This window comes from Drosophila miranda (assembly GCF_003369915.1).
Source record: "Drosophila miranda strain MSH22 chromosome Y unlocalized genomic scaffold, D.miranda_PacBio2.1 Contig_Y1_pilon, whole genome shotgun sequence".
Taxonomy (NCBI): Eukaryota; Metazoa; Arthropoda; class Insecta; order Diptera; family Drosophilidae; genus Drosophila; species Drosophila miranda.
In genome coordinates, this window is record NW_022881603.1 from 26458177 (window position 1) to 26525312 (window position 67136).

Here is a 67136-nt window from a genome sequence, read left to right on the forward strand (position 1 = left end):
CCGTAGTACCCGCATTATAGTGGTGGCGAACCTAGTGGTGGCATCCCACGCCTTGGGATTCGCTACCATGAGCGGCACGATCCCTCCGACGCTAATGCTGGTGGCTAGCTCATCCTCTAGCTGGCGCCTCTCGTACTCGAAACGGTGGCATTCAAAGAAGACGTGGTGAGCGTCCTCCACGATACCTCGACCACATGATGGGCACCAGTCCTCCGTTTCGTGTCCAAACCGCTTCAGGTACGATCTGAAGCATCCGTGGCCGCTCAGCATCTGAGTGAGGTGGAAGTCCACCTGTCCGTGCTTCCTCTCCAACCACAGCTTGGTATCCGGAATCAGCTGGTGGGTCCAGCGTCCTTTAGTCGAGGAATCCCACTTCATCTGCCACCTACTGACGGTCTCGTGCCTGGGTGATTCTCTCTCGACTCCGGTGGGAGGATTGTGGGTGTCCCTGCTAGATAGCGCGTACACCTCGGCCCTTTCCCTCGCTTGCTCTGCTATTGGGACTAGTCCCGCGATGACCAGTGCTGCGTCGTCAGATATGGTTCTAAACGAGCAGGCGATCCTGAAGGCACATAAGCGGTGCGTTGCTTCGACTCCTCGCATATAGCTCGGCACCTTCGTCGCTTTGGACCACACTGCGGCAGCATACAGGAGCTGAGAGGAGACGACGCTGGTGATCAGCTTCCTCCTTGCTTGCTTTGGCCCGCTGGTGTTGAGCAGGATTCGCGAGAGTGCTCGGCAAGTCTGTGCGGCCTTTGTGTTGGCGTACTCCAAGTGCTCTCTAAATGAAAGCCTAGTGTCCAGCATTACTCCTAGGTATTTAAGAGCCCTTTGCGAAGTAATGTCGTGTCCGCCGACCGACACTCGGGCCGTCTCCACCTTCTTCCTGCTGCTAATCAGAACAGCCTCGTTCTCTTGGGCCGCCAGCTGTAATCCAGCTATGGCGAGCCACGTCTCCACGGCACGGATTGCCCCGTTTGCAGCTGCTTCAACTGCTGCAAGGTCCTTGGCTACCACTACGATGGCGACGTCATCGGCAAACCCGACGACCCATCATACATCGTATTCCACAGGAGCGGCCCCAGCACCGACCCCTGCGGGACTCCAGCAGTCACTCTATATGATCTTATCCCTTCGCTCGTCTCGTACAGCAGCACCCTCTCACTGAGGTAGCTGTCCACTATTCTCAGGAGGTATTCCTGGATCCGTAGCCTCCGTAGGGCTTCCATCGTTTTACCCCAGTCCGCAGAGTTGAAAGCGTTTTTTATATCCAGGGTAACCAGCAGGCAGTACTGCTTTTGGCCCGCTCTCCAGCGGGTCCCACTTATTGCATTCTCCGCTATGTTGGTGACTATGCCAATGGCATCCAGGGTTGATCTGCCTTTCCGGAAGCATTACTGGTTGGGCGACAAGCCGCCGGCATCTTCAATGGCACGGCTGAGCCTACGTGCAATGAGCTTTTCGCATACCTTCCCTGCGTTGTCCAGGAGACAAATTGGTCTGTACGAGGAAGGCTCGCCTGGTGGTTTCCCTGGCTTGTTGAGCAGCAGTAGCTTTTGAATCTTCCACCTATCGGGGAAGGTACCTTCTAGCAGACACTTATTGAAGACCTCGGCGAAGGCGGATGGCTGTAGTGCCAATGCCAGTTTTAAAGCCCTATTTGGGATTGCATCCGGGCCTGGGGCTTTTTTGCTGGGCAGGCTCCTACCGGCTTCCCGGATCTCCGCTTCCGTGATCATTTCGATGCCCGTGATCGGTGCGTCGCTTTCTAAGGGGCCTGGACGCCTCTGTTGCTCACTGGGGAACAGGGTGTGCACTATGTCCTCGAGGGTGCTGGGGTCCGTTGGCGCCTTGCTCCCGGCACTTAGCCGCTTCATAACGATGTTGTAAGCCCTGCCCCAGGGGTCTTGTTCCGCTGTGTCGCAGAGCTGGAGAAAGCATTCCCGCTTGCTGCTCCGAATTGCATGCTTCAGTGCCTTCCTGGCGGTCCTATACTCCTCATGCGATGTGACGAACCGAGTCGTGCGTCGCGCTCTCTGCATAGCTCGTCTGGCCCTTAGACACATTGTCCGGAGCCTGTCGATGTCGGCGTTCCACCACACGATTGGCTCGTGGTGCCGCATGAATGGCTTCCGCTGTCTCATGCTCCTGTCACAGTCCTCCTCCATTCGCAAGGCGAGCTGGTTGGCCGATTCGTTGGCACTTGTGTCCCCGAGGGCCTCCCACGTCTCGAGGCTTCTAGCCAGAGCGCTGGTGTTGAGCGTGTCCACGATGTAGGCTTTGCTCCTCGCGCTTGTACACGTCTCCTATTCGCCACCTTGCATTGCGCAGCTGCGAAGGGCTCGCGAGGTCAATGATTGACCCAGCGCTACCCCTGCAGAAGGTTTGCTGGGAGCCCTCGTTCAGCAGCGCTAGGTCTAGCGATGCTAAAGTTTCTAGCAGGATTCGGCCTCTTGCGTTGGTGACTTGACAGCCCCACTCGTGTGCCCACGCGTTGAGGTCCCCGGCGATTAGGACTGCCCCGCGGTTTCTTGCGTCTTCAGCTAGTTCCTCAATGATTCGGGCGAAGGACTCGAGGGGTAGACTGGGCGCTAGGTAGCAGCTGTATACCCATAGGTTGCCAGCTCTCGCGCGCACAAATCCGTCTCCTGCCAGCACATTGCTGAGTTTGCAGGGATCGCCTCCACATGCCCACAGGGCATCTCTGTTCTGTCGGTCGCCCAGGATTCGTTGTCACCTGATTTGTACGGCTCGCTGAGTATGGCCAGGGCCGATTTGAGTTCTCTCACCGTCTGCAGGAGCAGGTCCTGTGCGGCCCTACAGTGATTCAGATTGAGCTGGATCACTTCCATCCTCTTGTTCCGGCTACCTCTCCTAGCTTCGAGAAGGGACACTGCCGGCTTCCCGATTGATGGCCTCTGTCCTCTCGGCCTTTCCCGGCGCAGACGAAGCAGGTTGCCTTGTTTGGACAGTCTGCTATCTTGTGCCCATCGACGCCGCAGCGAATGCAGCACCCAGTTCGGTCCACCGCACTATGGCAGTTTGGCGCAATGTGCCCAATCTCCAAGCACTTGTAGCACCTAGGCTGCGAGTCCTTCTCCTTGATCTTACATACCGTCCATCCCACCTTGACCTTGCCCTTGCCGAGGACCACTTGAGCATCCTTGCTCGGCAGTCCAATTACGGCAGTCTGGGTGTCCCGGTATGATGGGCGTAGGCTTCTCACATTCACCGAGTCGGCTTTGATGGCAAATTGTTCCGCTAAGGCCTTGACAAGGTCCTCCGCGGTTACTAGCGGGTCCAGGTCGCTGATCGCTAGCACCCTCGTCCTCGAGGGTCCCTTAGGAAGCGGGATCGGGTGCTTCGCGTCGTAGTCCAATTCGGCATTTTGGAGGCGGCCTCCAACACGCAGCAATCCAAAGCTATCCAGAAATGGATTCAGTGAGGCCATCGTGCTTTTTTGGGGTAGGGCCTGTTTGCTGGCGAGGGCCCTTATATCTTCCGAAAATTGTTGCTGCTGTATTGCCCTTATGAGCAAATGCGTACCATTTTTGATGTCGATTACGGTAAGTTGACCCTTCGACCGCGCTATGCCTTTGTCCTTGAGAATGTAGAATCGATATATGTAAGCAAAGACGCGCTGCATGGATCCGAATGAGTTTTGAAATTTGCAATCGTACGATACATCCCTTTCGTTTGAAACAACCAATGCTGCATGACGACGTTCTGGTACATCGGTCGGCAATTGCAAGCCTGCAGGCCACTCTGAGCTCTCAAGACGCAAGAATGGTGGTCCAGAGATCCAAAGGCTGCTATCCATTAATTCAGCGGGCGTGGATCCACGTGATATGATGTCGGCAGGATTCAACTTTGTGGGCACGTGATGCCAAGTCATTCCAGCGGTGAGCTCCTGAATCCGCTGAACTCGATTAGAAACAAATATATTAAAATTCAATGGTGATTCTCGAATCCAGGCAAGGGCTATGGACGAATCCGACCAGCAATGTATTTGGCATGGAGCTGATAATCCCTTAACTATGGTGGACACTAGTTCGGCTAATACGAGGGCAGCGGACAGCTCAAGCTTGGGGATAGTCATACTTTTCAAGGGCGCGACTCTGGATTTAGAGCATAAGAGATGACTTTGCACAATGCCAAGAGCTTCCGAACGCATGCATACACAGGCGCCATATGCTGCTTGGCTCGCATCACAAAACGCGTGCATTTCTAATCTGGCTTGCTGCCGAAGCACGTAACGTGGAAACTTAAAGTTTTTAACCATCGACAACTGCGAGGTCAGCTCAATCCAAGTCGTATGTAGATCCTGGGGCAGGCTTTCGTCCCAATTCAACTTTAGGCTTTCGTTCCATAGCGACTGCATAAATATTTTAGCTTTTGTGATGATGGGAGAGATGAGCCCTAGAGGATCGTAGAACCTAGCTAGTGTAGACAGGACCGAACGCTTCCATATTGGGCCTGCAGCGGTTCCGACGTGAGCGAAGCTAAACAGAAGATTGTCCGTGGTGGGATCCCAAACTAGACCAAGCGCCTTGGTTACTTCAGTCCCGTCATGAAAGGTAAGGAACTTTTCGCGATCCGCCTCCGATACGCCTTCCAAAGCAGCGGGTTCATTGGAACACCATTTACGTATGGGAAAACATCCTTTCGAAAGTAGCTCCTTTACCTGCTGACGAATCTTGATGACAGAATCCATGCTGTCCCCTCCAGATATGAGATCATCGACATAGAAATCTCTTCGAACAACATCAGCGCCAAGCGGAAAACGCAACTCTTCATCATTTGCCAATTGATGCATAGCACGAATTGCTAAGAAAGCGGCAGGTTTGGTTCCGTAAGTAACAGTCTCCAACTTGAACACCTGAATCTCCTCCTTCGGGTCATTGCGCCATAGGATGCACTGCACGTGCGTATCGGGATGGGAAACGCGTACACAGCTGTACATTTTGCAGATATCGCCACACAAGGCGACTTTAGAAAAGCGGAAACGAAGCAGAGTTATCAGAATTTTAGGTTGGATGGTGGGTCCAGCCATTAGCGCATCATTCAGTGATACTCCAGACGCTGTTTTGGCAGATCCATCGAACACTACGCGTAATTTGGTGGTTGTACTATCCTGCTTGTGGACGCAATGGTGAGTCAAGAAGTACTGCGGGAGGTCTGACTGCCGCGAGGCTGGCGACATGTGTCCTAAATCACGATACTCCTGGAGAAACTCCATATATTTTGCCTTAAGCTGTGCATTTTTTGCTAGCTTCCTCTCCAAATTGAGAAATCTACGTAGCGCCTGCTGATACGATTCTCCTAATTCCTCTAGACTGAATTTGGTTGGCAAACGCACGGAGTAAGCTCCGGACTCTAGGCGAATGCAGTTTGTGACGAAATGCTGTTCGCAATGAACATCTTCCTCCGAAATTGACGAGGGCGAATAATCTCCATCGACTTCCCAAAACCGCCTTACAATATCGCACAAATTAGTCTCGCAAGCGGAGATGACAGAGGGATCTTCAACGGCTGCTAGCGCCGCACGGGCTTTCTCAGAGTTTTTAATACTTCCTGACACTATCCAGCCAAGTTTCGTCTTCTGCAATGTTGGCAATTGGTCTGACAGTCGAATCTGTCCAACGCACTTTAATTCGAAAAACAAACCAGCACCTATCAACAGATCGACACGCTGGGGCTTGGCGAAATTAGGATCAGCCAGTTTTAGATTATTTGGCATTGGCCAATCCTTTGCGTCTAGGCCGAAGTTAGGCTGCATTCCTGTGATTGAGGCAGTGATAATTGCAGAGAGGAAACCGCGATAGCTTTCGTCTTGAGATTGCAGGACGATGTCCACAGCCTTGCTGGATGGTAGAATTGACTCTCCAATACCGGCGATTTTAACGTGAGACGGGTGAGGATCTAACTGCAGCTGATTGGCGAGTCTCGATGTTATAAAGTTAACCTGAGAAGCGGAATCTAAAATGGCACGACATGGAATAAGCGATCCAAAACGGCCCCTGACATATACGATTGCTGTAGCTAGCAGCACGTTTTGGCTAGGCAGAGATTTTTGACTCGAGGGGGGAGGGCTAATATATTTGCTTGCTACTAGGGCACTTGCAGGATCATGCTGGGTCGATTCCGTGCTCGGCGACGGCAACTCAGCGTCAGCGCCCGACTGCATGTGGAGCAGTGTGTGATGCTTGGCTTGGCAATTTCTACATGCCCCTGACTTGCAGCGTTGCAATGAATGGCCTTTGTTGAGGCAGTTTAGCCATAAATGGCGCTTCTTCACCTCCTTGTATCGAGAAAAAACAGGGAGATCTATAAATGTCTGGCATCGGGATATGTAGTGATCGGAGGATTTGCAATACTTGCATGTTGAGCTATTATGATCGTTAAAGGAGGTGATTAGGGTGCTAGGTTTACTTTCTCCCACCTGCTGGCTAGGAATTGTTACCATAGCCGATCCCAAATTTTCCAGCATCCGACATCTTGCTTCCAAGAATGAGGCCATGCTTGACCACCGAGGCAATCCTGACGTCGGCAAGTTCTCTTCCCATTTCTCCTTGGTCTTGTGGTCCAATTTCGTGCCTATGATGAAGATCAGCAACCCATCGGAAATCTCCTGCGGGGTCGCCAAGGTCTGAAGTGCACGCAAGTGCGAATTGATTTTATCGCTGAGCGCGCGCAAGCCGATAGCAGAGCCCTTCTCCACCCCTTGCAGCCCGAAAATAGCCTTGACGTGTGCCTGAAAATGTAACAGTTTATTATCGAATCGCAACATTAGTAAATTCAACGCCTTGTCGTAATTCTCCTCAGAAAGTTCCAAGGAACGAATCGTATCCAGCGCAGCACCATCTAGACATCCACGAAGATATTGGAACTTTTCGATGATTGGTATACGATGGTCTTTGTGCACCATTGTCGAAAACATCGCGTGGAATTCTGGCCAATCCATGTAGCTCCCACCGAATCGCGGAAGCTGCAACTCGGGCATTCGAGAACGGCCTATACTATTATAGGCGAACAGCGACGAATTCCCCTCGAGAGTATGCCGAGCCGTTGAATTGGCAACATTTACAGTGCGAGCAGCCATCAACTCCCGCGACAGCCTGGACCTAACCTTGACATAAACATTCGAAAAGTCCAGCCGGGCATCATGGGCTAACTGCAGGAAATCCAGCCTTTCAAGGCTCGTTTGAGCGGCATCGAAATCCGCATTCATTCGCTCGATCTGCTCTTAGCGAGCTTGAAGTTCTGCCTCATCTAACTCGGCAAGCTCTTCCTTGGTGAGAAAGCGATCCATGGCCTTTAGTTGGCGCGCGATGGACTCGGCCTTGTGCTTGTAGAAATCTACATCACTCGGCATTGCTGCGTTCGCGACATTGGTAGGCTCAGGTGCTGCCATGTTGAGGTTTTAAAAGAGTCACTCAGCACGACCGAAAAAGACACCCTGTATACGTATAAACGTGGGAACCGCAAGCAAAGGGATTACAGCTAATGCCTTTAGCTGTGCGGCTGTGCGAGCTGTCCGATTCCGCTTTGTACTCCGCTTGTGTGTATTAGTGAGTTCGCTGCACTGCCTACCGCACTGCACTGACCGAATTGTCGCGACGTATGTAGGTGTATGTAAGTGTGTTTTAGCACCGAATTGTGCTTAACCGCCGAAAATTTTCTAGGGCTAACGAATGTCGATCCTGCTCCGATCGCAAAGCGCAGCTTCGCTCGGCTGACGTCGGTAGGCAGACGCAAAGCGGAGATAGCGAAGAGCGAGCTGGCAGAGAGCGTTTAGCAGGGCAAGCAAGCGCAGAGCTTTAACAAACAAATGAGTGACATAGACATAAGTAACAAACAAAATAAGCGGCTGAGGGCCAAGAATTAGGTGCTATTTGGCAAGCAGCTAATCGGCTGGGTTCTGCTCCGAACAGGTGTCTTTCCGTGGAGTGAGGTCCATGCGAGGGTTGACCCTGGGCCTTATGAGCACCAGGGTTCAGAGCCAGATCGGTGCTAGTTGGGATATGAATCAACCAAGCCTACGCAACCACCATAGTGGGACGGCCAGGAAGCGTTAAACGAGGCCTGCCAAGGTTTTAACGAGACCGGGGGCGGTGGAGACATTAACCTATGAGCCATTTCAACAGGGGTTCAGCCTGCCTACTCAGGTCATAGAATGCCGACGCCGTCAGCCCACAGTCGTACGTAACACCTTACTGGTCTCGGTGTTACGGGCGGTATAGTACCTACCAAGGCGCCTATGGCACCGATGGGTCCACTATAAAGGCTTATCCTGGGCATCCCGCGATGGCCGGGAATTTCATCCAGACGATAGTCGCTGGGGTTATACCGCCCTTTCTCGGGAGCCAGCCTCCCGTTAAAGGTTACGCCGCCGTAGCGCTGGGGTTGGCAGGAGGACAGATCCGGGACCCGTTGTGTACCCGATGGCCTCAGAAAGCGCCGATGTGCAGTGTGAGCCTCTAAATATCCCCATCAGTTACACTTTGCCACATCCTATAGACCCTAGGTGAGGGGACCGAGAAGTCGTGGTATACTTCTAGGATGTAAGATGCAGCGCCATCTGCCGGTGCTCGTCTTCCTCTACGTGCTACATAGCAGCGCCCTCTGACGGTGGGACACGCCTGCGATGAGTAGGCTATCGCCGTCTTGTAGCCCTGGTCAGCAGCTGTTGCTCTGATCAGGAAAATAGACATCCATCTTGAGCCGGTGGGAGGAGGAGAGAAACTCACCCCGGGAGCTTCGTGAGTGTTATGAGTGAGTTGGAGTTTGAGTGACAAACCCCAAATTAATTTAGCCATGGCAGATTGCTTTAAAATCCTGATTGACGACCTTCTTGGGTTTGGACACGGTCTGCTTGGACCAGGAGTCCAAAGTAAAGCAAAGGCATCGTATGGGTGGATGGATGGAACTCCCGGATGGGACTTATGTGTTTTTTTTTTTTATATATTCATATACTTATTTATTTGCTCTATAATATATACTATACAATTTATATTTAACTTAATTTAACGGACAAGAGTACTGTTGGGACTAGGGGCCCCGCGGACTGCGGTACTGCCGCAAAGCATTGCTTCGCAGTGGCGTGGACACCTACTTCGTCTGCTCCTTCCGCCTTCTCTCCAAGGACCTAAGCGTTCGCATCACGCTAGAGGCGAACTCCGCGGCCGCTTCCCACACCTTCGGGTCTGCCAGCATCAGCGGCACCAGAGTCTCGGTGCTGACCCTAGACCCTGCTGCTGTCTCCAATGTCTGACGCTCGAGGTCAAACCTGTGGCAGTCGAAGAGGACGTGGCGAGCGTCCTACTCTATGCCTGTGCCACACTCGGGGCACCAGTCCTCTGTCTCGTGGCCGAAGCGCTTGAGGTAGCCGCGGAAGCAGCCATGTCCGCTCAGTGCCTGGGTAAGGTAGAAATCCACCTGGCCGTGCTTCCTTTCAACCCAGCATGCTATGCTGGGGATGAGGGTGTGGTGGGACTTCTGTGTTTTTTTTTTTGTTTTTTTTTTTTTGTATTCTATGACTTTTATTATGCTTTAATACTAGATCTTATATAGGGTTAGCAACTAGTTGTGGGGTCTGGGACTGTGGTTTTTTGGTGGGGTAATGGGGCGTAGCTATGCGGTACGGCCGCAAAGCATTGCTTCGCACAGCCGTTCCTCCTTACTCCTCCGACACTTTCCTTTCCCTCTCCGCTCTCCGTAGTACCCGCATTATAGTGGTGGCGAACCTAGTGGTGGCATCCCACGCCTTGGGATTCGCTACCATGAGCGGCACGATCCCTCCGACGCTAATGCTGGTGGCTAGCTCATCCTCTAGCTGGCGCCTCTCGTACTCGAAACGGTGGCATTCAAAGAAGACGTGGTGAGCGTCCTCCACGATACCTCGACCACATGATGGGCACCAGTCCTCCGTTTCGTGTCCAAACCGCTTCAGGTACGATCTGAAGCATCCGTGGCCGCTCAGCATCTGAGTGAGGTGGAAGTCCACCTGTCCGTGCTTCCTCTCCAACCACAGCTTGGTATCCGGAATCAGCTGGTGGGTCCAGCGTCCTTTAGTCGAGGAATCCCACTTCATCTGCCACCTACTGACGGTCTCGTGCCTGGGTGATTCTCTCTCGACTCCGGTGGGAGGATTGTGGGTGTCCCTGCTAGATAGCTCGTACACCTCGGCCCTTTCCCTCGCTTGCTCTGCTATTGGGACTAGTCCCGCGATGACCAGTGCTGCGTCGTCAGATATGGTTCTAAACGAGCAGGCGATCCTGAAGGCACATAAGCGGTGCGTTGCTTCGACTCCTCGCATATAGCTCGGCACCTTCGTCGCTTTGGACCACACTGCGGCAGCATACAGGAGCTGAGAGGAGACGACGCTGGTGATCAGCTTCCTCCTTGCTTGCTTTGGCCCGCTGGTGTTGAGCAGGATTCGCGAGAGTGCTCGGCAAGTCTGTGCGGCCTTTGTGTTGGCGTACTCCAAGTGCTCTCTAAATGAAAGCCTAGTGTCCAGCATTACTCCTAGGTATTTAAGAGCCCTTTGCGAAGTAATGTCGTGTCCGCCGACCGACACTCGGGCCGTCTCCACCTTCTTCCTGCTGCTAATCAGAACAGCCTCGTTCTCTTGGGCCGCCAGCTGTAATCCAGCTATGGCGAGCCACGTCTCCACGGCACGGATTGCCCCGTTTGCAGCTGCTTCAACTGCTGCAAGGTCCTTGGCTACCACTACGATGGCGACGTCATCGGCAAACCCGACGACCCATCATACATCGTATTCCACAGGAGCGGCCCCAGCACCGACCCCTGCGGGACTCCAGCAGTCACTCTATATGATCTTATCCCTTCGCTCGTCTCGTACAGCAGCACCCTCTCACTGAGGTAGCTGTCCACTATTCTCAGGAGGTATTCCTGGATCCGTAGCCTCCGTAGGGCTTCCATCGTTTTACCCCAGTCCGCAGAGTTGAAAGCGTTTTTTATATCCAGGGTAACCAGCAGGCAGTACTGCTTTTGGCCCGCTCTCCAGCGGGTCCCACTTATTGCATTCTCCGCTATGTTGGTGACTATGCCAATGGCATCCAGGGTTGATCTGCCTTTCCGGAAGCATTACTGGTTGGGCGACAAGCCGCCGGCATCTTCAATGGCACGGCTGAGCCTACGTGCAATGAGCTTTTCGCATACCTTCCCCGCGTTGTCCAGGAGACAAATTGGTCTGTACGAGGAAGGCTCGCCTGGTGGTTTCCCTGGCTTGTTGAGCAGCAGTAGCTTTTGAATCTTCCACCTATCGGGGAAGGTACCTTCTAGCAGACACTTATTGAAGACCTCGGCGAAGGCGGATGGCTGTAGTGCCAATGCCAGTTTTAAAGCCCTATTTGGGATTGCATCCGGGCCTGGGGCTTTTTTGCTGGGCAGGCTCCTACCGGCTTCCCGGATCTCCGCTTCCGTGATCATTTCGATGCCCGTGATCGGTGCGTCGCTTTCTAAGGGGCCTGGACGCCTCTGTTGCTCACTGGGGAACAGGGTGTGCACTATGTCCTCGAGGGTGCTGGGGTCCGTTGGCGCCTTGCTCCCGGCACTTAGCCGCTTCATAACGATGTTGTAAGCCCTGCCCCAGGGGTCTTGTTCCGCTGTGTCGCAGAGCTGGAGAAAGCATTCCCGCTTGCTGCTCCGAATTGCATGCTTCAGTGCCTTCCTGGCGGTCCTATACTCCTCATGCGATGTGACGAACCGAGTCGTGCGTCGCGCTCTCTGCATAGCTCGTCTGGCCCTTAGACACATTGTCCGGAGCCTGTCGATGTCGGCGTTCCACCACACGATTGGCTCGTGGTGCCGCATGAATGGCTTCCGCTGTCTCATGCTCCTGTCACAGTCCTCCTCCATTCGCAAGGCGAGCTGGTTGGCCGATTCGTTGGCACTTGTGTCCCCGAGGGCCTCCCACGTCTCGAGGCTTCTAGCCAGAGCGCTGGTGTTGAGCGTGTCCACGATGTAGGCTTTGCTCCTCGCGCTTGTACACGTCTCCTATTCGCCACCTTGCATTGCGCAGCTGCGAAGGGCTCGCGAGGTCAATGATTGACCCAGCGCTACCCCTGCAGAAGGTTTGCTGGGAGCCCTCGTTCAGCAGCGCTAGGTCTAGCGATGCTAAAGTTTCTAGCAGGATTCGGCCTCTTGCGTTGGTGACTTGACAGCCCCACTCGTGTGCCCACGCGTTGAGGTCCCCGGCGATTAGGACTGCCCCGCGGTTTCTTGCGTCTTCAGCTAGTTCCTCAATGATTCGGGCGAAGGACTCGAGGGGTAGACTGGGCGCTAGGTAGCAGCTGTATACCCATAGGTTGCCAGCTCTCGCGCGCACAAATCCGTCTCCTGCCAGCACATTGCTGAGTTTGCAGGGATCGCCTCCACATGCCCACAGGGCATCTCTGTTCTGTCGGTCGCCCAGGATTCGTTGTCACCTGATTTGTACGGCTCGCTGAGTATGGCCAGGTCCGATTTGAGTTCCCTCACCGTCTGCAGGAGCAGGTCCTGTGCGGCCCTACAGTGATTCAGATTGAGCTGGATCACTTCCATCCTCTTGTTCCGGCTACCTCTCCTAGCTTCGAGAAGGGACACTGCCGGCTTCCCGATTGATGGCCTCTGTCCTCTCGGCCTTTCCCGGCGCAGACGAAGCAGGTTGCCTTGTTTGGACAGTCTGCTATCTTGTGCCCATCGACGCCGCAGCGAATGCAGCACCCAGTTCGGTCCACCGCACTATGGCAGTTTGGCGCAATGTGCCCAATCTCCAAGCACTTGTAGCACCTAGGCTGCGAGTCCTTCTCCTTGATCTTACATACCGTCCATCCCACCTTGACCTTGCCCTTGCCGAGGACCACTTGAGCATCCTTGCTCGGCAGTCCAATTACGGCAGTCTGGGTGTCCCGGTATGATGGGCGTAGGCTTCTCACATTCACCGAGTCGGCTTTGATGGCAAATTGTTCCGCTAAGGCCTTGACAAGGTCCTCCGCGGTTACTAGCGGGTCCAGGTCGCTGATCGCTAGCACCCTCGTCCTCGTGTCTTCGGAAAGGGCTCGTACCTCCGCTACTCCATCCAGTACCGATTCGAGGCTCTCCTTAATCCTTGTTGCGCTTTCTTTATCGCCTCTGTTCAGCTCGAGGAGCAGGTTACCATTTGCGGTACGGCGGACCTTGTTGACGCTCGTACTCAGGTCCTGAAGCTGACCGTCTTCTCTCCGGGTAACCAGGGCCAGCACCTCGCTGTAGGTTTTTCCTCTCGCCGCAACGGGGCTTTCTTCTGCGGCCTCCTGGTTGCGTTGGCGCCTTTTGGCTGCCTTGGTCGCGTGGCGGGAGGGGGGGGGACCCGGATCCACCAGTGGCTGGCTTAGCCTACGCCACGGCTCCGTTTGCGTCGCGGCATCCTTCTTCCAGACTGTCGTTGTCTGCTGCTCTTTGTCCATGCTCATGCTCTTGGTGCTCTGTGAGCATTTTGAGCACAGGACTGCGGCTTCGAGGCCTTCCTGCATGGCGCTTCTGCCCGCTGCTGATGCTTGGCTTGCTTCATTGACTTCCACACTTCCACTTCATTGTGTGTGTATGGAAGTGTAACGTCATGGCAACTCCACCTCCAGAAAAAATGTAAAACAAGCCAATTGATATGTTGAATGATCTAATTGGACACCTTGCGCTTTAGTTGCTTGGCTTTTACCATATCGCCCCATTATCAATTGCAGGTGCTTTTTTTTGGCCCCATGAGTTCTTGTGTGTTTGCGTGTGCATATGTATTCATGTGATGGTTGCTTCACTGTGTCTGTGTGTGATTATGCTCGACCTCGACAAGTTTTCGCTTCGTTTTCGCCCCATCCACTGCGCGCGTGTGTGCCCTCGTATTGGTGTGTAATTGTCATCATTCCTTTTCATATTGTAATTTTTATACCCGATACTCAAAATGAGTATTGGGGTATATTAGATTTGTGGTAAAAGTGGATGTGTGTAACGTCCAGAAGGAATCGTTTCCGACCCCATAAAGTATATATATTCTTGATCAGCATCAATAGCCGAGTCTATTGAGCCATGTCTGTCTGTCCGTTTGTCCGTCTCTATTAGCGCCTAGTGCTCAAAGACTATAAGAGCTAGAGCAACGATGTTTTGGATCCAGACTTCTGTGATATGTCACTGCTACAAAAATATTTCAAAACTTTGCCCCGCACACTTCCGCCCCCACAAAGGACGAAAATCTGTGGCATCCACAATAGCCAGCATCAAGAAAACAATTTCATTTTTTCTCGCCCTATCTCTCTCTAACACACACGTAGCATAGCCGGCTTTGCTTAGAGTAAAACATTAGCGCCTAGATCTCATAGACTATAAAAGCTAGAGCAACCAAATTTGGTATCCACACTCCTTATATATCGGACCGGGACGAGTTTGTTTCAAAATTTCGCCACACCCTCTTCCGCCCCCGCAAAGGATGAAAATCTGGGGATATTCACAAATCTCAGAGACTATAAAGGCTAGAGTAACCAAATTTGGTATCCGCACTCCTGTTATATCTCACTTTAAAACGTATATCTCAAAATTTCGCCCCACCCCCTTCCGCCCCCACAAAGGACGAAAATCAGTTGCATCCACAATATTGAGAATACGAGAAAACTAAAAACGCAGAATCATAGATAATGATCATATCTATCAGATTGCTGAATCTGAATCAGATCAGATCATTTTTATAGCCAAAAGGAACAAATCAATTTGCACTGGCTACGTGCCCCCGACGTCACGCTCAGACTGATTATACCCGATACTCAAAATGAGTATTGGGTTTTATTAAATTTGTGGTAAAAGTGGATGTGTGTAACGTCCAGAAGGAATCGTTTCCGACCCCTTAAAGTATATATATTCTTGATCAGCATCAATAGCCGAGTCGATTGAGCCATGTCTGTCTGTCCGTCCGTCTGTCCGTCCCCTTCAGCGCCTAGCGCTCAAAGACTATAAGAGCTAGAGAAACGATGTTTTGGATCCAGACTTCTGTGATATGTCACTGCTACAAAAATATTTCAAAACTTCGCACCGCCCACTTCCGCCCCCACAAAGGACGAAAATCTGTGGCATCCAAAATTTTAACGATACGAGAAAACCAAAAACGCAGAATCGTAGAGAATGACTGTATCTTTTAGACTACAGAATCTGAATTGGATCGTATTATTATTAGAGCCAGCATCAAGAAAACAATTTCATTTTTTCTCGCCCTGTCTCTCTCTAACACACACGTAGTATAGCCGGCTTTGCTTAGAGTAAAACATTAGCGCCTAGATCTCAGAGACTATAAAAGGGAGGGGAACCAAAGTTGGTATCCATACTCCTAATATATCGGACCGAGACGAGTTTGTTTCAAAATTTCGCCACACCCCCTTCCGCCCCCGCAAAGGGCGAAAATCTGGGGCATCCACAAATCTCATAGACTATTAAGGCTAGAGTAACCAAATTTGGTATCCGCACTTCTGTTAGATCTCACTATAAAACGTATATCTCAGAATTTCGCCCCACCCCCTTCCGCCCCCTCAAAGAACGAAAATCTGTTGCATCCACAATATTGAGAATACGAGAAAACTAAAAACGCAGAATCATAGATAATGACCATATCTATCAGACTGCTGAACCTGGATCAGATCGGATCATTTTTGTAGCCAAAAGGAACAAATCAATTTGCACTGGCTACGCAGCCCCCGACGTCACGCTCAGACTGATTTTCTGTCTCTCTCGCACGCACTCTTTGTCGTGTCGTTTAATATTAGCGGCGTCTGCCGGAGGAGAGTTATACTGACTTAGTATCGGGTATAACCGTAGAGTTGCGGTGTCCGCAGCAACTCACAACGTTCCCCCTCGTTTTTTACTAGGACCAACGGGGAAGCATAAGGAGACTCACTATGACGGATTACTTTCTTTTCTAACAGATCATCTACTATTTCAGCTACTTTCTCTCTCTCATGGTAGGATAAACGACGCGGAGTACAATGAAATGGTGTTGTTTCTGTTACACGAATCTGCATCTGATACTTTGGTGGTGCTTTAAAGTCAAATTCTTTGTGTAAATAGTATGTCTTAATAACTTCCCTACACTTTTCTGCAAGAGTGAGGCCAAATTCGAAACATACGTTAATATGTTCCTCTTCATCAATCTCTACCGACGCACAAAAGTTACTGAATTCGTCGCCTTGATTCATATTCTCGATGGCCATTTTGTCATTCCTTGAGTTTTCTTGTGTCTGATTTTTAAATGGATTAGAACGTTTGATTAGCTCGCTTCTTTCTGATTGATTACCATCTAACTTATCATATAGTCTTATGTTAATATTATTTTTACGTTCGGTGAATAAAGACGCGCAGGTTAAACTAATAGCTTTTTGCTTTAACGAACTTAATGATGTGTGTTGCTTCGCATTGATATTTTTCTTATGAACTAATTTTACTTCAATAACTTTAAGGGCATCGCGTCCCAACAATACCGGCAAAGGCAGCATGTTATCATCTACGATGTTTAATAAAACGATATATTTCTTTGTGCAAAATTCAATATGGCACTTAAATTTTCCCAATATGGGAATTGGTTGTCCTCCTAGTCGATAGTATTTCCTAACTTCATTATAGGCTTCAAATATAGCCGACTTCGGTATCAAAGACTTATGAATAAAACTTACAGGGCTACCTGTATCAAATAGACTAAAAATACTGACGCCTCTTTGTTCACCAAACGGAAGTCATAAAGTGATTAACTGAACAGCCGCTAAATCGTCGTTGTTTTTTTCTCCTGGTCGCTCCTCATCTTGAACTGCAGCTACCCTAGTGGCCATCTTTCGTGGCACTGCGAATATAGGTGGCTGGTACTCCAACAGTTAAAACATGCCCCATCCGGGCTCTTTTGCTGACTGCATTCCTTCATAACGTGCCCAAATTGCCGACAGTTGTAGCAACGCATTGCGCCACCACCTTGCTGCTGCCCAACTGCCATACTCACATTTAGTTTTCCCTTTGTCATACCTTCGCTACGAATTGCTACGACGCCAGGAGCTCTTCTGACCTTTTCATAGGTGACCATCTTGTCACGCAACTCGTTGAGTGTGCTGCAATATAGCATGGATGCTGCCATGCCCGTCTTGTCCTGCAGTCCCTCTACGATGAATTTGACCACATCGCTCGTGGCCATGTCTGCTTGCGACGCTATGCTGCACATTGCGACGAAATATTGCAATGCGCTTTCATTATTTGCAATTTTCCGTGCCTCCAGTCGCTTTCCAATGTCCCACGCTGTCACTTTCTGCTCAAAGACGTTGAGCAATTCTGCTCGCATCAATTGCCAAGTCAAAGGCGCCACATGGTCAATGTACGCCTTCGCCGATCCGCCTAGCAGCCGCTTCGCTAATATCCAGCATTTGGACTCGGACACGCCATGGAAATTCATAATGTCCTCAAAGTTACTTATCCAACTGGTTACAGCCTGGTCGTCATCTCCAGAAAATGGACGGATCAACGCCTCAATGTGTGTCAAGTCGATGCAATCTCTCGGCGTTTCCAACTCCATAGCCTCTTTCTCCGTTTTCAATATGCTTAATTTGAGATCAGCTACGCGCTTGCGAGAAACGTACAATTGTACGTTCAATTTCGGTCAATTTCGAACAAGCGTTGTCTTGTCTGCACATTTTCACCATATTCTTCTGGCGCCGCTTTTACTGCGTGTTGTGCACTACGGTTGTCTCTATCTATCTCGCGCTCAACCGGGACTGCAAAAATGTCTGCCTGCATAGTCTCGTCTGCGCTTGGCGCCGTATTTCCTAGCTCATGCGTGTCTTCCATGATTTTTTTCACTGCTGTACGTAATTGGTGTATGTTGGCATCTTGATCAAAATATACGTTTTGCCTACGCAATATGTCGCTAAGTTCACTTTTGGTTTTCGCTCTTATGTCTGCATAGTTCATCGCAGAGTTTTTTATACCCGATACTCAAAATGAGTATTGGGGTATATTAGATTTGTGGTAAAAGTGGATGTGTGTAATCGTCTCCGACCCCATAAAGTATATATATTCTTGATCAGCATCAATAGCCGAGTCGATTGGGCCCTGTCTGTCTGTCTGTCTGTCCGTCTGTCCGTCTGTCCGTCCGTCCGTCTGTCCGTCCCCTTCAGCGCCTAGTGCTCAAAGACTATAAGAGCTAGAGCAACGATGTTTTGGATCCAGCCTTCTGTGATATGTCACTGCTACAAAAATATTTCAAAACTTCGCCCCGCCCACTTCCGCCCCCACAAAGAACGAAAATCTGTGGCATTCACAATTTTAACGATACGAGAAAACCAAAAACGTAGAATTGTAGAGAAGGACTATATCTTTAAGACTGCGGAATCTGAATTGGATCGTATTATTATTATAGCCAGCATCAAGAAAACAATTTCATTTTTTCTCGCCCTGTCTCTCTCTAACACACACGTAGCAGAGGCGGCTTTGCTTAGAGTAAAACATTAGCGCCTAGATCTCAGAGACTATAAAAGCTAGAGCAACCAAATTTGGTATCCACACTCCTAATATATCGGACCGAGACGAGTTTGTTTCAAAATTTCGCCACACCCCCTTCCGCCCCCGCAAAGGACGAAACTCTGGGGATATTCACAAATCTCAAAGACTATTAACCAAATTTGGTACACACACTCCTTTAAGATGTCACTATAAAACGTATATCTCAAAATTTCGCCCCACCCCCTTCCGCCCCCACAAAAGACGAAAATCTGTTGCATCCACAATATTGCAGATTCGAGAAAACTAAAAACGCAGAATCATAGATAATGACCATATCTATCAGATTGCTGAATCTGGATCAGATCAGATCATTTTTATAGCCAATAGGAACAAATCAATTTGCAGTGGCTACGCAGCGCCCGACGTCACGCTCAGACTGATTTTCTGTCTCTCTCGCACGCACTCTTTGTCGTGTCGTTTAATATTAGCGGCGTCTGCCGGAGGAGAGCCATACTGACTTAGTATCGGGTATAACCGTAGAGTTGCGGTGTCCGCAGCAACTCACAACGTTCCCCCTCGTTTTTTTTTTTTGTGCAAACCCCACACCTGATATGTAAACTTTTAATAGCACGGTTTTATTATATGTTCTTCTTTCTTGATCGTCGTATTCGAATCGCTGTCGAGGACAAGTATCGATATTTCGAGTACATTGGTATTTCTTCTAATACTTTCCAAGCGGCAATCTTAAACTAATATTCAAATCTTATAAACTAATATTCATATCTTACAAAAGCAAAGAGGATACAAAAAATAATTGGATAAACAAATTCAATTAAATATCAACAAATAAGAAAAAAGTGTGTACCTGCAACACGTGCCCCCCGCCCACACTGGAGGGGCATGGCCCACTGCCCACTGGTGAGCATCCGTTGGAGCAGCCGCAGCAGCAGCAGCAGTAGCAATTAGAATGTGCGGAAGCCAAAAAGAAGAGAGAGAATTTAGTGTCTCTGTTCTTGTTGTTGCTGGCGGCGCTGCTGCTCTCTCCCCTGACCAGCGTCCGTATTTTGTGTGTGTGTGCTTATGTGTATCTGTGTGAGAGCGCCGCCAGCAGGCATTGAATGTGACAGCACCGACTCCATGTCCAAAGCGACTACAAAAGAAAATGCAGTTTAAGTGAATTTCCTGCGTGGACGACACGACAGCCAATTACGGAAGCGGGATCGAGTGCCGCTACTTCGCTGATCCCCACCAAATCCGAGCACCGCGCCACAACGCAACACAGCGAGAGAAAGCCAGTCTTAGCGATGGCCTCCACACCGACACAAGCAGCCCCACCAGTCGCAGCAGTCGCAGCAGCCGCACCAATACCAGTACCAGTGTCCATGCCACAAAACTACAAAGTGCCATCGACCAGCAAGATATCCGTGGACAAGCTGCTGCGCGTCGGCTACTATGAGCTGGAGAAGACCATCGGAAAGGGAAACTTCGCTGTCGTGAAGCTGGCCACCAACATTGTGACCAAGACAAAGGTGAGTGCGAATCTGGAATACCTTTACGACCTCTGCTTAAGATTTTCCCTTAATTCCCATCGATTATAGGTCGATTATGGTATCGATCTAGATCAGCATCATCACTGCCTCCGATTAATTATCGAATAACTTCAGTTATCGATGATTTTGACTTCATTCCATCCCCAGTCCACAGTTTCCGAGCTTCTGTGAATGATTTCTGATTGCGTATTCTGCTGAATGAAATTGATTTTGGTGATTACTCTTTGATTATATTGTTTATTGCCGCGTGAATATGTGTAGAGCAATTATTTACACAACTTATTGACAATCGGGAGTTTCGTTTCGGCTTTCGGTTGCTTTTTCGATTGTTTGGGTTGTTGTTTGCTTTCAATTGACAATGTCGCTGGGTTCTGCTCAGGGGGCGTTGGGCTGACGGTATCGGTGTGGGGTGTGGAGTGTGTGGTGTGGGGTATGGGGGGAGGTAGCAGCATCGACAGATGCTAATTGGAATCGCATTTGTAAGGCGCTTTACGTGTTGCCATCTCCTTCCGTTGATTTTGCTTTTTGCCTTTTCTTTAACTTTATTTTGGGGGACGCTCCTCCCCAAGCTCCCCATCTCAAATAACTCTGTTCTGTCTCCTCAGGAAGTAATTGAATTTCGCCGTTTGTTCCCTTTGTTTTCTTTTTGCGATTGGTCCTTTGCGTTTACGAATCGCTTACAGCTTTTATATTAATCTTTGTTTTTTTTTTTTTTGAGAATTTCCTGCCATAAACTTAATCGAAGCTGATGATTCCCCCGAATGATCCCTTCCGAAATTCTGCTCTAAAGTAGAAGTCCGCTTCCAGTCTGTTTGTTAACCATGTTGAGTCACCTGTCCATGTGGTGGGTGCTAACAGCAACAGCTGTGACGCCTGATAATTGGGATTGTCAACCGAAACAGACACACACACACAACCCACAAAGGAATGCCACCTTTTAGATACCTTTTTCCAATACTGAAGCAGGCAAATAATCCATCTTGCTCGCTCTCTCATACAGCAATGCAGGGTATCAACACTGCGAAACTCTTGGATCAATAAACGCGACACTGTACAGAGCGAGGGCGGCAGAAAGACCACCAGATGATGGGTGCGAGGGGTGCGAATGCAAATTTAAAAAAAAAACAAACGAAATTGATTTCGTTTTGCATAATTGCCAACGTTGTGGAATCTGCACCGAACACGTGCCTATCCGTATCGATCTTAACAATTATCGCTGGATATGTCGTCGACAGCCAAACAATTACCACTTGCCGAAGAACTTTCTTTCGATTCGAAAACAGCTGTTCGACAGCTTCAAGGTCCACTGTCCACGGTTCACTTATCTTATTTTTTGCATTGCCAATCAGTGGGCCAGTGCTTGTTATGTATTATTTATACATGTGTATGCATGGCTTATCTGCCTTAACGTATTTGCCAATAATTTACTACAATCAATGAAAAATGACAAAAGATCAAACCAGCACATGCATCGACAAGCACATATGGAGGTACATACGTACTATGTACACTCAAGTAATCCGAAAGAACCACAAAGCGTTCGATAACTAGTTTAAATGATTTCATCATTACGAATCCTGAATACGCCCAGGAAGGGATCGACAAGCTTCCCTTTGTTTTGAGAGCCCTGGAGAATTTTCTCTCGTCTTTAATCGCTTTCACGTGTCGTTTCTAATTAAATTTGATTGTTATTTAATTGGGCATTAGTTTAATTTAATTGAATTATCGGTCGGAATCGGCGGCTGCCTTAGCACCGGTTTTAACGCCCCAATTGCTGCAATTAGGAGAGCAGTCATGCAGCGCACTCACTCCCTCCTCTCTTTTTGGGCTGCGGATTGATCTTTCGCTATGGGTAAATATTTAATATTTAAGCTGCCGTCGTAGTCGTCTGATCCGCTGAGCGTTGACTCTTTGGCCAGCAGACCGAAAAAACATGTTTGAACATCTAACACGCGTCAGACAGAGAGAGGGCGAGCGGCCGAGCGGGCGAGCGAGAAAAGCAATCGCTCAACAATCTTTATTTACCTTTTCATTAACTCTTTCGCGGCTTTTTATACCCGATACTCAAAATGAGTATTGGGGTATATTAGATTTGTGGTAAAAGTGGATGTGTGTAACGTCCAGAAGGAATCGTTTCCGACCCCATAAAGTATATATATTCTTGATCAGCATCAATAGCCGAGTCGATTGAGCCATGTCTGTCTGTCCGTCCCTACAGCATCAAGAAAACAATTTCATTTTTTCTCGCCCTGTCTCTCTCTAACACACACGTAGCATAGCCGGCTTTGCTTAGAGTAAAACATTAGCGCCTAGATCTCATAGACTATAAAAGCTAGAGCAACCAAATTTGGTATCCACACTCCGTATATATCGGACCGGGACGAGTTTGTTTCAAAATTTCGCCACACCCCCTTCCGCCCCCGCAAAGGATGAAAATCTGGGGATATTCCCAAATCTCAGAGACTATTAAGGCTAGAGTAACCAAATTTGGTATCCGCACTCCTGTTATATCTCACTTTAAAACGTATATCTCAAAATTTCGCCCCACCCCCTTCCGCCCCCACAAAGGACGAAAATCAGTTGCATCCACAATATTGAGGATACTAGAAAACTAAAAACGCAGAATCATAGATAATGATCATATCTATCAGATTGCTGAATCTGGATCAGATCAGATCATTTTTATGACCAAAAGGAACAAATCAATTTGCACTGGCTACGCAGCCCCCGACGTCACGCTCAGACTGATTATACCCGATACTCAAAATGAGTATTGGGGTATATTAGATTTGTGAAAAAAGTGGATGTGTGTAACGTCCAGAAGGAATCGTTTCCGACCCCATAAAGTATATATATTCTTGATCAGCATCAATAGCCGAGTCGATTGAGCCATGTCCGTCTGTCCGTCCCCTTCAGCGCCTAGCGCTCAAAGACTATAAGAGCTAGAGCAACGATGTTTTGGATCCAGACTTCTGTGATATGTCACTGCTACAAAAATATTTCAAAACTTCGCCCCGCCCACTTCCGCCCCCACAAAAGGCGAAAATCTGTGGCATCCACAATATCGACGATACGAGAAAACTAAGAACGCAGAATCGTAGAAGATGACTATATGTTCTAGAATGTAAAATCTGAACCAGATCGAATAATGATTATAGCCAGAATCAAGAAAACAATTTCATTCTTTCTCGCTCTGTCTCTCTCTAACACACAGGTTTCATGGTCGGTTTTGTCAATTGCAAAATATGAGTTCAAGGATCTCAGAACCTATAGGAGCCAGAGCAACCAAATTTGGTATCCACACTCCTGTGATATCGGACCTTGACCGTTTCATGTCCAAATTTCGCCACACCCCCTTCCGCCCCCGCAAAGGACGAAAATCTGGGGCATCCACAAATCTCAGAGACTATTAAGGCTAGAGTAACCAAATTTGGTATCCGCACTTCTGTTAGATCTCACTATAAAACCTTTATCTCAGAATTTCGCCCCACCCCCTTCCGCCCCCACAAAAGACGAAAATCTGTTGCATCCACAATATTGCACATTCGAGAAAACTAAAAACGCAGAATCATAGATAATGACCATATCTATCAGATTGCTGAATCTGGATCAGATCGGATCATTTTTGTAGCCAAAAGCAAGACATCAATTTTCAGTGGCTACGCAGCGCCCGACGTCACGCTCAGACTGATTTTCTGTCTCTCTCGCACGCACTCTTTGTCGTGTCGTTTAATATTAGCGGCGTCTGCCGGAGGAGAGTTATACTGACTTAGTATCGGGTATAACCGTAGAGTTGCGGTGTCCGCAGCAACTCACAACGTTCCCCCTCGTTTTTTTTTTTTTTGGGCAAACCCCACACCTGATATGTAAACTTTTAATAGCACGGTTTTATTATATGTTCTTCTTTCTTGATCGGCGTATTCGAATGAATGTGTGTTGGCATATCGATACTTGTCGAGGACAAGTATCGATATATCGAGTACATTGGTATTTCTTATAATACTATCGATGAGTAAATCTTAAACTAATATTCAAATCTTATAAACTAATATTCATATATTACAGTGCAATAAAATTCAATTATAAAAAAAAAAAACATTAAAGTGTAAACTTTTAATAGCACGGTTTTATTATATGTTCTTCTTTCTTGATCGTCGTATTCGAATCGAATGTGTGTTGGCATATCGATACTTGTCGAGGACAAGTATCGATATATCGAGGACATTGGTATTTCTTATAATACTATCGATGAGTAAATCTTAAACTAATATTCAAATCTTATAAACTAATATTCATATCTTACATTCGGGCAACCTGACTACAGATCGCCCACGATCTACACACTAAGGCATACAGTTGGTTAAACATTTCTTATTCAGTATTGTCTTACTTAACATACTATTTCATCGATTAACAACATGAGACCATGGTTTTATCCTTACACTCTACCCAGGGTTTAAGCCTTGCTGGTTCTAGTATACTTCGGAATGGCATTTGCGTCAACTGACAGTCCTCAATGTCGACAACCTCATAACGATCATTATCCAATACTCTATTGATCCTGTACGGTCCTCGATACTTTGGTGCGAACTTCTTATTGATCCCCGGTGTTGTGTCCACATGCCGGACTGCTACATAGTCACCAGGTTCATACTTTAATGGCGCTCTATGTTTATGGGCATACATCTTCTCATTTCTTTTCTGCGACAACCGTATGTTCTCACTTGCTATTTCTCTTATAGTTTCCAACTCTCTAAGTTCTGACGCTAACTTCTCCTCTAGGTATTCGGTTAATTCATCTACAACGGGTCCTTTCTGGGGTATTCCAAATAACAAAGTGCTAGGTGTCTTTTTCGTACTGCTGTTAACGGAGTTATTAATGGCGTGCTCTACCTTGCTCATCAACCTATACCAATCGGCTTGCTCAAGGGGCTCTGACAGTTTTCCTAACATAGGAGTAAGAACACGATTCACCCGCTCCACTTGGCCATTCGCCTGCGGTGCACCTGTAGCTACCTTAATGTGCTCTATCCCTCTCCCCTGCAGAAAACTAGGGAACTCTAACGAGGTGAAACAGGTCCCCCGATCTGATATTATCCTAGTAGGGCGCCTCTAGAAATCAAAATATTTACTTAAGGCATCCTTCGCTTCCCGCGTGCTGTTACTATTAACCGGGAACAATTTGACAAACTTAGTGAATGCATCTATTACCACAAGGAGGTGTTTTCGCTTAGATCTAATACTCGGCAACGGACCCAAATGATCAACATGTAGGGTATGAAAAGGAACACACGACTTTGGGATACTATGGAGCGTCCTGTTATGGATTGTTTTAGGCATCGGGTGTAGTATACACGGTAGACAGTTTCTGATTAACCTTGCCACTTTACTTCTCATTGACGGAAACCAGTAGGTCCTCAAAATGTCACTCACGCACTTCTCTGCGGCCAGATGTCCTAGTTTTTCGTGTGACCGCCTTATCAACTGCTCTTCCATACACATTGGTACATAGAAACATAGTTTGTTTTCACAACTCCTCTTGTAAACAATACCATTTATCATTTCAAAATCTACTTCAATTCCATCCTCTAGCATTTTTCGAATCCTAACTACTTCCTTGTCTCGCATCTGTTCTGTTTGCAATATCAAATCAACATCTTCTGGCGTTGCACCTACTACCCCAACTATCAATGATTTTAGTAATCTTTCCTCCTGAAACTCTAACTTGTCCCTCTCTACTGTATCCTCAACACATTTTTTCTCTTTATCTGAATTCCTACTACTAATGTACTTTACTCCCCCACCACATCGTTAACGCTTCCTCTACATTGGCTCAAATCTCTAATTTCAATCTTTGATCCATCCTCTTCCCTATATTCACTATTCTCTATGTTATCTCTACAATCACTACAAAGGTTCTCTCTATCATCAGACTTCCACCTATTTTCCAATCTACTTCCTACTGCACTTGATTCTCCACACTCAATCGCAGGGTTCTGTACGGTACTACTACGCTCTCTACTGATATTTAATTCTCTACACTTAATCACAGGGTTCTCTACGGTACCTCTATGCTCACTACCAGGGTTGTCTCTACTTACACTATTCCTTGCATATTGCTTTCTACTCTCATCTTTTTCTAAATTAGACTTTTCTAAACCGTATTTGACTCTATAACCATCCTCTAACATATTCGTCACTTGATCTTGTCTGCTCAGCGCATCAACGTGCGCCATACTGGCCCCAGGTCTGTGCATAATGGAGTAATCATAGTTCTCTAACTCTAGGGACCACCGTGCTATCTTAGGACTAATTGACTTTCTGGTTAACGTCTGTACTAACGAATTACAATCCGTGATTATTTTGAAGGACCTATGCTCCAAATATGCTCTAAAACGCCTCAATGCATAAATTATAGCCAATGTCTCTAATTCGAAACTATGATAACGTGATTCTCTTTCTGTTGTTTTGCCGGAATAATAGGACACAGGGTGCATCTTCCCATCATCTTGTCTTTGCATCAGTATTGCGCCATAACCGTATGAACTTGCGTCTGTATGTAATTCCGTTTCTCTATTTGGGCTTAAAATGGCTAATACCGGAGGATTTGCCAACGCATTCTTAAGAGTTTCTTCACCTGTTCTCTATTCATGGGAAACGGACCACCTTCTTTTAACAACTGCACCAAGGGCTTAGCTGTCGTCGCAAATGACAACATGAAACGTCGAAAATACGAAAAGAATCCCAAGCATGAGTGCAGTGCTTTTACATTTTGAGGGACTGGGTATTTTTTCAAGGCCTCATTATGGGAATCACTCGGAACTATTCCGTTTTGATTAACTTTATACCCCAGGAAATCGATGTTTCGATTGACAAACCTACACTTTTTTAGATTTATCTCTAAATTTTGCTCGCTAAACCGAATGCATAGTCTTTTTAATATATCCATGTGTTCTTCAACTGTTTTAGTCGCTACTAATATATCATCCATGTACACTACAATGCTTTTGTTCCTAATAAAGTCTCTCAAGAGCTCCGAAATAAATAAATACGGAACTGATTTTTCTTTTACGCCTATTTGATGATACCCACTTTTCAAATCTATAATGGAAAAACAGCACTTGTTTTCTAAAAACTCAAGACAGTCCTCAATAAGTGGCAATGGGAAATTATCTTTAACAATTCGTTTGTTCAGACCACGGTAATCGACACACATTCGAAGTTCTCCTGATTTTTTTTTTACTAGGACCTACGGGGAAGCATAAGGAGACTCACTATGACGGATTACTTTCTTTTCAAACAGATCATCTACTATTTCAGCTACTTTCTCTCTCTCATGGTAGGATAAACGACGCGAAGTACAATGAAATGGTGTTGTTTCTGTTACACGAATCTGCATCTGATACTTTGGTGGTGCTTTAAAGTCAAATTCTTTGTGTAAATAGTATGTCTTAATAACTTCCCTACACTTTTCTGCAAGAGTGGGGCCGAATTCGAAATCTACGTTAATATGTTCCTCTTCATCAATCTCTACCGACGACAAAAGTTACTGAATTCGTCGCCTTGATTCATATTCTCGATGACCATTTTGTCATTCCTTGAGTTTTCTTGTGTCTGATTTTTAAATGGATTAGAACGTTTGATTAGCTCGCATCTTTTTGATTTATTACCATCTAACTTATCATATAGTCTTATGTTAATATTATTTTTACGTTCGGTGAATAAAGACGCGCAGGTTAAACTAATAGCTTTTTGCTTTAACGAACTTAATGGTGTGTGTTGCTTCGCATTGATATTTTTCTTATGAACTAATTTTACTTCAATAACTTTAAGGGCATCGCGTTCCAACAATACCAGCAAAGGCAGCATGTTATCATCTACGATGTTTAATAAAACGATATATTTCTTTGTGCAAAATTCAATATGGCACTTAAATTTTCCCAATATGGGAATTGGTTGTCCTCCTAGTCCATAGTATTTCCTAACTTCATTATAGGCTTCAAATATAGCCGACTTCGGTATCAAAGACTTATGAATAAAACTTACAGGGCTACCTGTATCAAATAGACTAAAAATACTGACGCCTCTTTGTTCACCAAACGGAAGTCATAAAGTGATTAACTGGACAGCCGCTAAATCGTCGTTGTTTTTTCTCCTGGTCGCTCCTCATCTTGAACTGCAGCTACCCTAGTGGCCATCTTTCGTTTCGGGCACTGCGAATATAGGTGGCTGGTACTCCAACAGTTAAAACATGCCCCATCCGGTCTCTTTGGCTGACTGCATTCCTTCATAACGTGCCCAAATTGCCGACAGTTGTAGCAACGCATTGCGACACCACCTTGCTGCTGCCCAACTGCCATACTCACATTTAGTTTTCCCTTTGACGCCAGGAGCTCTTCTGACCTTATCATAGGTGACCATCTTGTCACGCAACTCGTTGAGTGTGCTGTAATATAGCATGGATGCTGCCATGCCCGTCTTGTCCTGCAGTCCCTCTACGATGAAATTGACCACATCGCTCGTGGCCATGTCTGCTTGCGACGCTATGCTGCACATTGCGACGAAATATTGCAATGCGCTTTCATTATTTGCAATTTTCCGTGCCTCCAGTCGCTTTCCAATGTCCCACGCTGTCCACTTTCTGCTCAAAGACGTTGAGCAATTCTGCTCGCATCAATTGCCAAGTCAAAGGCGCCACATGGTCGATGTACGCCTTCGCCGATCCGCCTAGCAGCCGCTTCGCTAATATCCAGCATTTGGACTCGGACACACCATGGAAATTCATAATGTCCTCAAAGTTACTTATCCAACTGGTTACAGCCTGGTCGCCATCTCCAGAAAATGGACGCATCAACGCCTCAATGTGTGTCAAGTCGATGCAATCTCTCGGCGTTTCCAACTCCATAGCCTCTTTCTCCGTTTTCAATATGCTTAATTTGAGATCAGCTACGCGCTTGCGAGAAACGTACAGTTGTACGTTCAATTTCGGTCAATTTCGAACAAGCGTTGTCTTGTCTGCACATTTTCACCATATTCTTCTGGCGCCGCTTTTACTGCGTGTTGTGCACTACGGTTGTCTCTATCTATCTCGCGCTCAACCGGGACTGCAAAAATGTCTGCCTGCATAGTCTCGTCTGCGCTTGGCGCCGTATTTCCTAGCTCATGCGTGTCTTCCATGATTTTTTTCACTGCTGTACGTAATTGGTGTATGTTGGCATCTTGATCAAAATATACGTTTTGCCTACGCAATATGTCGCTAAGTTCACTTTTGGTTTTCGCTCTTATGTCTGCATAGTTCATCGCAGAGTTTTTTATACCCGATACTCAAAATGAGTATTGGGGTATATTAGATTTGTGGTAAAAGTGGATGTGTGTAATCGTCTCCGACCCCATAAAGTATATATATTCTTGATCAGCATCAATAGCCGAGTCGATTGGGCCCTGTCTGTCTGTCTGTCTGTCCGTCTGTCCGTCTGTCCGTCCGTCCGTCTGTCCGTCCCCTTCAGCGCCTAGTGCTCAAAGACTATAAGAGCTAGAGCAACGATGTTTTGGATCCAGACTTCTGTGATATGTCACTGCTACAAAAATATTTCAAAACTTCGCCCCGCCCACTTCCGCCCCCACAAAGAACGAAAATCTGTGGCATTCACAATTTTAACGATACGAGAAAACCAAAAACGTTGAATTGTAGAGAATGACTATATCTTTAAGACTGCGGAATCTGAATTGGATCGTATTATTATTATAGCCAGCATCAAGAAAACAATTTCATTTTTTCTCGCCCTGTCTCTCTCTAACACACACGTAGCAGAGGCGGCTTTGCTTAGAGTAAAACATTAGCGCCTAGATCTCAGAGACTATAAAAGCTAGAGCAACCAAATTTGGTATCCACACTCCTAATATATCGGACCGAGACGAGTTTGTTTCAAAATTTCGCCACACCCCCTTCCGCCCCCGCAAAGGACGAAACTCTGGGGATATTCACAAATCTCAAAGACTATTAACCAAATTTGGTACACACACTCCTTTAAGATGTCACTATAAAACGTATATCTCAAAATTTCGCCCCACCCCCTTCCGCCCCCACAAAAGACGAAAATCTGTTGCATCCACAATATTGCAGATTCGAGAAAACTAAAAACGCAGAATCATAGATAATGACCATATCTATCAGATTGCTGAATCTGGATCAGATCAGATCATTTTTATAGCCAATAGGAACAAATCAATTTGCAGTGGCTACGCAGCGCCCGACGTCACGCTCAGACTGATTTTCTGTCTCTCTCGCACGCACTCTTTGTCGTGTCGTTTAATATTAGCGGCGTCTGCCGGAGGAGAGCCATACTGACTTAGTATCGGGTATAACCGTAGAGTTGCGGTGTCCGCAGCAACTCACAACGTTCCCCCTCGTTTTTTTTTTTTGTGCAAACCCCACACCTGATATGTAAACTTTTAATAGCACGGTTTTATTATATGTTCTTCTTTCTTGATCGTCGTATTCGAATCGCTGTCGAGGACAAGTATCGATATATCGAGTACATTGGTATTTCTTATAATACTATCGATGAGTAAATCTTAAACTAATATTCAAATCTTATAAACTAATATTCATATCTTACAAAAGCAAAGAGGATACAAAAAATAATTGGATAAACAAATTCAATTAAATATCAACAAATAAGAAAAAAGTGTGTACCTGCAACACGTGCCCCCCGCCCACACTGGAGGGGCATGGCCCACTGCCCACTGGTGAGCATCCGTTGGAGCAGCCGCAGCAGCAGCAGCAGTAGCAATTAGAATGTGCGGAAGCCAAAAAGAAGAGAGAGAATTTAGTGTCTCTGTTCTTGTTGTTGCTGGCGGCGCTGCTGCTCTCTCCCCTGACCAGCGTCCGTATTTTGTGTGTGTGTGCTTATGTGTATCTGTGTGAGAGCGCCGCCAGCAGGCATTGAATGTGACAGCACCGACTCCATGTCCAAAGCGACTACAAAAGAAAATGCAGTTTAAGTGAATTTCCTGCGTGGACGACACGACAGCCAATTACGGAAGCGGGATCGAGTGCCGCTACTTCGCTGATCCCCACCAAATCCGAGCACCGCGCCACAACGCAACACAGCGAGAGAAAGCCAGTCTTAGCGATGGCCTCCACACCGACACAAGCAGCCCCACCAGTCGCAGCAGTCGCAGCAGCCGCACCAATACCAGTACCAGTGTCCATGCCACAAAACTACAAAGTGCCATCGACCAGCAAGATATCCGTGGACAAGCTGCTGCGCGTCGGCTACTATGAGCTGGAGAAGACCATCGGAAAGGGAAACTTCGCTGTCGTGAAGCTGGCCACCAACATTGTGACCAAGACAAAGGTGAGTGCGAATCTGGAATACCTTTACGACCTCTGCTTAAGATTTTCCCTTAATTCCCATCGATTATAGGTCGATTATGGTATCGATCTAGATCAGCATCATCACTGCCTCCGATTAATTATCGAATAACTTCAGTTATCGATGATTTTGACTTCATTCCATCCCCAGTCCACAGTTTCCGAGCTTCTGTGAATGATTTCTGATTGCGTATTCTGCTGAATGAAATTGATTTTGGTGATTACTCTTTGATTATATTGTTTATTGCCGCGTGAATATGTGTAGAGCAATTATTTACACAACTTATTGACAATCGGGAGTTTCGTTTCGGCTTTCGGTTGCTTTTTCGATTGTTTGGGTTGTTGTTTGCTTTCAATTGACAATGTCGCTGGGTTCTGCTCAGGGGGCGTTGGGCTGACGGTATCGGTGTGGGGTGTGGAGTGTGTGGTGTGGGGTATGGGGGGAGGTAGCAGCATCGACAGATGCTAATTGGAATCGCATTTGTAAGGCGCTTTACGTGTTGCCATCTCCTTCCGTTGATTTTGCTTTTTGCTTTTTCTTTAACTTTATTTTGGGGGACGCTCCTCCCCCAAGCTCCCCATCTCAAATAACTCTGTTCTGTCTCCTCAGGAAGTAATTGAATTTCGCCGTTTGTTCCCTTTGTTTTCTTTTTGCGATTGGTCCTTTGCGTTTACGAATCGCTTACAGCTTTTATATTAATCTTTGTTTTTTTTTTTTTGAGAATTTCCTGCCATAAACTTAATCGAAGCTGATGATTCCCCCGAATGATCCCTTCCGAAATTCTGCTCTAAAGTAGAAGTCCGCTTCCAGTCTGTTTGTTAACCATGTTGAGTCACCTGTCCATGTGGTGGGTGCTAACAGCAACAGCTGTGACGCCTGATAATTGGGATTGTCAACCGAAACAGACACACACACACAACCCACAAAGGAATGCCACCTTTTAGATACCTTTTTCCAATACTGAAGCAGGCAAATAATCCATCTTGCTCGCTCTCTCATACAGCAATGCAGGGTATCAACACTGCGAAACTCTTGGATCAATAAACGCGACACTGTACAGAGCGAGGGCGGCAGAAAGACCACCAGATGATGGGTGCGAGGGGTGCGAATGCAAATTTAAAAAAAAAACAAACGAAATTGATTTCGTTTTGCATAATTGCCAACGTTGTGGAATCTGCACCGAACACGTGCCTATCCGTATCGATCTTAACAATTATCGCTGGATATGTCGTCGACAGCCAAACAATTACCACTTGCCGAAGAACTTTCTTTCGATTCGAAAACAGCTGTTCGACAGCTTCAAGGTCCACTGTCCACGGTTCACTTATCTTATTTTTTGCATTGCCAATCAGTGGGCCAGTGCTTGTTATGTATTATTTATACATGTGTATGCATGGCTTATCTGCCTTAACGTATTTGCCAATAATTTACTACAATCAATGAAAAATGACAAAAGATCAAACCAGCACATGCATCGACAAGCACATATGGAGGTACATACGTACTATGTACACTCAAGTAATCCGAAAGAACCACAAAGCGTTCGATAACTAGTTTAAATGATTTCATCATTACGAATCCTGAATACGCCCACGAAGGGATCGACAAGCTTCCCTTTGTTTTGAGAGCCCTGGAGAATTTTCTCTCGTCCTTAATCGCTTTCACGTGTCGTTTCTAATTAAATTTGATTGTTATTTAATTGGGCATTAGTTTAATTTAATTGAATTATCGGTCGGAATCGGCGGCTGCCTTAGCACCGGTTTTAACGCCCCAATTGCTGCAATTAGGAGAGCAGTCATGCAGCGCACTCACTCCCTCCTCTCTTTTTGGGCTGCTGATTGATCTTTCGCTATGGGTAAATATTTAATATTTAAGCTGCCGTCGTAGTCGTCTGATCCGCTGAGCGTTGACTCTTTGGCCAGCAGACCGAAAAAACATGTTTGAACATCTAACACGCGTCAGACAGAGAGAGGGCGAGCGGCCGAGCGGGCGAGCGAGAAAAGCAATCGCTCAACAATCTTTATTTACCTTTTCATTAACTCTTTCGCGGCTTTTTATACCCGATACTCAAAATGAGTATTGGGGTATATTAGATTTGTGGTAAAAGTGGATGTGTGTAACGTCCAGAAGGAATCGTTTCCGACCCCATAAAGTATATATATTCTTGATCAGCATCAATAGCCGAGTCGATTGAGCCATGTCTGTCTGTCCGTCCCTACAGCATCAAGAAAACAATTTCATTTTTTCTCGCCCTGTCTCTCTCTAACACACACGTAGCATAGCCGGCTTTGCTTAGAGTAAAACATTAGCGCCTAGATCTCATAGACTATAAAAGCTAGAGCAACCAAATTTGGTATCCACACTCCTTATATATCGGACCGGGACGAGTTTGTTTCAAAATTTCGCCACACCCCCTTCCGCCCCCGCAAAGGACGAAAATCTGGGGATATTCACAAATCTCAGAGACTATTAAGGCTAGAGTAACCAAATTTGGTATCCGCACTCCTGTTATATCTCACTTTAAAACGTATATCTCAAAATTTCGCCCCACCCCCTTCCGCCCCCACAAAGGACGAAAATCAGTTGCATCCACAATATTGAGGATACTAGAAAACTAAAAACGCAGAATCATAGATAATGATCATATCTATCAGATTGCTGAATCTGGATCAGATCAGATCATTTTTATAGCCAAAAGGAACAAATCAATTTGCACTGGCTACGCAGCCCCCGACGTCACGCTCAGACTGATTATACCCGATACTCAAAATGAGTATTGGGGTATATTAGATTTGTGGTAAAAGTGGATGTGTGTAACGTCCAGAAGGAATCGTTTCCGACCCCATAAAGTATATATATTCTTGATCAGCATCAATAGCCGAGTCGATTGAGCCATGTCCGTCTGTCCGTCCCCTTCAGCGCCTAGCGCTCAAAGACTATAAGAGCTAGAGCAACGATGTTTTGGATCCAGACTTCTGTGATATGTCACTGCTACAAAAATATTTCAAAACTTCGCCCCGCCCACTTCCGCCCCCACAAAGGACGAAAATCTGTGGCATCCAAAATTTTAACGATACGAGAAAACCAAAAACGCAGAATCGTAGAGAATGACTGTATCTTTTAGACTACAGAATCTGAATTGGATCGTATTATTATTAGAGCCAGCATCAAGAAAACAATTTCATTTTTTCTCGCCCTGTCTCTCTCTAACACACACGTAGTATAGCCGGCTTTGCTTAGAGTAAAACATTAGCGCCTAGATCTCAGAGACTATAAAAGGGAGGGGAACCAAAGTTGGTATCCATACTCCTAATATATCGGACCGAGACGAGTTTGTTTCAAAATTTCGCCACACCCCCTTCCGCCCCCGCAATGGACGAAAATCTGGGAATACTCACAAATCTCAGAGACAATTAACGTTAGAGTAACCAAATTTGGTATCCGCACTCCTGTTAGATCTCACTATAAAACGTATATCTCAAAATTTCGCCTCACCCCCTTCCGCCCACACAAAGAACGAAAATCTGTTGCATCCACAATATTGAAGATACAAAAAAACTAAAAACGCAAAATCATAGATAATGACCATATCTATCAGATTCCTGAATCTGGATCAGATCGGATCATTTTTATAGCCAATAGGAACAAATCAATTTGCAGTTGTTACGCAGCGCCCGACGTCACGCTCAGACTGATTTTCTGTCTCTCTCGCACGCACTCTTTGTCGTGTCGTGTAATATTAGCGGCGTCTGCCGGAGGAGAGCCATACTGACTTAGTATCGGGTATAAATGTAGAGTTGCGGTGTCCGCAGCAACTCACAACGTTCCCTCTCGTTTTCTGTCTCTATTAGCGGCGTCTGCCGGAGGAGAGCCATACTGACTTAGTATCGGGTATAACTGTAGAGTTGCGGTGTCCGCTGCAACTCACAACGTTCCCCCTCGTTGTTATTCGCTTTTAGCCTGTCTGTCTCTGTCTGTGGTTGTTTTTCTATGCTTGATTTTTGTTGTTCAGTATTTACAAAACCCAAAAATCATGCGCACTAAATCTAAGGCCGCCAATGTCGCTCTCTCTCTCTCTCTCTCTCTCTCTTTCTCTCTCAGAAGCAGCAGCAACAAAAACATAAAAGAAGCCCCCACCAAAGAGGAATCGCCGAATCAGTCACGTGTGTTTACTCACTCTCTCTTAAGCTGCTTGTCTCCGATGATCAGACTGTTTGCCCTGTATGTACATGAATATGTATGCCTGTTCTTTAGTTTGAGAGACCCTTTGCCAGAGAAGATTATGCAAGGTGGTCCACAAATTCTCTATTCGGGTCTTATTTTACGCTCAGCACAACTGAGAGCGCTCCGACGCCGAGAGCGAAGTTTGTTGTTGTTGTTCTGAGAAAAATAAGACCCGAGAAGAGAGCGCGTTGCGATTGCGCACAACCTGGAATAATTTCATTATGATGCACATAATTTATCCTCTTTTCCGTTTATATTTTTCATCTGTCCCTATTCCAATCAAAAAACTGCCGCGCCCCTTAACCCATTTTCATTTGCAATTAGGTAGGCCATGGCGGGGGGGAATTTGTGAATATAATAATCGATTTTCCCATTTCCATTGTGCTCTCGGACTTGCAAAGGCAATTGGAAAATTGGAATTTTAAAATCCCACCAAAGCCACATAAAGTCTATTGACCTCTGGAGCAGGGGAGCAGAAGAGAAGAGGCGGAGGAGCGGGAGCGGTGAGAGAGTGACAGAGTGACAATTGCAGCAGCCTGAAGAATCGATAGGTAGTGCGAAAAGGAGGTCGCATATCGATTAAACACGTTGAGTGTGTGGGGGGGGGGGGGGGGGCAGGGGCGTACAACAGGGGAAATTGAGTCAGAGCCTTTGTGGGGAAGGGGTGGGGTGTTGTGTGGCGAGTGGCCTCGGCCCCAGCCCCAGCCCCAGCCAGGACCCCGAAGGCGACCCCCACGGCGATTATGTGTGAACTGACGCGCCTCAAGGCGCAGCAAAAGTACCTCGAGTGCCATCAAGTCAGGCTGAATGCCAGCCATTTCCAGGATAGCCCAGACGACGAGCCCAGTTCCGAAGGCAATGGTGCTCAGAGGCCAGGCAGCTCCTCCACCACAGCCCTAGCCAGCCTGATCAACGAGATTGAGCGCCTGCAGTTCGAGCTGGACGAGCAAATGCAGGTCTATCGCTCCGCCAAGCGCAACGAGCTGCAGGACATGTGGCACTTCGTGACCGCCATGAAGGAGGACGTCTTCCGGCCGGAGCGACTCAGCATGTACACGGTCAACGCCCTGAGAGAGTGAATCATCGGCCTGAACGGCCAGCTGGAGCGTTTGAGTGCGAAGGAACTGCAGACTCTGCGAGAGGAGTACCAGCAGTTGGAGCGGGAGAACAAGTTCATATGGAGGGGCAGCCTATAAGCAGTCCCCGATCTCCCGATTTATCTCGAGAAAGAATGTTTTACACAAATTATGATTAATAAATGCACAAGATTGATAAAAGCATTCAAAGGAAAACGCACATGCGTAAACCTCGATAACGTTTCAGACCTTGGCTGGGCTTGCATTGGCTTTCCCTTGAAATCAATAGAACCAAAGAACTATTTGAGTCGATATTTTGCCTTCAGCTGAAGGATTCCGAAATGGAGGCGACATTGGGTATGTCTTTGTCGTTGTCGTGTGGTTGTTGTAGCTGCGATTATTTCGAAATGTCTCATTTGCGAGCGAAGGCTTAAGGTTCATCGCGTTTGCCTGCGACGAAACGAAAGGTCAAACGGCACGTGGCAATGTGGCCCCACCTCAGTAGGAACTGAAGTTCAACTTGAGGCGCTGCTCACGTGGCACTGGAATATTTGTGGAGGGCGTTAAATCAGTTTCGTATCAGTTTGTTTTTCTTATACCCGATACTCAAAATGAGTATTGGGGCATATTAGATTTGTGGTAAAAGTGGATGCAATTGCTGCAATTAGGAGAGCAGTCATGCAGCGCACTCACTCCCTCCTCTCTTTTTGGGCTGCTGATTGATCTTTCGCTATGGGTAAATATTTAATATTTAAGCTGCCGTCGTAGTCGTCTGATCCGCTGAGCGTTGACTCTTTGGCCAGCAGACCGAAAAAACATGTTTGAACATCTAACACGCGTCAGACAGAGAGAGGGCGAGCGGCCGAGCGGGCGAGCGAGAAGAGCAATCGCTCAACAATCTTTATTTACCTTTTCATTAACTCTTTCGCGGCTTTTTATACCCGATACTCAAAATGAGTATTGGGGTATATTAGATTTGTGGTAAAAGTGGATGTGTGTAACGTCCAGAAGGAATCGTTTCCGACCCCATAAAGTATATATATTCTTGATCAGCATCAATAGCCGAGTCGATTGAGCCATGTCCGTCTGTCCGTCCCCTTCAGCGCCTAGCGCTCAAAGACTATAAGAGCTAGAGCAACGATGTTTTGGATCCAGACTTCTGTGATATGTCACTGCTACAAAAATATTTCAAAACTTCGCCCCGCCCACTTCCGCCCCCACAAAGGACGAAAATCTGTGGCATCCAAAATTTTAACGATACGAGAAAACCAAAAACGCAGAATCGTAGAGAATGACTGTATCTTTTAGACTACAGAATCTGAATTGGATCGTATTATTATTAGAGCCAGCATCAAGAAAACAATTTCATTTTTTCTCGCCCTGTCCCTCTCTAACACACACGTAGTATAGCCGGCTTTGCTTAGAGTAAAACATTAGCGCCTAGATTTCAGAGACTATAAAAGGGAGGGGAACCAAAGTTGGTATCCATACTCCTAATATATCGGACCGAGACGAGTTTGTTTCAAAATTTCGCCACACCCCCTTCCGCCCCCGCAATGGACGAAAATCTGGGAATACTCACAAATCTCAGAGACAATTAACGCTAGAGTAACCAAATTTGGTATCCGCACTCCTGTTAGATCTCACTATAAAACGTATATCTCAAAATTTCTCCTCACCCCCTTCCGCCCACACAAAGAACGAAAATCTGTTGCATCCACAATATTAATGATACGAAAAAACTAAAAACGCAGAATCATAGATAATGACCATATCTATCAGATTCCTGAATCTGGTTCAGATCGGATCATTTTTATAGCCAATAGGAACAAATCAATTTGCAGTTGTTACGCAGCGCCCGACGTCACGCTCAGACTGATTTTCTGTCTCTCTCGCACGCACTCTTTGTCGTGTCGTGTAATATTAGCGGCGTCTGCCGGAGGAGAGCCATACTGACTTAGTATCGGGTATAAATGTAGAGTTGCGGTGTCCGCAGCAACTCACAACGTTCCCTCTCGTTTTCTGTCTCTATTAGCGGCGTCTGCCGGAGGAGAGCCATACTGACTTAGTATCGGGTATAACTGTAGAGTTGCGGTGTCCGCTGCAACTCACAACGTTCCCCCTCGTTGTTATTCGCTTTTAGCCTGTCTGTCTCTGTCTGTGGTTGTTTTTCTATGCTTGATTTTTGTTGTTCAGTATTTACAAAACCCAAAAATCATGCGCACTAAATCTAAGGCCGCCAATGTCGCTCTCTCTCTCTCTCTCTCTCTCTCTCTCTCTTTCTCTCTCTCTCTCTCTCTTTCTCTCTCTCTCTCTCTCTCTCTCTCTCTCTCTCTCTTACCCACTCTGTCTTGCCCCCATTTTTGTCTGAGTTTTGTTGTTGTTTTCAAAAACACACACTGGCATTATAATAGCCGAAAAAGTTATCAACTGCTTCTTCTTTTCGCATTTTTTTGTCACCAGAAGAATAGCCAGAAGCAGCAGCAACAAAAACATAAAAGAAGCCCCCACCAAAGAGGAATCGCCGAATCAGTCACGTGTGTTTACTCACTCTCTCTTAAGCTGCTTGTCTCCGATGATCAGACTGTTTGCCCTGTATGTACATGAATATGTATGCCTGTTCTTTAGTTTGAGAGACCCTTTGCCAGAGAAGATTATGCAAGGTGGTCCACAAATTCTCTATTCGGGTCTTATTTTACGCTCAGCACAACTGAGAGCGCTCCGACGCCGAGAGCGAAGTTTGTTGTTGTTGTTCTGAGAAAAATAAGACCCGAGAAGAGAGCGCGTTGCGATTGCGCACAACCTGGAATAATTTCATTATGATGCACATAATTTATCCTCTTTTCCGTTTATATTTTTCATCTGTCCCTATTCCAATCAAAAAACTGCCGCGCCCCTTAACCCATTTTCATTTGCAATTAGGTAGGCCATGGCGGGGGGAATTTGTGAATATAATAATCGATTTTCCCATTTCCATTGTGCTCTCGGACTTGCAAAGGCAATTGGAAAATTGGAATTTTAAAATCCCACCAAAGCCACATAAAGTCTATTGACCTCTGGAGCAGGGGAGCAGAAGAGAAGAGGCGGAGGAGCGGGAGCGGTGAGAGAGTGACAGAGTGACAATTGCAGCAGCCTGAAGAATCGATAGGTAGTGCGAAAAGGAGGTCGCATATCGATTAAACACGTTGAGTGTGTGGGGGGGGGGGGGGCAGGGGCGTACAACAGGGGAAATTGAGTCAGAGCCTTTGTGGGGAAGGGGTGGGGTGTTGTGTGGCGAGTGGCCTCGGCCCCAGCCCCAGCCCCAGCCAGGACCCCGAAGGCGACCCCCACGGCGATTATGTGTGAACTGACGCGCCTCAAGGCGCAGCAAAAGTACCTCGAGTGCCATCAAGTCAGGCTGAATGCCAGCCATTTCCAGGATAGCCCAGACGACGAGCCCAGTTCCGAAGGCAATGGTGCTCAGAGGCCAGGCAGCTCCTCCACCACAGCCCTAGCCAGCCTGATCAACGAGATTGAGCGTCTGCAGTTCGAGCTGGACGAGCAAATGCAGGTCTATCGCTCCGCCAAGCGCAACGAGCTGCAGGACATGTGGCACTTCGTGACCGCCATGAAGGAGGACGTCTTCCGGCCGGAGCGACTCAGCATGTACACGGTCAACGCCCTGAGAGAGTGAATCATCGGCCTGAACGGCCAGCTGGAGCGTTTGAGTGCGAAGGAACTGCAGACTCTGCGAGAGGAGTACCAGCAGTTGGAGCGGGAGAACAAGTTCATATGGAGGGGCAGCCTATAAGCAGTCCCCGATCTCCCGATTTATCTCGAGAAAGAATGTTTTACACAAATTATGATTAATAAATGCACAAGATTGATAAAAGCATTCAAAGGAAAACGCACATGCGTAAACCTCGATAAACTTGCATTCGGAAATGCAATTATAGAGAAATTACTTATTTGGATTGTGAGGAATCGAATATGCAGGAGCATACTGTAAGCTTTCTTAGATATTGTTTCTGATTTCGAGTTAAATATTTAGCAAGCTAATTCTTTGGAAGTCAGGATTTGGCGAACAATTCATGGAATTCGTGATAAATTTCAATGGCTTTTATTCCTTTTAGTGTCGGTCGACGTCGACGGTCGTAATCAACGTTTCAGACCTTGGCTGGGCTTGCATTGGCTTTCCCTTGAAATCAATAGAACCAAAGAACTTTTTGAGTCGATATTTTGCCTTCAGCTGAAGGATTCCGAAATGGAGGCGACATTGGGTATGTCGTTGTCGTTGTCGTGTGGTTGTTGTAGCTGCGATTATTTCGAAATGTCTCATTTGCGAGCGAAGGCTTAAGGTTCATCGCGTTTGCCTGCGACGAAACGAAAGGTCAAACGGCACGTGGCAATGTGGCCCCACCTCAGTAGGAACTGAAGTTCAACTTGAGGCGCTGCTCACGTGGCACTGGAATATTTGTGGAGGGCGTTAAATCAGTTTCGTATCAGTTTGTTTTTCTTATACCCGATACTCAAAATGAGTATTGGGGCATATTAGATTTGTGGTAAAAGTGGATGTGTGTAACGTCCAGAAGGAATCGTTTCCGACCCCATAAAGTATATATATTCTGGATCAGCATCAATAGCCGAGTCGATTGAGCCCTGTCCGTCCGTCCGTCCGTCTGTCCGTCCCCTTCAGCGCCTAGTGCTCAAAGACTATAAGATCTAGAGAAACGATGTTTTGGATCCAGACTTCTGTGACATGTCACTGCTACAAAAATATTTCAAAACTTCGCCCCGCCCAATTCCGCCCCCACAAAGGACGAAAATCTGTGGCATCTACATTTTTAAAGATACGATAAAACCAAAAATGCAGAATCGTAGAGGATGACTATATGTTCTAGATCGTAAAATCTCAATCAGATCGTATAATTATTATAGCCAGAATCAAGACAACAATTTCATTCTTTCTCGCTCTGTCTCTCTCTAACACACAGGTTTCATGGTCGGTTTTGCCAATTGCAAAATATGAGTTCAAGGATCTCAGAACCTATAAGAGCCAGAGCAACCAAATTTGGTATCCACACTCCTGTGATATCGGACCTTGACCGTTTCGTGTCCAAATTTCGCCACACCCCCCCCCCCCAAAGGACGAAAATCTGGGGCATCCACAATATTGCAGATTCGAGAAAACTAAAAACGCAGAATCATAGATAACGACCATATCTATCAGTTTGCTGAATCTGGATCAGATCGGATCATTTTTGTAGCGAAAAGCAAGAAATCAATTTGCAGTCGCTACGCAGCGCCCGACGACACGCTCAGACTGATTTTCTGTCTCTCTCGCACGCACTCTTTGTCGTGTCGTTTAAGATTAGCGGCGTCTGCCGGAAGACAGCCATACTGACTTAGTATCGGGTATAACTGTAGAGTTGCGGTGTCCGCAGCAACTCACAACGTTCCACCTCGTTTTGTCTGTTTTTCATTCAATTATGTAAGGTGTCAAACACATCTCGCTCTGCCCCCCACCACTGGCTCTGCCTCTGTTGCAGTACGCATACGACGCGTTGCACAAAAGTATTTTCAATTATTAAATGAGCAACGAACCTATCAATGCAGTTTCCTGCACTTGTCTCAAGTTCAAAGTCGAAAAACTTTAGAACGAGCGAAATTGTCTATAAATTTTGATTCAATTTGATGTATTGCTTGGTATTTGATTGAAAGTGTTCGGCATTGAACGGCACGGCATGAAGCAGAAAATATATTAACAAAAATACAAACTGCGGAGAGGAAACGGAATCCAAAAAAACCAATTTGTTTTAAAGTTGAGAAGAAACAAAACCGGTGCCTCATGATGATGATGATGCTGCTGCCTTGCCCGCTGCCGATTCTGCCAATGTCATTGAGCCGAAGAGCGTGACAAAGAAGAAGATAACAAGAGAGACAGAGAGCCATAGAGCGAGAGAGAGCCAAAGCAAGGTTTATTGAGATGAGGTGATGCCTTGGCCAGGGACCTCTCTGGCGGATTTGCTTGAAGAATACACAAAAGCAAATAAACAGCAACAGCGGCGGCGTCAGTCGTGAGCAAAGAATGTTTTGTCTGGTCGGCCGTTGCTGTGCTCTGCCTCTCTGCCTCCCACTCTGCTGCGGCAGCACCAAAACACACACACACACACACGCACAGACGTACCGGTCCCCGAACACGCGCACCATGTATGGGGTGCTCTGCTGTTGCCGCAGACTGTGCGGCCGCCTAACCACCTGAACCTGAACAGCCCCCCGCCAAGCCCCTGGCCAAAGTTGGTCGACGCACAGTGGGACTAATGGCAAGCAGTTTTGCTTCATATTCTTCATTTTATTGTGTTTATTTTATTAAACATTGGGTAAACCCAACGATGTAAGCTGTTTTTGGGGGTGTTTCTAAAGGCCTTGAATGTGTTTTTAATCAACAAACATATTTTTTAACGAAGTAAATTGGTTAAGCCTTATTTTAGTATCTTTCTAAAGTCTCTGCCAAAGAGTAAGATAGAACTCTTTGTGGATTTGATTGTTGGTTAACAATAGCAGCATTCCCACTGTTCATTATTCGAGCGAGCAGCGTTTTTGTTCCACCTCCTCCACCTAATTTTCGGCTGGCAACCCACACATCTTACATTTCGATGCTGCTGCGTCTCTGCAGTGCGTGCGCTCTCTTTGCGGCTCTCTTCTGTGTTCTCCGACAACGTTCGTTCACCTTCGCTCGCACGAGTCGAACGACAAACAAACACAAACAAAAACGAGGGGGAACGTTGTGAGTTGCTGCGGACACCGCAACTCTACGGTTATACCCGATACTAAGTCAGTATGGCTCTCCTCCGGCAGACGCCGCTAATATTAAACGACACGACAAAGAGTGCGTGCGAGAGAGACAGAAAATCAGTCTGAGCGTGACGTCGGGCGCTGCGTAGCCAGTGCAAATTGATTTGTTCCTTTTGGGTATAAAAATGATCCGATCTGATCCAGATTCAGCAGTCTGATAGATATGGTCATTCTCTACAATTCTACGTTTTTGGTTTTCTCATATCTTTAAAATTGTGGATGCCACAGATTTTCGTCCTTTGTGGGGGCGGAAGTGGGCGGGGCGAAGTTTTGAAATATTTTTGTAGCAGTGACATATCACAGAAGTCTGGATCCAAAACATCTTATAGTCTTTGAGCACTAGGCGCTGAAGGGGACGGACAGACGGACAGACAGACAGGGCTCAATCGACTCGGCTATTGATGCTGATCCAGAATATATATACTTTATGGGGTCGGAAACGATTCCTTCTAGATGTTACACACATAAACTTTTACCACAAATCTAATATACCCCAATACTCATTTTGAGTATCGGGTATAAAAAAACAGCAAACATTCAACAAAGATCGAAGGAATAAAGGCACATCGGAACAATTGACTTGTTGTTCACCATGTTTGCCCTCTGGTGTTTCCTTGCAGGTGGCCATAAAGATCATTGACAAGACATGCCTCAACGAGGAGTATCTGAGCAAGACGTTCCGGGAGATCTCCATACTGAAGTCCCTGCGGCATCCGCACATCACGCGTCTGTACGAGGTGATGGAGTCGCAGTCGATGATCTGCCTGGTGACTGAGTATGCGCCCAATGGGGAGATCTTTGACCATCTTGTGGCCAATGGACGGATGAAGGAGCCGGAGGCGGCTCGCGTCTTCACGCAGCTCATCTCGGCGGTCCACTATTGCCACCTCCGTGGGGTGGTGCATCGCGATCTCAAGGCCGAGAATGTGCTGCTCGACAAGGACATGAACATCAAGGTGAGTGAATCCCCAGGTGCTTGTCCTACCCTTGATTGGTTTACTCATTCCGTGGCGTTGCAGCTCGCGGACTTTGGGTTCAGCAATCACTTCGAGGAGGGGGCCCCACTGCGAACCTGGTGCGGATCCCCGCCCTATGCCGCCCCCGAGGTGTTCCAGGGGCTCGAGTACGACGGACCCAAGTCGGACATCTGGAGTCTGGGCGTTGTTCTGTACGCCCTGGTCTGCGGGCTCCATTCTGGAGCTAAAGAGTCGGGTGGTGCTGGGAAAGTTCCGCATACCCTTCTTCATGTCCCAGGGTGAGATAGCAGACCCAGAAACATATGGCCATAGCTCACCATCTGTTGTACTTTGCAGAATGCGAGCACCTCATCCGCAACATGCTGGTGGTTGAGCCGGACCGGCGCTACACCATCAGGCAGATCATCAAGCACAGGTGGCTCAGCGAGTGGCAGTCCGAGCTGCATGAGGAGGAACGTAAAGGCTGCGAGGGCACAGCGCTGCCCTTTGCCGGAGGCTCCATGTCCAACTCCGCATCGAGCTCGTCGCTGAGCAGCGTGGTCGACTTCTCGCCGCCGCAGCTGGACTCGGTGGTTATGACGCACATGCTGCAGCTGCCCGGCCTGACCGCGGACATGATCGCCCAGTCGGTGCACAAGCAGCGCTTCGACAACATCTATGCCATATACAATCTGCTGCAGGACAGGCTGCGACGCGAAAACCAACGACTGCAGCACCACGCCAGCCTCGCCTACTCGAGGTCCCGCAAGACGAGCATTACGACTGGCGTGGTGGACCGGTCGGAGGAGCCCATCAAGCAGGAATCCCTCGAGCGCCTCAGTCCGCTGAGCAGTGCGAACGCCTCCTCCAGCTCGGCTCTGGGCTTTGGCTGGACCGATGTGGCCGTGGATCTGGAGAAGTTCGGTGACTTTGAACTCGAATGCTTGGCGCGGTCCAATGAGGTGGGTTTATCAATGGTCCAAAGGCGTTCTATTGGTTTACTAATTCACGATTTATTATATCCTGCAGCCTCCTGTAAACCAGCATCATTTGTGTGCCAACACAGCCGTGAACGGGGCCAACACACGACGCCATACTGTGGGTCCATGCGATGTGGCCCACGTGCAGGCCCTGGCCAATCCACACGTGCCGCCCATCGACTTTAAGTGCCCTCCGCAATGCAATGATCCCGCTCAGGCCGTGCCCTATTATCCCATGAATCTGCCCATGCTGCAGAACCAGCCGCTGCACAACCTTACCATCAAGGATCAGCATCTTTTGAAGCCACCCGTTGTAATGGGTGCCAGTAAGTCCGCCCACTTTCCTTTGAATATCCTCACCACCTTGACATCTCACGTGCTCCATCCTTGTAGGTTCCTTTGGACGTCGCGCCTCGGATGGCGGGGCCAATCTGCACATCTACTACCCTGCCAGTGGCACTGTTGGTGGTCCAGCCCAGGGCCAGCAAATGGACACGGCCGGCTACTATATCAATCCCAACTGTGGGCCAGATCCCGGTATCCCTCAGGAGCTGTCGCCGCTCAACGAGCAAGCAGCGGCTCAAATGGCTCAAATGCACTGCTGCCCAGAGGGCAACGCGGGTGACTGCAACGAGGAGCTCCAAAGGTGCGTTGCGGCCACCTCTTTCCCTGATTTATGATATCTAATTACGAGTTGTCTCTTATCCCACACACAGCTACATGCAGAAGCGTGGCGGTGTCAAGCGCCATACCGTGGGCTGCACTGATGATCTCTCTGTGACGCATGGACCCGGTACGGGGCCAGGTTCCTCCCAGGCCCCAGCATCCGCCTCAAACATGCGACAACGCCGAACGGGTCTGCTTACGGTGACCGAGCGGCCGCCAGGTGCGTAAATGGCGTTGTGTAGTCATGGGAGAACAGATTTGAATAGAAACTAAGAGTTTGAGAAGCTTTAAATGCAGGCGTACGATGGAACTTTAATCATAAACTGAGAGGCTTCCTATCGAATGTATTATAAGAGCTTTTGTAGGGGAAGCATTGTGATTCTTCTTCAAGTACTCAATTAATATGTATAATCAGACCAGAAGCTCCATTAAAAACTACAAATAACCTTCAAAGAGGTAGCTGCATGGCTCCATAGGATTTGCTTAATTTTATCTTATTTCGTATATTTTATTAATTCCATTATAATAATTTTATTAATTTTATGGTTCAATATTTTTTTTCCTTTCAACCTTTCGTTTTATGTGAACAATTTTTGGTTTCGTTTCATTTGATTTGAATTTTGTGTCGCCTGCTACTGCACTGCACAACAACACACTGCTGCCTTCGCTGCTGCTGCTCCTGCTCCTGCTGTCGCTGCTTGACTGATCCCCCACCACCCAAAAAAAACAAAAACCCCACACGCCGATCAATCGATAGTGATTCATCCCGAGCTAATACGCGAGGTCGAGTCTCGCATGAATCGCGACTATCTACCGCCCACCCTCAAATCTCTCAGTCAGTCCCCGCCGAATGGCACCTACGGAGTCGGCCTGGCCATGGCCAAGGGCGTGTCCCCGCCGCACTCCCTGCCGCTGGTGGCATCGGCTGGTGGTTCTGTGCCCCTGGTTGCAGCCAATAATCGTCGCATCCATCGCGTTGTCCACCCAGTCCGCCGCTTTTAGAAAATTCGATCAGTCTGCCAGGTAAGAAAGAGAAAGAGAACAAAATTCGCCCCCAGCTTTGAGCTCCCCCACCCGTCCAGATTGCACATAGATTTGAGATGCTGACGAATTCGTTTTCCCATAGGTTCCCCGATACATGGGAAGCCAGGAATGGGCCTCCAGCTGGCTCTGCGACGTAGCCATGACATTGCCATTCCGCCGGATGCGATCAAGGCACTGCTGCCGGCTCTGGATCGCCTGGTTAAGGAGCAGCGTGTGAGCTACGAAATCTCCAACAAGATAATCTCATCGCATGTGGTGCCTCTCGATCTGGCGCCACTGCTGGGTCTCTCGGCCCATGTCCATGCCAGTGGGGCGGCTGTCAGTGGCGGTCATCTGGACCAGAGCCACCTCCTGCACCACCAGCAGCTGCAGCAGCAACAGTTCCAGCCCATGCACAGCTTCAGCGTATCCCCGATTAGCCTTCCCCACGCCGCAGTGGTGAATGCCTCGCTAACCTCCGCCAAACAGATGTTCGGGCAGCCGATGCCCCTGCAGCCGCAGCACCAGCACCAACTGGTGGGACAGTTCAGCAGCATCAACCTGGGGGCCAGAAATTCCAACTCGAGCAGCGGCTGCCAGTCGCCCGTGTACAGCAACAGCAGCTTCAGCGGCAGCTGCTCGCCCAATCCCTACCTGCCCTGTGTGCCCGCGGTGCTATCGCCTGTGTGCAGTGCTGGGGGACCCTCTTCGCCGATGCATCAGATCACCAAGGGTATCTCGGTTCTGACCACAGGCAGCGGCAGTGGCGGTGGCTCCATTACACGCGGCACATCGGCGGCAAGCGAAGGAGCGGCTGCAGCTGCCAATCAGCCGCTGGATCTGTCCATGGATGTCTGCGGCGGAGTCCACGGCGAGCAACCGTCGGACTATGCCACGCCCAACTGGTTTATACCCTGTACTACGGCAGTGTACTATGACCTGAAGCCGTTGAATCTGTCGTCGGCGCAGCCAGTGCGTGTGGTGCCCACGCCCCCTGCCTCGCCCAATCTGTGCATCATCCAGGAGGAGAACGGCAACGGTCAGATGTGTCACACGATCATGACCGGAATCCCCTATGCCGGCTGCACTGGCGGGATCACGCCGCAGATCTGCCTAACCGATGTCCAGGGAAGCGAGATCACCTTGGTGGCCCTCTCATCGGATAATAGTCGCGATAGCGAGTACTCTTTAGAACAACACACGCCCGTCATGTCACTGCAGGTGCGTTGAAGATCCCCTTCATAACTCTCATGGATGAATTAATGCGTTAATCTCCTTACCTTTCTTTCAGGGGTTGATCATTACAGAACCCCACAGTGACATGCCCTCCATAACGCGTGGAATCAGACGCAAGGCGAGCCTGGACTGCGAACCCAGCAGCAACCACGTGACGGCCACTAGTTCCACCTCCCAGACCGAGGCTCAGTGTCGGCAGGGGAGCGACAAGTCGCTGGGGTTTTCTGACGACTCCCTCAGCAACGACTCGAATAATCTGTCGCCCTGCCAGGAGCCGTCGGCCAGCTCGGGCTTCAAGTCAGACTCACATTCCGAGATGGGAGACCACACGGAGTGTGTCCACCTCACACCGGACTCGATGTGCGACTCGCGACGGATGTCGGATGAGATGTGCTACGAGGTGCCGCTGCCGCACGAGTGCTCCAACCTGGACTCCACCCGCATCCTGGAGATGGTGAAGCAGACGATCGACTCGACCATGCCGCCCAAGGGGTTTGTTCTGCACAAGGGCAGTATCAGTTCGGAAGACAGCGGGGCCGAGTCGCTTTACAGCAGCGCCTCGAATGCCTCCAGCTCGAATACGGCCTGCGAGCCTACAGGACAACCCCTGGCCTCCGCCTCTGGCTATAGCGAGCCCACCACCAATCTCAGCCTAGAGTACTCCGGCGGCCTGCAGATCGAGCTGCAGGTGTGCGAGGGACGCAGCCGGGACCATCAGGGAGCCGGCAAAGGCATCAAGCTGCGTCGCATCTCAGGCGACCAATTTGAGTACGGCAAGATCTGCCAGCAGCTGATCAGCACAATCACCATGTAACAGGTGGCCGGCTGAGCCCCTCAATGGGTGTACCCTGTCTCTCCCCTCCCTAGCACCTACTAAATGACTACTCGCCTTGCCTAAACTCTGCGTAGCTGTGATTAAAGCCGATATGTACGATATATCTATAACTATATGCATGTTTATCCTAGTATGTGTGTGAAGGACTTGAGCAATTCAGAGGAGTATAATTCTATTATGTAAATACATACGTCTTTAGCTACATTTTTATTGTGAAATTCAAATTTAGATTCAAATTTAAACCCCATTTCAGATCTTCTAGATGTAGTAGCATAATCAAAATCAATGAACATCAAATAGACACTTTTTTTATTGCTATTTAATCTGATTCTTAGATAGAACCCGGTAAAATATTCGAGAATATCCCCTCCCCACCCTTCAACACATACATTATAGAAATTATAGAATTTATGCACATATTTTAGAACGATATGTGTATTTCAAGTATAGGAATGGCGAAAAGTTCTTAAAAAACCGACGACAAGAGCAAGTAAAATGCATTCCAGTAGCAACAATTTTCATACAAAAGCAACAAATGTTCGTACTAGCTATAAATATAATATAGATACGTAGATCTAGCGATATATAGATACTATATGCGTATATCCATTAATTTTAAGTTCAATTCTTGTGCAATTCGTAAGCGTAAAATGCGTTTAGTTCAACAAAGATACATACGTACATCTTTATCCATATGCAATATATATGAATGTATGTATGGATATTTTACAAAATGTGTAGTTAGTTCTCTATCCTCTAAATGTTATGCATTATGCGATAAGCTCTCGATTCCGTTTAAAATTTAAACAATTTTTATAACTTCTGTAGTAAAGAATTCAAGTTTGTTCGTTTGTTAACCGATCCTACGATTAGAGAGTGTGCCGTCGTGCCCCCAAAAGCGTCATAACATATATTATTAGACATCCCCCAAAACATTGAGAAATGAAATCTATTTTTTCAAGAAAGACTGCTGTGATTTTAAATATAACTAATTAATTTAAACCGATAGGAGAAGAGAGTAGAAGAAAACAGAAACAACGAGGGGGAACGTTGTGAGTTGCTGCGGACACCTTAACTCTACGGTTATACCCGATACTAAGTCAGTTTAACTCTCCTCCGGCAGACGCCGCTAATATTAAACGACACGACAAAGAGTGCGTGCGAGAGAGACAGAAAATCAGTCTGAGCGTGACGTCGGGTGCTGCGTAGCCACTGAAAATTGATTTCTTGCTTTTGGCTACAAAAATCATCCGATCTGATTCAGATTCAGCAATCTGATAGATATGGTCATTATCTATGATTCTGCGTTTTTAGTTTTCTCGAATGTGCAATATTGTGGATGCAACAGATTTTCGTCTTTTGTGGGGGCGGAAGGGGGTGGGGCGAAATTCTGAGATATAGGTTTTATAGTGAGATCTAACAGAAGTGCGGATACCAAATTTGGTTACTCTAGCCTTAATAGTCTCTGAGATTTGTGGATGCCCCAGATTTTCGTCCTTTGCGGGGGCGGAAGGGGGTGTGGCGAAATTTGGACACGAAACGGTCAAGGTCCGATATCACAGGAGTATGGATACCAAATTTGGTTGCTATGGCTCTTATAGGTTCTGAGATCCTTGAACTCATATTTTGCAATTGACAAAACCGACCATGAAACCTGTGTGTTAGAGAGAGACAGAGCGAGAAAGAATGAAATTGTTTTCTTGATTCTGGCTATAATCATTATTCGATCTGGTTCAGATTTTGCACTGTAGAAGATATGGTCATCCTCACCGATTCTGCGTTTTTGGTTTTATCGTATCTTTAAAAATGTGGATGCCACAGATTTTCGTCCTTTGTGGGGGCGGAAGTGGGCGGGGCGAAGTTTTGAAATATTTTTGTAGCAGTGACATACCACAGAAGTCTGGATCCAAAACATCGTTGCTCTAGCTCTTATAGTCTTTGAGCACTAGGCGCTGAAGGGGACGGACGGACGGACGGACGGACGGACGGACGGACGGACGGACGGACGGACGGACAGACGGACAGACAGACAGGGCTCAACCGACTCGGCTATTGATGCTGATCAAGAATATATATACTTTATGGGGTCGGAAACGATTCCTTCTGGACGTTACACACATCCACTTTTACCACAAATCTAATATACCCCAATACTCATTTTGAGTATCGGGTATAAAAATACAAAATAAACACGAAATCATGTAGCTATATACGATTATCAAATTACATAAATTGTTCAACTTTATCTTAAATAAATTATGCTTGGCTTGCATAAATGTCGTACATTTCAAAGCATTTTCTTGTACTCAAATAATATTATAAATAATTATTTTTCTGATGGCTTCCAGAAATTCCAGCTGGAAAACAATCGTACAATCGTTTTCGAGATTGTTTTCAAAAAGCCAAGGCGTTCGCATGGGAAAAAAATATAAAAGGTTTTCGCGGCGATGAGATTTCAAACTCAGATTTTGGGAAAAGTTAAGGCAATTTATTGATGCGAATTGCTGATAAATGTTGTGCATTAATATCTCTTTAAAATGGTTATAATTTTAGATCATTTCAGATCAAATTTAATTAAAATATATGAAAATTTGTAAAAATTTGTAAGTTATGCTTCAACGCTTTCATCGACTTCTCTTTCAGCTATATTGTGCGCGAGGGCTTATTCCGTTCTGTTTGGTTTGTAGCCGAAGTGCAGCATGCGCGTCAGCATGGAGGTGAAGCACGGTATCTGCTTCTGACCATCCTTTATTGGGTTGTCCGGCATGTTCGACTCAAAGTCGATGGCCACGCGCTGACTGACAAAAGTGAGCATTGTGAGCAGGTCGTCCGTCTTGCCATTGCTGTTCAGCTCCTCGATAAGTGACTGGATGTACCACGAGCCATTGTCTATATTACGCCAGGAAGTGTAGCCTGCAATCGCATGTTCAGTAAGTAAATATCTAAATAACGTTACGATTAGATGTTCATCCATACCTGGAATCGTCGAGTAGGAGATGAGGAAGTCTGCATGGACGGGTATTTTGTAGCTCATAGACGAGTCCCCATCAGTTTCAGTCCGGCACTTATTCCACATCATGCCCCCGTCCACGAGATAACCTTGGCAGGCTTGTATGAAAAAGAGCTTCGGCTTGCCCGCTAGCGTGGGGCACATCTTGGCAGTGAAATAGTGGAGGATTAGGTCCAGCTTGTACTGAATGTCGTTGGCATAAATGCAGCCATGCTCGCCGTGTGACAAGATGGCAATGGCCAGGCAGTCATTGTCCGTCTGGTCCTGCGCGGCTGCCTTCTCCACGTTTTCGCGAATCTTCTGCCACTTGCAGTCCTTGTGCACCGTGACATCGAAACCTAATTTCTTGAAAGTCTTGCTTAGCTCCTCCGCGTCCACGTTGGTGCCCAAGCGAGTCTGCAGCGTGGGTATCTTGAAAAACTCATGATTGAATATTAGGGCCAATCCCCGATTCTTATGATTCATGTTGTACTCCCTGGCATAGCGCGCCACACGATTTCGGGTACTACTGAAAAAATCCATAGTGTCAATACACTGTCATATCAGCGATAAGATTAGATCGAATCATTGTGAAGAATAATAAATTAATGCGACAATGTACCCTACCCCGATCCAACCGTTGCACCACCAGCTACGTCCGTTGAATCGCCAGTAATAAAGCTCCTGTTTATGAACTCGTCCGTCATTTTGCTTCTGATATCTTCTCTGGGTGAAGAAACTGCAGTTACTTGTTTTTGTGCTCTTCTTGTTGCCTGCAACACTTCTTGCGTTCTGTTCGCTGCGTCGTCACCTGCTGCACCATTGCTTTAAAATTTTTTCGCCTTCTCTTTGTGTACCCATAGAGATGGAAAATAACCGATGACTTTCTATGTTGTCGATTGTTTTGGCGATTTTTGTAATCGATGTTAAATCAAAATGGAAATATCGAAGGCCTCGATAGTGTCATCGATGATTTTGCAGCCTTTTTCACATCTCTACAAAAAATTCAACAAACATAAATTATTGGAGTTTTTTTGAATTAATTAAGCTGCATTAAGCTGAAAGGATGATTTGCCGATTGTGCCTAAACAGCGTCAGCGACACGGACACCATCCAGATCTTCGAGAGCATTGGCGTTACATTGAATGTGGCCACAGTGCTGGGCAAATACTTTTGGTTTGTGGTGCGTTTCATTCTGTGCGGAGTTAGAGTGTAAAGTTTAATTGCATTATTTGTCAAAATTTGCAGCCAAAAAAGGATGATCCCATATCGACGGAGCTTTGCGTGGGTTGCTGGAACCAAGTGAGCCAATTCCACGAGTTCTTTGTGGCCGTGGAGAAGGCGCACCGGCTGCTCACCGAACGCTTCTCCCTCATTGTGGGGGAAAAGTCTAACAGCGTACAGCCAGATATTGAGGAGGAGCCAAATCAGCTACCTGATGAGGCAGAGGAGCCGCCCCAGTTGCCTGATGGGAAGGAAGAGCTAAGCCATTTACTTGATGAGCCGGAGAAGCCGCATCCGTTGTCTGATGGGGCGGAGGAGCTGCATTTCCAGCAGGAATTGGACGTGGGTCATCAGGACTGCGATAGCGATGCCTCCTTCAGCAATGAGCAGTTCCTTAGCCAGGTACTGTGTCCGCAGGATACCACTGATGACCAGCAGGCAATGGGGAAGCAAGAGGAAGTGGATTTCAAGAATGTGCCACTGTTTGCTGTAGAAGAACGTCGGGAAACGCGCTCGACAGCCAGAATAAAATCGCATCAGGGAGCAAATATGGAGCTCTTAGGAGCAGATCTAGAATCCTTGGCAGCAGAGGCGGAATCTCTAGAAGTCACAGACAGCGAATCCAAACCGGTGAACACTTCAGCTACCGTCGCCAAGCGACGAATGCGAAGTCGCAAATCCGAGCAACATTCAATGAAAGCCAAACGTTACGTGGACTATAAAAAGTCCATGCTGGATATCGACCAGAAGATCGCTGGCCACATGCGTCTGATCTGCGACATCTGCCACCAGGGCCACGCGACCTTCCTGTTGCTCTGCAAGCACATGCTGCAGGTGCACCACCGCAAGGGGTATGCCATCTGCTGCCATAAGAAGTTCTACAAGCGCTCCGCTCTGACGGACCACATTGACCGACACACAGATCCCGAGAAGTTCAAGTGAGTGGTAAAGTGGAGGCCAGCAATTTGAAATTTCTCACACCCAAAAGAGGATCGTTATTAACAAATCATGTGATTATAGGTGCACGGAGTGCGACAAGACTTTTGCGGACAAGCAGTGCCTACGCAATCACGAGCTGCTGAAGCACCAGCCGGACGATGTAAAGGTCTTTATGTGCAATCAGTGTCCCAAGCGCTACACGAAGCAGTATTTGCTGGAACAGCATCGCATCATCCACAAGGAGCGCACTATACCGTGTGGCATCTGCGACAGACGGTTAGTTGTTAGTCAAGCACTCGGTTATCCCTGATCTAATTGCATTTCATGCTTACAGGTTTCCCAATAGCTCTCTGCTCAGTACTCACGTGAAAATGGTCCACAGTAACTATGGCACAATGTGCGACATCTGCGCCCAGGTGATTCGCGGAAGAGCGGCCTTTAAGCGCCATCAACTAGAACACTCCGGTGTCTCAGAGCCGAAGGTACAGTGTGACATCTGTGGATCGTGGTACAAGAACAGGCATAGCCTGAAGAAGCATGTGCGTCGGCACAAAGGATCCTCGGAAGAAGTGCGCACATGCAAGGTGTGTGGCAAGGTGTCACCCAATCGGAGCGCCATGCTGAGTCACCAGCGTTATGTGCATTTGGCGGATCGTAAGCATGAGTGCAGTGTGTGCAACAAGGGCTTCAAGAAGGCCATCACCCTCAAGGAGCACATGGCCATGCACACGGGGGAGGTGCTCTACAAGTGTCCCCACTGCCCCAAGACATTCAACTCGAATGCCAACAAGCACACCCATCGCAAGAAGGCTCATCCCAAGGAGTTCGAGGAGGCGCGCAAGGCCCGCACCGAGAGCCGAATGGCCACCGCCGCCGATGGGCGTGGGCCTGGGCCTGATCCTGCGACCCATATTATCACAATCTCTACGGAAGGCGACGACGGCGAGAGCGAAACACAAAACATTCTGCTCACCGCCACCGAGGAGGAGCTCAAGGCCGAGGGCATTGAGTTCACCCTGTGCCTTAGTCCGCAAGCGGCAGAGTGAAAGATCGATCCGATCTGTTTGTCTGTTGGAATTCTGTATAAGTTTATTTGTAAGATCCTTAAGCTAGCAGCGAGTAACAAAATAGACGGAGATTTGAAATTGAATGTTCTTGATAACTGGCTAATACTGGTACTAACCGCGCTCGCAAATGATTTCCACAGCATTGGGCTCCATCAGCACTGATTCCAGGCAGCGTTGGACGGCCGAGCCCAGGAGTTCGTCCAGCAAAAAGTTGACCAGGCTATGGGGAGGAGATATATGAAGGCTCTAATCTGCGACTGAGGACGGACTCACTTCTCATCGCTGACAAAGCGCCAGAGGTTCATCTGCAGGTAGTGGGCATCCACTTGGATCTGCTGCAGTCCATACTTGCTGAACGTCCTCAGTCGCACGCATTCCAGCAGCGTCTGCAAGGGATTCATTGATTAAAAGCTGCAAAGCCCGATTGGAGCACTCACTTTAAGGCCAATCTTAATGATGCCCATCACAATGGAAGCCTTGGTGAATTCCACCGATGTGAAGATGTCCACTCGCTCCGAGAACAGGCGGTGTATGTTGGACACATAGCTGGACTCGAGCTGCGAGGGCGTGTAGTTGGACCAATTGGAGCGATACTGCGGCTTCGAGGCGGTGAAGTTGCTGAAGTAAGTCTTGCGGCTGGAGTCGCTGCTGGCCGTGGTGCGAAAGCCTGTTGGGTTCCCCGTCCCTTCGTACAGACTGGCCACCACCGTCTCGATGCTGCCTAGCTCCTCCACCACTCGCTTCATAACCGCCCGCACGGAACGCGGTTCGAGGCAGTTGAGCCAGTCACGGGTTTCGACGCTCTTGCGTAGCATCTGGGAGATGTTTGCCCCTTGGAGGCGAACGTACGCGTCAAGTAGGGCATGGGCCGTCTCCCGCATCTCCGCACAGATCTCAGTCTCGTGGGTGAGCGTAGCACTATTCTCCGAGTCGATTTCGTAGAGGTCATCTACCAGTGCAATCTGTAAAGGGAAGAGGCGGTTAGAAATCTAGGGCATCGATTGGGGGTGCTTACCAGTATGTGGACGCCTTTCAGCTCCAGTTCTAGGCAGGTTTTGGACAGTACTAGGAGTAGATTCGGCGGACTGGAGCTGGAAGCATCACCGAAGCCGCACATCACCTTGGAGATGTGGCGCAGGAATCCAATGAGAAGGTTCTCCCGAATGCCCTCCACACACAGGGCGTAATTGTGCTCGGCCTTGATGTTGAAGGACCAATCGGTGCGCAGAAAGATAAGCAAGTCCTGGAGCACACCCTTGATCTTCTCCACCATGGCCACGTACAGGTTGCTGATGAGATCCGACAGGTTCAGGCCGGTGGCCGCATCACACTTTGCCGACACCAGAGAAAGACGCACAGCGCTTAGGCTATCCGCTAAGTGATCCTTCAGGTTCTTGGCGTGCGCGTCACACAGCTGGTGGGCGGCACCAATTATGATGTCCACCGTATTGCGCTGTACCTCCAGTCCTCTGCAGATGTTGCGCATGGCCTGGAGACGTCGATGCAGGCGGTCCAAGGCCCGAAGCATGACCTGGGTGTCGCCATAGCCAATATCCGACTCGACGCGATCCTGAACTAGTGTCAGATACTTGTCGATGTTTTGGTTAAGGAAGATATTCAGCTCGAGCAAAGCATTTTCCTGAAAGTCGTCGCTGCAAGGGATCTCAGATGATTATGTTCGGAGCAGTGCGAATTTATGGCCTTGACTTACCGCTCTTGCTCGTAGTGCTTAGCCACAAACATATCAAAGTAGGACGTCACCACCAGGGCCAGGTCGTTAAGGAAGCCGTCGATACCCATGTCCACGAACTCCAGCATATCCCGCTCGGTTTGGTCCTGCAGCATAACTATCAGTTCGTGCAGACGCTTGCCGGCACAGGTGAGCATCTCGCTGGCCAGGTCCGAAGTTTTCTCGTCCAGTTGCAGGAGCAGGAACGACTGGGCCGTGTTGCCGGCCCGCTGAAAGTCCTGGCGCAGCGTCTCTTTCAGGTCAGCCATGATGGCATCGCAGTCCTTTTGAATACCATCAAAGGAGGGCTGTCTGCCGTATTGGGCAAACACCTTCTGGGCGTGGAGGTAGTCCTGCACCGCCTGGGCGTAGTTCTGCTCCTCGATCAGGCCCTTGAGCTTGCCTGGCAGTGTAGACAGAAACTGGAGACGCTTCAGCAGAGAGTGCTTCTCGGAGAGACGGCACAGCTGGGAGCATGTGCCCTGCAGCGTGCCCGTGATCTGTTCGCTGAACGTGGTGATTGACTGCATCTTCGTTATCAGAAGGTTCACGTCCGACTCCATCTGCTTGAAGTCATCCTTCATTTTTCGTATTGTGTCAGTGGCTGAGATGAACTTGTTGTAGTTCTCATACACCAGCGTCTGCATGTCCGAGTGCAGGGTCTGGGTGTCCTTCACAACAGCCGCCTCCGTGTCAATGATTTGTCTCAGGGAACAGTCCTAAAATATGGTAATGTAGGGTTGGACCAATCCGCTAAACAGATGGCTCACCTTCATGAGCCTCTCCAGATACTTTTCGCCATCGAAGCTGGAGCTGTCCATGTCAAATAGACTGGCGTTGCTCTCACTCATTGTGTAGCGCGTAATTTAGTTTGCTCATAAACAAATTTTATTTATTAAAGTTCGTTTTTTTTTTTGTCGTCCGCAGAAAAGTGGAATAACGCAAGTCCAGTGTTGGCTAGCGCTCCATTCTTCATATCAGCTGATTGCACGTATCGAAATCGACTTTATCGGTTTTATCGGCCGATCGGCGCGTGACTGCCGACTGTTTCAATTGCGTTGTATACTAAGACAAAAGGTTGTAAATATGTTTACGCTGCATAAATATTATTGGGAGCTGGTTTTTAGCTCTATCTACCATGGAGTTATTGTGTTTAATTAGTCTTTCATGTGATGACGCTATAAGAATTGTTTCTCGTCGTTGAATAAACGTGGATGTTGTGGCAAATAGCAGCATGTAAGGGCAATGCCCTATCAATAAATAGGAGAAAAGAAAAAGGGGCACAGGAAAAAGCGGTGCTTTTACGCTGCCGCTCACGTACACGTCGTGTAACAGCGACCGGCACCAATACCATAACACTTTTTTCAATTTTTCTTGCACTGCACAAACGCACTGCAATATTAGTAGGTCCCAATTGCTAATGAATTTTCTTCTGGAAGAACGAACTGTAACTTTTGTTTTAGTGGTGAGCACTAGCCTAGAACACGAGATCAAGCTAAATTAATACAGGGTACAGCCTGGTAGCGGTCTTGAGATTGTTCCCTGCTCTGGCACTGATGCTGGCTGTCTGGACTGGCGCTGTAGCTGTAGGCGGGTAATCCAAGTGTACGTCGGAGAATAATTATAATAAAACAACTAACTTTCAGATTGTGTAACAGATCCCGTGACAATGCTGTGCATATTGGATCCGAATCAGGGCTAATAACCGTGTGCAGCTCAATAAAGTGAATAAAGTAGAAACGTGGAACCTTATGAAGTTTTTCTTTTTGTACCCGGTACTCACAGAATATAGGGGTTTATTAGGTTTGTTTAGATGTAGGATCAACCAGAATGAATCCATAAAGTATATAAATAATTGATAGCCACGGCTGTCTGACCGACTATCAGGCCGTCCATGTTGCTTAACGGTTAAATAAATCAAAAGAATATATACTGACTGAATACTGGGTATGAGGAGAGTCTCGAGCCTCTTCCTTTTTGCGGTAACAACAACATATTGCTTCAGATATTTGATAGATATATTGTATTGCTATTTTATATAATTGATAAATATTCGTATTTCGTTTTTGTTACACTAATCCTTCCTTAGTTTGTCAGCTATATTCAATTGCTACACAAATGTAACCACCGAAAAGGCCAGCTTGGCAACCTGTAAAGGAAATTTAGAGTCAATCAGAGTCGAAGAATTATTAAGTATATCATTTCCTTACGGTGATGTTAGTGTTCAAGCTAATGGAGAATATAGATCCGGCGGTGAAAGAGATTGGCATCTGGGCATTGTGCAGGAAGTAAATTAACGAAGACTTATATCTGCGACTTGAGCTCCTCCAGTGGGAGTGAAATATGGCCAAGGCCAAGGACTCACAGTCATCCTTCAAGAGGTCACAGGTGAAGTAGAAGGGAAACGTCTGAATAATCAGGCCATTTATATACGCCGTAGAATCAGACCGTACAGAAGGGGAAACACATCCATCATATATGTTTGGCTTACTATGCCGTTCATGGGTATTAATTCCATCACTGAAGCTATCCAAAGATTCAGTGTGCTCTCGCGCCAATCAATGAATGGATTGTAGAGGTGAAATGGCACGACTCCCGAAAAGATTGCCGTGAAAAAAGTCGATAGCGTGTATGCGGTGTACATAAACTGGTAGATGAGATATGCAATGTTGCATCGTGCCACCCAGCGATGCACCTCCAGGCGCTCCGTGATGTTGATGCAACGCTTGTCCATGCGGCCAAGGAGCTCCTTGATCTTGTGGTAGCGCCACATATTGAGTCTCATGATAATCATATTCAAAGGAAACCGCCCTGCGTTGAAACGGACCTGCAGCACTGACAGGGCTTCACTTGGAGATAAGGTTTTCAACTCCACGAAAAAAGTGATGAAGACTCCGATTGGAACGTAGAGAATCCACCAAAAACTAATGACAATCGTCAGTATTATTCTGAAGGGTTTCCATCCTTCTTGTGGCGGTGTCCATCCCATTAAGATCATGGCGTACTCAAGGTACTTGAACGCCTCTGGCGAGGACAAAAGATTCCACGGAAGTGGCTCTTTCAACAAGTTAAACAGCATTGCGTTTCGATGGTTCTTGTATGCGTCTAGCCTTTGACTGGGAGTCGACATGTCAAAATGTCTGTATTTATACCATCTCCTTGAACACTGGTCTACATCAATCGCCTTTTCTGCCACCCTGCAAGCTCAATGCATTTCCCTGACAAATGTGTAACTCTTCCCACGCATTTCACGCATAATAATAATTGGGGACCATTGGTTTTGCAACTTTGAGCCTTTTGCTCACTGAATTCTTGATTCAATAATTATTTGCAGTGTGTTTTCTAAATCGAAATTCCCATTTTCCTGACCTATTACTCTACATTATTCGAAGATAATAAGAAAATATTTTGCACGTGGAAAGCCTGCATGGGTAAACATATTGATGGACTGTTTTATACCCGGTACTGAAAAGTATAGGCCTATATAATTAAGGAACAAACTTGCAGTTTCTGTAATGTATCCCGTGACAAGGCTATGCATATTGGATCCCAATCAGGACTAATAATCGTGTACAGCTGTGTCTCTCGTGAATAAAGTAGAAACGTTGAACCTCATGGGGTTTATTATATTTTTACTTGAGCTTTTGAAGCCTCCTGGTTCTGCCCGTCATAAGAAAAACTCTGCCGCGGCTGCTGTTCGTCTGATAGGTAGGTATGTATGTATGTATGCGTGTGGCAAATCACATTAGACATTCCATGCCCCTGGCCAGGAGTTGGGCATGTGCGTCCTTCGGCCACTTGTAAGAGGCCCCACAGACCATTGCAGACAGATTGTTGTGCCCTATCTAAGGGTATACATTGTTTAATTTGTCCACCTTTTTTGCTATTGTCCTTTCTCTGGAAACGCTATAGGCGCTATAGGTAGGCTTCCGATCTGGACTACTTTTCTGCATATTTTCTGCCATAGTATCAGTCGTTCTGCAAGAGTATCCAAAGCTTTGGCTTCCACTTTCTTTCCTTCTTTTCGTGTTTCAGTTACTTTATCTTTTTTGTGTGGGCCGGGTGGAAGAGGGTCTAACCGCTGGTGGTCGTGTCAAGTTGAATGAACATGGACAAGTTTTGCCACTTCCATTCCTGGCTGGCGGGCAGACAGGCGGTGCGGAGAAAGTTTCTGTGCTGTATCTCGCATCAGAGTTTCGGAGCATTTCTCCCGAAGACCAGACCCTACAACACCATACCATGGTACCATGTTGGCATGGAGCTGCTTTGCTTGTCAGAGATTACTGGCAAGTGGCCGTCAAGTGAGGCTGCGTGAGTGGACAGCAAATAAAAGGCAAACAAGTGGAGAGCCATAACACACATAACTTTAAGCCATGTTGGGTCAAAGAGGAGGGCGTAAAGAGGGGGGATCATTTTAGAAGGAGAAAAGAAAAAATACACGATTTTACACGATGCTTTACTGCCACTTGAAAAAATGTTCGTTGGAAGTATTTCAACCATTTATGGATATAAATCGTATCACGATTATTCAGCTCTGTTTTGTTTATCGGAACGTGAGAGCTTAATTATCAAAGGAATAATTATAGTTTCCAAAAGGCTTTATTAGTTCCAGGACCTCGACTTGATTGTTCCAGATCTGAGTTATATACCGAAAAGACTTATAAACAAGACAGCTTATTCGAGATATCCATTGGAGTACTTGGAGCACTTTAAAGTCGGCGATAATATTGTCAAGTGTCGACAGTTTTATCAGCTGCCAGAGCCAAATGCAATTTAAGTGCACTTGCAACATAAAAAGAGAGGAAAATAAACCAAAGCATACACTCGTATAAGTACGTCTGCACATAGCTCTATATAGATGTGTATGTATGTATGTATATGTGTATACTAGTGGTATTCCCCGCTGAACATTGGATTGGGGCATGCCATAAATCTGCACGAAAAAAGCTTCCGGCCTTTCAGCACAAAATTCCTGACGCTTTTGCTCCTGCTGCTCCTCTCCTCCCACCCCCTGCCAATCACCCGCTTTCGCTGCCAGCCGCCAGGGGGTGCTTTAATAACGCCAAAGTGCTGCACCAGGTGTTTGGGCGGGGCGGAGGAGAGGCGAGCGCTCGGATAGGCGGGCAACGATGCAAATGCAGCTCAAAGAAGACAGTGGCAGAACACTTGGTGGATGCCACATCCTTTGGCCGTGTCAACTGATGGACAGCTACAGCTCAGAGTTGCTTTTACAGCCCACCCTCCTGAATCCCGCCTGTAAAATGTTAAGTGTGGCTGCCATCCCATATCCCTATCCCCATCCCCATCCCCATCCCCATCCCCATCGGCATCGCCATCCCCCTATCCACTGCTTGCTCTCTGTTGGCGTTGTAAATTTTTTTATTGCATTTTGGCAGCTGTATCTTTGGGCGGCTGAGGCTGCTCCATTGAGGCTACCGGGTCACGTACCACTCTCGACCTGCCTTGAGCGACACTTCCTGCGACAAAATCAGCGCTCTGGCATCTTGGCCAGCAATTGAATTCAAATGAAGCCAGGCCAAGCGCGGTTCCCTCAAGAACAAATGCAATGCCATAAATCAAGCATAAAAATTGATATTAATTTCGCCCCCGAGAGAGAGAAAGCCCGAAGTGAAATGGAGATGGAGGGAGAGCGGAAAGTCCCCGAATTACGTGCTAGCGACCTGGTGGATTCTTTGGTGAAATTTTTGTTTGATTTGGTGGAATGAATGTGCCAACGGCTTTGTCAAAAGTTATATTTATACCCGATACTCAACATGAGTATTGGGGTATATTAGATTTGTGGTAAAAGTGGATGTGTGTAACGTCCAGAAGGAATCGTTTCCGACCCCATAAATTATATATATTCTTGATCAGCATCAATAGCGGAGTCGATTTAGCCATGTCTGTCTGTCTGTCCACTTCAGCGCCTAGTGCTCAAAGACTATAAGAGCTAGAGCAACGATGTTTTGGATCCCGACTTCTGTGATATGTCACTGCTACAAGAATATTTCAAAACATTGCCCCGCCCACTTCCGCCCCCACAAAAAGCGAAAATCTGTGGCATCCACATTTTTAAAGATACGATAAAACCAAAAACGCAGAATCGGTGAGGATGACCATATCTTCTAGAGTGCAAAATCTGAACCAGATCGTATAATTATTATAGCCAGAATCAAGAAAACAATTTCATTCTTTCTCGCTCTGTCTCTCTCTAACACACAGGTTTCATGGTCGGTTTTGCCAATTGCAAAATATGAGTTCAAGGATCTCAGAACCCATAAGAGCTAGAGCAACTAAATTTGGTATCCAAACTCCTGTGATATCGGACCCCCGCAAAGGACGAAAATCTGGGGCATCCACAAATATCAGAGACTATTAACGCTAGAGTAACCAAATTTAGTATCCGCACTCCTGTTAGATCTCACTATAAAACGTTTATCTCAAAATTTCGGCCCACGGTTGCGGTGTCCGCAGCAACTCACAACGTTCCCCCTCGTTTTTAATTACATACTCTCGACGTCATTTTGTTCGTATTTCTAACCATAAATCCGATAATTTCCACCTTATTTCGAGATTAAGTGCGCGGATTAGCAAACAATTATATGAGAAATTCGGCACATGCATATAGCAATTACAGTTACATTACAATCATTACAATCTGTGGTTTTGCTGTTTACCCACATCAATCGAAACCGCAGACATATAAAAACAGATAAACTCGATTCCCAGCTGGATAATGAAAGGGTTGATGGTCCAATAATCACCATATTTGTGGTAAATTTAGAACCGCCCAAGGGGCCAGGGGACAAGTTCTTTTTCCGGTTCGATGCACGCGCGGTAATCCGTGGCATCGAGTCATTGATTGTGGACAGAAATAACCTAAACATCCAGCTGAAATTGATGGCCTAATGTGCGTTGTATATTCTCTATCTGTACCCATGTTTGTTCGCTCTCAGGACGTGTTTTGTCGCTCTTTGCCCCAGATCATCTAGGGACTCGATCTGGTTTACAATTCCAAAACTTACTCTCTCTCTCTCTCTCTCTCTCTAAATGGAATGGGATTTTTTGGTGTTCTGTCCAGCTTCCAAGTGTCATTAGTCCTGTGATGCTGATGAAACCAAAGTCCCCCGCGTGCGTACACATTGCCATACCTCAGCTAACAGATGTGTCTGGCATGGACATTGTGGAGGGGCAGCAACAGGGAGTTGCATCCACATGCACGGCAAACGCTATTCCACACGAAAAAAGCAGTTTACCTGCGCGCTGCAGCTTGGCCCTGGGCTTGGGGTTGGGTCTAGGGATTTTCTGTCTAAATGAAAATCCCTACTGAAACTGACAACAAATACAGCTGATGGTGAAAGTGGTGCAGGTGGCTAGTGCTTGTGGGTGGGCCGGATCACAGACAGGAGAGCGTGCACGGTGGCAATTACTCATGGAAATACTCTTAGTTCCAGTCTAGCAGCAGAGGGAACAGAGGGGCCTTGAGTGTTAACGTTGCTGTGTGTGTGTTCCCCCCATCTTATTTATTCTGTCCTTCGTTTGTGCAAAATCAAAATTCCTATTGTTCTTGTTGTTGCTGTCCCTGTTGTTGATTGTGACCAGGCCCATGGGGGAACTATTAAGAGGAGAGATCAGACCAAAACGGAACGGAACGGAGCACAGATAAATCCTGAATATCGATGGCCGTACCCTCGGACATCGTTTGCATCCCATCCTTTGGCGGTTCTTCTCATTTTTGGACATGCCCTAGCCATACGAAACTAAGCTACAAATATGCACAAAATCGAATATGATGGCTGCTGCCATGCTTATAGCATCCTCGAGGCCACATGACAATCAGCATGCATTATTTAACAGTACCCAAACGAACATGCAAAATGCCATAGCCGACACAAATTTCTGATGTTCCCTCATCCAGATCCGCCCTGAAAGTGTGAAAGCCATGCCACGGCCTTGCATTGTTTAGTATCACAAATCGATCTATTGCTCCTCAAAGTCCCAACAGTAAAGTTAGTTTTGGTACTTTCGAAACGTTTGATCTACCATTGAGGAAGCACTCTTCCAGTCATTCTCTCAGTGTAGGGAATGCTGGCGAAAGGGGAAACCGGAATGCGCCTCGTTTGTTTCGTGAGCATATGTATGTACGGGTATGCAGCTTCTCTGTGAATCTGAATGCAGCATAAAAGGCACCGCACCACACTATAACCGACAGGGGGACTTGTACTGATTTTGGGGCATATTTTGCGCCAATTTCCATACAAATCTCTCTCTGGCACACACACACACAGCTAGATGCTAGCCGAAAAGCACACACATACTGCAATCCCAGTGTCGATTTCAAAAGGGAATTAGTTTGCATAGTTTGACCCACAACCAACCCCACCCCAAAAAGCATGGTATGAATGAAACAAAACAAAACAACACAGAAGAAGAAACCTAAAAGGAAAACAAAAGCCCACATGCGATAAAGAACAACAAAGGGCATGAGGGGGAGAGCAGAGCAGGAGCAGCAGAGGCAAAAGCAACAGCGATGACAGCAGAGGCTGAGGCTGAGAAATAGAAGAAAATTAAAAAGTAAACACAAAATTTCACGTGCTTCGAATGCTAGAGCAGCGGCCACAACAGAGGAAAGGAAATGTAAGAGCAATCAACGAAGCTGCGCAGTGACCAAAGAGAGAGAGAGAGAGAGAGAGAGAGCGTAGGAGACTGCGCATGTTCGAGCAGAAACAACAACGAGCCAAAGCTCCATGGGCTCCATGGGAATATCTTTCATGCGAGTTTTGTTTACCGTTATGATGACGTATGCATGTGGAGGAGATGCCGGGCATATCCGACTGGAAGTAACAGAATGAGAGAAAGATTAAAAGTTAAACGAGATGAAAGTATTATAATTGTGGAAATTAAATAATATTTTAATTGACAAATTAACCATTCGATTTAAGTCTCTGGGGTCTCCTTCTCTGCTCTACTTGATGCCCTAAAAATCACAAATGGTTTGTAACGCTGAGAGTTGGACTATTTAATCCGAGTTCTCATTTAAGAGTGTTTATTGGAATCTTTTTGAATCTTAGCCGAGAGTTCTCCCATGCATCTTATTAGTGCGAGTGGAAGAGACCCTTAGCCTCAGTATGAGTGCGTTTGGGCTCTGTCTGTGTTTTGGGGAAATGCTTGATCAGCAGTTTGGCAGATCATGATGCTGTTCAAGAGGAATGTGTAACATAAACAATAGTTGTTTATATACGCGCTTCTATATGAGTTTAACTCATATGCATGGCTTAAAGATCTCATGTATTGGAAGGTGCGCTTGCCATGGTTGTTGTGGCCCATCGTTTTCTCCCAACACCTGCCTGCTGAAGCTTACTTTGCATGGAGATGAGAGTTTTACTTGCTCTTCCTTGCCTCCCCCCTTCCTCGTAGCATAGCTTTGGAGTGCGTATTATTTATGCGTAGACATTCTGGCGCCGCTTGTTGTTTGAAAAGAGAAAGAGAGAGCCGTGAGTGGAAGAAAGAGCTTACAGCAGAGAGCGGCGCCCGAGAGTTACTCCCATAAATAACCGTTTACGGCTCTTTGCTGCCTTCAGAAGTGTGCGAAGTGTCGAGGCGAGCGGAAGTACGCTCCGTCTGCCGGGTTTTCTTTGCTGACAGGCTATTTTCTTATATAGTATATTGCACTGCTAAGCACACAAACATATACGCGCACATACACACCTGTACACAAATCGAGCGGGCAAAATGTTGGAGCACGCGCGCGCAAAACTCGAACTAAAGCAAAACGAATCGAAAAGGGCTTCAAAATCCACGTGAAACGGTGCAAAAGCAATTGGGAAAAAAAGATTTCAAATCGAATCAAATTTTGTCGAAATTAAAGTGGAGTTTTCTTTCTTTCTGGAGGAAAAATCAATGCTGTTAAACGTAAACTGACGACGCGCAGATACACA

At 47.2% G+C, this 67136-nt stretch overlaps 6 protein-coding genes and 3 pseudogenes across 9 annotated transcripts; 5 read left to right on the forward strand and 4 right to left on the reverse strand.

Annotated features, from left to right (window-relative positions):
• Positions 1 to 2710: 2710 nt before the first annotated feature.
• Positions 2711 to 13492, reverse strand: LOC117190934. The gene is made up of 2 exons (XM_033395933.1): positions 13038 to 13492; positions 2711 to 3322 (listed from the first exon to the last, which is right to left on the reverse strand). Exons 1-2 carry the CDS (start codon positions 13455 to 13457, stop codon positions 2843 to 2845), a joined length of 900 nt encoding a protein of 299 aa, XP_033251824.1. The 5' UTR covers positions 13458 to 13492; the 3' UTR covers positions 2711 to 2842.
• Positions 13493 to 19279: 5787 nt separating this feature from the next.
• On the forward strand, positions 19280 to 20363 carry LOC117191079 (serine/threonine-protein kinase SIK1-like). Its single transcript, XM_033396047.1, has 2 exons — positions 19280 to 20021; positions 20091 to 20363. Exons 1-2 carry the CDS (start codon positions 19797 to 19799, stop codon positions 20148 to 20150), a joined length of 285 nt encoding a protein of 94 aa, XP_033251938.1. The 5' UTR covers positions 19280 to 19796; the 3' UTR covers positions 20151 to 20363.
• Positions 20364 to 30659: 10296 nt separating this feature from the next.
• Positions 30660 to 50284, forward strand: LOC117190849 (annotated as a pseudogene).
• On the forward strand, positions 33272 to 36840 carry LOC117190097 (annotated as a pseudogene).
• LOC117190100 lies at positions 37453 to 40510 on the forward strand (annotated as a pseudogene).
• A 1442-nt stretch (positions 50285 to 51726) lies between the features above and the next one.
• On the reverse strand, positions 51727 to 53093 carry LOC108159904 (caspase-1-like). Of its 3 annotated transcripts, none has more exons than XM_033395597.1 (3): positions 52867 to 53093; positions 52227 to 52768; positions 51727 to 52163 (listed from the first exon to the last, which is right to left on the reverse strand). In XM_033395597.1, exons 1-3 carry the CDS (start codon positions 52944 to 52946, stop codon positions 51913 to 51915), a joined length of 873 nt encoding a protein of 290 aa, XP_033251488.1. In that variant the 5' UTR covers positions 52947 to 53093; the 3' UTR covers positions 51727 to 51912. The 3 variants fall into 3 exon arrangements, with proteins under 3 accessions (XP_033251488.1, XP_033251490.1, XP_033251489.1); XM_033395599.1 differs by having other exon boundaries at positions 52227 to 52794; positions 52867 to 53092; XM_033395598.1 differs by having other exon boundaries at positions 51730 to 52163; positions 52227 to 52765; positions 52867 to 53091.
• Positions 52160 to 55552, forward strand: LOC108159903 (transcription factor grauzone). Of its 2 annotated transcripts, XM_033395596.1 has the most exons (5): positions 52160 to 52180; positions 53288 to 53422; positions 53488 to 54401; positions 54484 to 54678; positions 54737 to 55552. In XM_033395596.1, the coding sequence occupies exons 2-5, from the start codon at positions 53306 to 53308 to the stop codon at positions 55446 to 55448; spliced, it is 1938 nt and encodes a 645-aa protein (XP_033251487.1). In that variant the 5' UTR covers positions 52160 to 52180; positions 53288 to 53305; the 3' UTR covers positions 55449 to 55552. The 2 variants fall into 2 exon arrangements, with proteins under 2 accessions (XP_033251487.1, XP_017149014.2); XM_017293525.2 differs by lacking the exon at positions 52160 to 52180 and having other exon boundaries at positions 53229 to 53422.
• On the reverse strand, positions 55466 to 58145 carry LOC117190538 (vacuolar protein sorting-associated protein 51 homolog). The gene is made up of 6 exons (XM_033395595.1): positions 57969 to 58145; positions 57181 to 57917; positions 56485 to 57121; positions 55907 to 56431; positions 55743 to 55855; positions 55466 to 55689 (listed from the first exon to the last, which is right to left on the reverse strand). Exons 1-6 carry the CDS (start codon positions 58047 to 58049, stop codon positions 55581 to 55583), a joined length of 2202 nt encoding a protein of 733 aa, XP_033251486.1. The 5' UTR covers positions 58050 to 58145; the 3' UTR covers positions 55466 to 55580.
• A 1163-nt stretch (positions 58146 to 59308) lies between these two features.
• LOC117191555 (odorant receptor 98a-like) lies at positions 59309 to 59971 on the reverse strand. Its single transcript, XM_033396385.1, has 3 exons — positions 59690 to 59971; positions 59409 to 59606; positions 59309 to 59347 (listed from the first exon to the last, which is right to left on the reverse strand). The coding sequence occupies exons 1-3, from the start codon at positions 59969 to 59971 to the stop codon at positions 59309 to 59311; spliced, it is 519 nt and encodes a 172-aa protein (XP_033252276.1).
• Positions 59972 to 67136: the final 7165 nt, after the last annotated feature.

Bases quoted from the DNA above. Each gene is read 5' to 3' on its own strand.
- LOC108159903 (XM_033395596.1), top strand. From the start codon at position 53,306: ATGATTTGCCGATTGTGCCTAAACAGCGTCAGCGACACGGACACCATC. The intron at 54,402-54,483 runs GTGAGTGGTAAA...ATGTGATTATAG, and splicing joins ACAGATCCCGAGAAGTTCAA to GTGCACGGAGTGCGACAAGA. The intron at 54,679-54,736 runs GTTAGTTGTTAG...TCATGCTTACAG, and splicing joins TGTGGCATCTGCGACAGACG to GTTTCCCAATAGCTCTCTGC.
- LOC108159904 (XM_033395597.1), bottom strand. From the start codon at position 52,946: ATGACGGACGAGTTCATAAACAGGAGCTTTATTACTGGCGATTCAACG. The intron at 52,769-52,866 runs GTAGGGTACATT...GGATTTTTTCAG, and splicing joins GGTGCAACGGTTGGATCGGG to TAGTACCCGAAATCGTGTGG. The intron at 52,164-52,226 runs GTATGGATGAAC...ATGCGATTGCAG, and splicing joins CTCCTACTCGACGATTCCAG to GCTACACTTCCTGGCGTAAT.
- LOC117191079 (XM_033396047.1), top strand. From the start codon at position 19,797: ATGGCCTCCACACCGACACAAGCAGCCCCACCAGTCGCAGCAGTCGCA. The intron at 20,022-20,090 runs GTGAGTGCGAAT...CATCGATTATAG, and splicing joins ACATTGTGACCAAGACAAAG to GTCGATTATGGTATCGATCT.
- LOC117190934 (XM_033395933.1), bottom strand. From the start codon at position 13,457: ATGAGCATGGACAAAGAGCAGCAGACAACGACAGTCTGGAAGAAGGAT. The intron at 3,323-13,037 runs GTGCTAGCGATC...TCGAGGACGAGG, and splicing joins CCGAAGACACGAGGACGAGG to GTGCTAGCGATCAGCGACCT.
- LOC117190538 (XM_033395595.1), bottom strand. From the start codon at position 58,049: ATGAGTGAGAGCAACGCCAGTCTATTTGACATGGACAGCTCCAGCTTC. The intron at 55,856-55,906 runs GTGAGTGCTCCA...AATCCCTTGCAG, and splicing joins TCATTAAGATTGGCCTTAAA to ACGCTGCTGGAATGCGTGCG. The intron at 55,690-55,742 runs GTGAGTCCGTCC...TCCTCCCCATAG, and splicing joins CGCTTTGTCAGCGATGAGAA to CCTGGTCAACTTTTTGCTGG.
- LOC117191555 (XM_033396385.1), bottom strand. From the start codon at position 59,971: ATGTGGCGCTACCACAAGATCAAGGAGCTCCTTGGCCGCATGGACAAG. The intron at 59,607-59,689 runs GTAAGCCAAACA...CTGATTATTCAG, and splicing joins TAATACCCATGAACGGCATA to ACGTTTCCCTTCTACTTCAC. The intron at 59,348-59,408 runs GTAAGGAAATGA...TTTCCTTTACAG, and splicing joins GCTTGAACACTAACATCACC to GTTGCCAAGCTGGCCTTTTC.